Source organism: Phyllostomus discolor, chromosome 2 (genome assembly GCF_004126475.2).
Source record: "Phyllostomus discolor isolate MPI-MPIP mPhyDis1 chromosome 2, mPhyDis1.pri.v3, whole genome shotgun sequence".
Classification (NCBI taxonomy): domain Eukaryota; kingdom Metazoa; phylum Chordata; class Mammalia; order Chiroptera; family Phyllostomidae; genus Phyllostomus; species Phyllostomus discolor.
Genome location: NC_040904.2, coordinates 82474324 through 82546412, shown reverse-complemented (window position 1 = coordinate 82546412; position 72089 = coordinate 82474324). Strand labels below are relative to the sequence as shown.

Below are 72089 nucleotides of genomic sequence, written 5' to 3'. Positions count from 1 at the left end.
AGAATCCTAAAAGCTGCAAGAGAAAAGTAGGTAGTTGTATATTAGGGAGCACTAATTAGATTGTCATCTGATTTCTCAACAGAAACATTTCAGGCCAGAAGGGAGTGGCACGAAATATTCAAGGTGATGAAAAGCAAAGACATAAACCAAAGTTACTTTACCCAACAAGGCTATCATTTAAAATTGAAAGACAAATAAAGAGCTTCCCAAATGAGAAAAAGCTAAAGGAGTTTGTTAACACCAAAAGAGTACTGCAACAAATGTTAAAGACCTTGATTTAAGAAGAAGAAGGAGGAGGAGGAGAAGAAGAAAAAGAGAAAGAAAAAATGAGGAAAATAGTCTAAGAATAAAATGACATTAAATATATCAATATCAATAATCACTTTAAATATGAATGGCTTAAGTGCTCCAAGAAACTGAAGCTGGAGCTGAATGGGTAAGAAAACAAGACCTGTATATATGCTGCCTCTAAGAGACCCATCTTAGATCTAAAGATACACACAGACTAAAAGTAAAGGGATGGAAAAAGATATTTCATGCAAATAGAAAGGAAAAATAAGCTGGGCTAGCAATACTTATATCCAACAAAACAGACATTAAAACCACGTCTGTAGTAACAAAGAAGGACACTACATAATGATAAAGGGAACAATCCAAGAAGAGGATGTAACCCTAGTAAACAATTACACACCCAACATAGGAGCACCTAAGGCAAATCTTGTTGGACATAAAGGGAGAGATGGGAAGAAACACAATCATAGTAGGGGACTTTAACACCCCATTGACTTCAGTGGATAGATCTTCCAGACAGAAAAACAAGGAGACAGTAGCCTTAAAGGACACACTAGATCAAATGGATTTAATTGATATCTTCAGAGCATTTCATCCAAAAGTCGCAGAATATACATACTTTTCATGTGCACATGGAATGTTTTCTTGGAGAGACCACATTTTAGAACACAAGAGAAGTCTCAATAAATTTAAGAAGATTTAAATTATGTCAAAGATCTTCTCTGACCACAATGTTATAAAACTAGAAATCAATCACAAGAAGAACAATGAAAAAATGCAAAGACATGGAAGCTAAGTAACATATTATAAAACAATGACTGGGTCAAGAAGGAAATCAAGGAAGAAATAAAAAGGTACCTTGAAACAAATGAAAATTAGGATGCAATAATCCAAAATCTCTGGGACACTAGGAAAGCAATCCTAAGAAGGAAATTCATAGCATTACAGGCCTATCTCAAAAAACAAAAACAAAAACAAAAAACAAGAAAAAGCTCAAATAAACAATTTAACTTCACACTTAAAGAAACTTGAAAAAAGAATAACAAGCAAAGCCCAAAGTGAGTAGAAGGAAGAAAATAATAAAGATCAGAGCAGAAATGAGTGAAATCGAGTCTAAAAAAAATGATACAAATGATTCATGAATCCAAAAGCTTGTTCTTTGAAAAGATAAACAAGATAGACAAACCTCTAGCCAGAGTCATTCCAAAAAAGGAAGTATCCAAATAAATAAAATCAGAAATGAAAGAGGAGAAATAACAACTGACACCAAAGAAATACAAAGGATTGTAAGAAAATATTATGAACAATTATATAACAATAAACTGGACAAAATGGATAAATTCCTAGAAACATACAGTCTTCCAAAATCAAATCAGGAAGAACCAGAGAATCTGAATAGACAGATTACACCTAATGAAACTGAAGCAGTAATCAAAAAACTCCCAAGGAGCAAAAGCCCTGGAATAGATGGCTTCACAGGTGATTTTTACCAAACATTCTGAAAACACTTCTCCCTCTTAAACTATTTCATATAATTCAAGAGGAGGGAAGGCTCTGAAACTCAACTTATGAGTCCAGCATTATCCTAATTCCCAAACCAGAGAAAGACACTACTACAAAAAAAAAAAGAAAGAAAATTACAGGCCAACATCCCTGATGAATATAGACACTAAAATCTTCAACAGAATATTAGCAAATGGAATACAGTGATGCATCAAAAAGATAATACACCATGATCAAGTGGGATTTATTCTGAGAATGCAAGGTTGGTACAACATTTGCAAATTGAAAATTGTGATTCATCTCATAAACAACATAAAGTTTAAAAAACCACATGATCATATTGATAAATACAGAAAAAGCATTTGATAAAATGCAGCACCCATTTATCATAAAAAGTCTCAGCAAGATGGGAATAGAGGGAACATATCTGAACATAATAAAGGCCATACATGACAAATCCACTCTAAGCATCATACTCAATGGGGAAAAAAATCACACGCATTCCCTTAAAAATTGGAAATAAGACAGTGATGTCTGCCTTCACCTCTCTTATTCAACATAGTACAGAAAGACCTAGCCACAGCAATCAGACAAGAAGAAATAAAAGACATCCAAACTGGAAAGGGAAAAGTATAACTGTCTTTATTTGAAGATGACATGATACTATACATAAAGAACCCTAAAAATTCCACCAAGAAACTACTAGAACCGATACTACTACTTCACTGAATTCAGTAAAGTAGCAGAATACAAAATTGATATACAGAAATCAGTTGCATTTTTATATGCCAATAATGAACTCACAAAGAGGGAAATTAACAAAACAATCCCATTTACTATTGCTTCAAAAAGAATAAAATACCTAGGAGTAAATCTAACCAAGGATGTAAAAGACCTGTACTTGGAAATTTATAAGTGACTGAAGAAAGAAATTGAAGAAGATACAAATAAGTGGAAGCACATGCCATGTTATGGACAGGAAGAATTAACATCATTAAAATGTCTGTCTTACCCAAAGCAATCTATAGACTCAATGAAATTCCTATCCAGATTCCAATGATGTATTTCACAGAACTAGAACAGAGCAAATATTTCAAAATTTTATGTGGAACCACAAAAGGCCCCACATAGCAACAGTGATCCTGAGGAAAAAAAAGAACATAATTGGAGGAATAACACTGCCAATCAAACTACACTATAATGCCATCATAATCAAAAGAGCATGGTACTAGCATAAAACAGATGCATAGATCAATGGAATTGAATAGAGAACCTCAAAATAAACCCACACATTTATAGTCAATCAATATTTGACAGAGGAAACAAGCACATACAATGTGCTACAGATAGTTTATTCAGTAAATAGTGTTGGGAAAATTAGACAGATCATGCAGAAAAATGAAACTAGGCCACCTTCTTACACCACACACAAGAATAAATTCAAAATGCATCAAAGACTTAAATATTTGACTTGAAACCATAAAAATCCTGTAAGAAAACACAGGCAGCAAAATACCGGACATTGCTTGCAGCAATATTTTATCAGATATATCTCCCAGGCAAGGGGAACAAAAAAAATAATAAACAAATGGGACTACATCAAACAAAAAGTTTTGTACAGCAAAGGAAACCATTAACAAAATAAAAATATAACCCACAGAATGGGAGAACATATTTGCCAATACATCTGATAAGGGGTTAATATCCAAACTTTATAAAGAACTTACAAAACTCAACACCAAAAAAAAATCCCCCAAAACAACCCAATTAAAGAATGGACACAGAGCCACAATGGACACTCTCCAAAGAGGTCATATATATCATCAATAGACATATGAAAAGATGCTCAATGTCACTAATTATCAGAGAAATGCAAATTAAATCCACAATGAGATATCACTCCACACCTGTTGGAATGGCTATCATCAATAAATCAACAAACAAATGCTGGCAAGTATGTAGGGAAAGGGGAATCCTTTTGTACCATTGGTAGAAATGTAGACTGGTGCAGCCACTGTGCAAAGCAGTATGGAGATACCTCAAAAAATTAAAAATGGATATGCCTTTAGATATATTCTCAGAATTATCCAAAGGAACCCCAAACACTTAATTCAAAAGAACATTAGCACCCCTATGTTCATTGCAGTGTCATTTATAATCTCCAAGATATGGGAGCAGTCCAAGTGTCCATCAGTAGATGAGTGGATAAAACAACTTGGGATGTTTACACAATGGAATAGTACTCAGCCATAAAAAAGAAAATTTTACTCTTTGTAAAATGGAGTAAGCATGGATGGACTTGGAGAAAATTATGCTAAGTGAATGAAGCTAGTCAGAGAAAGAAAAAATACCATATAATTTCACTCATCTGTGGAATCTAGTGAACAAACTGAATTAACAAGGAAAATTGGTATAGACTCATAGAGAGCAGGATGAAAGCTGGTTGGGTTGTGGAGGTGATGGGATGGAGGGATTGAGCAAAAAAGGAGAAGGAACTTGTGGACATGGACTATAGTGTGGTGACTGCTGGTGGAGAGGATATAAGGGAAGTAAATGGTAATGGAAAAAATACAATAAAGATTAAATTTTAAAAATCACCTGTATTTAGAATAATCACACACAGCTTTATGATGTAATATATGGTACCAGAAACATAAACATGGTGGGGGTGAGTTAAAAATTTAGTGCTCTTAGAATGTATTCATACTTAAGTGACTATCAACTTAAAATAGACTGCTATGAATATAGGTTGTTATACATGAAGGTGATGGTAACCACAAATCAAAAACTTATAGTAACAGATACACAAAAATAAAGAGAAAATAATCAAAATGTAACACTAAAGAAAGTCATCAAAATACAAGGAGAAAGAGAAAAAAGAAATAGAAAACACTACAAAAACAACCAGAAAACAATAAATAAAATGGCAATACATATCTATCAATAATTACTTTAAATGTAAATGGAGTAAATTTACCAATCAAAAGACATGGGATGGATGAAAGGATAAAAAAATAAACAAGACCCATACATATACACCTCCTACAAGCCTCTCTTCATAGCTAAAAATACAGACTGAAACTGAAGGGATGGAAAAATGTATTTCTTGCAAATGAAAACAGAAAAGCTGATAATGCCTACATCAGACAAAATAGACTTCGAAACAAGGACTGTAAGAAGACTCAAAAGGGCATTTCTTATAATTATAAGACAATCAATCCAACAAGAAGACAAGGCACTTGTAAAAATCTATATACCCAACATAGAAGCACCTAAATACATGAAGCACATATTAACAGACATAACAGGAGAGAGTGACAGTAATGCAATAATTGTAGGAAACTTTAACACTTCACTTACACCAATGAGTAGATTCTAGACAGAAAATCAACAAGGAAACATTGGCTTAATCATCAGGAAAATGCAAATCAAAATAAAGTATCTCTTCATAATTGTAAGAATGATTATTATCCAAAAGTGAACAAATAACAAATGTTGTCAAGGAGGTGTAGAAAAGAGCAACATTGTGTGTTATTGATGGGATTCCTCAAAAAAATTAAAGAGCAGAACTACTCTGTGGCCCAGAAATTCCATTCTGGGCATTTACCTGAAGAAAACAAAACAAAACAATAATTCAAAAGGTACATGCACCTCTATGTTCATTGCAGCATTATTTATAATAGCTAAGATATGGAAGCAACATGGGTGTCCATCAATTGATGACTGGACAAAGAAGATGAACTAAGAGGGTATTACACTAGATGATAAAGATCAGAAATAGAAAGACAAATACTATATGCTCTCCCTATCTTTTTTTTTTTTTTAAAAAGGAACTCTACAGATACAGAAAATAGATTGGTGATTGCCAGAGCTGGGGGTTGGTGGTGAGTAAAATGAGTGATTTCATTTATATGAGGATATTTTTAAAAATGAGCAAACAAAACAGAATGAGAGAATAACTGATGACAGCCAGAGAGGAGGTGGTGGGGAGATGGGATAAAAAGATGAAGATGAATGAGAGGTACAAACTTCCAGTTATAAAAAAGTCACAGACATATAATGTACAGCAAAGGGAAATAGAAAATAAATTGTAATATCATTGTATTGTGACAAAAAATAATTTTAAAAAAATTTCAAAGTTTTAATGTGCTGTGTCCCAAGTTGATTATTTCTCTAAAATTTCCAAGGTATATAATGGATTTATTAATATACATATTCAGATATTATTTTATTTTTGGAAAATTTTGTCAGGTTATAATATTAAAAATTCTAATTCATTGATTATTTTTCTTTGGGGGTTTATTATATACATATGGGATTTTATTTGCCTATTAGGTACACTAATCATTTTTTCTCTGATCATTTTCTAATATCTTTTTATTTTTTCATTTTCAGTATCTTCTGCCTAGTGTTTTTCATTTTTAAATTATATTTTGTTGATTATGCTATTACAGTTGTCCCAATTTTTACCCCTTTGGTCCCCTCCACCCAGCACCCTCCACTCCCTCAGGCAATCTCCCTGCCATTGTTCATGCCCATGGGTCATGTTTGTAAGTTCTTTGGTTACACCATTTCCTATACTGTACTTTACATACCCATGGCTATTCTGTAACTACCTATTTGTACTTCTTAATCCCGTCACCTCTTCATCCATTCTCTGACACCCTCCTTCCCATCTGGCAACCATCCAAATGCTCTCCATATCCATGATTCTGTCTCTGTTCTTATTGTTTGCTTAGTTTTTTTTTAGATTCAATTGTTGATAGATATGTATTTATTGCCATTTAAATGCTCATAGTTTTGATCTTTTTCTTAAATAAGTACCCTTAACATTTCATATAATTATGATTTGGTGATGATGAACTCCTTTAGTTTTTTATTGTCTGGGAAGCTCTTCATCTGCCCTTCATTCTAAATGGTATCTATGCTGGGTAAAGCAATCTTGGCTGTAGACTTTGAATATTTTCATACTTTTCATGACTTTGAATATTTCTTGACAGTCCCTTCTAGCCTGCAAAGTCTCTTTTGAGAAATCAGCTGACAGTCTTATGGGAACTCCCCTGTAGGTAATTAACTTCTTTTCTCTTGCTGGTTTTAAGATTCTCTCTTTACATTTAAACTTTGGCATTTTAATTGAAGTTATGATGTATCTTAGAGTGGGACTCTTTGTGTTCATCTTGTTTGGGACTCTCTGTACTTCCCAGATTTGCATGTCTATTTTTTTCACCAAACTAGGGAAGTTTTCTTTCATTATTATTTTTTATTAAAAAATTTATTTATTCATTTTTAGAGAGATGAAGGGAGAGAGAAATAGAGGGAGAGAAATATTGATGTGCAAGAGATACATTGATCGGTTGCCTCTCATACACCCCCTACTGTAGATCTGGCCTGAAACCCAGACATGGGCCCTGACTGAGAATTGAAACGACAGCCTTTCAGTTTCCAAGTCAGCACTCAGTCCACTGAGCCACACCGGTCAGTGCTGTTTCATTATTTTTTCAAATAGTTTTCCAATTTTTTTTCTCCAATTCCAATTGCTCTTTCTCTTCTCCTTCTGGCTCCCCTATGATGTGAATGGTGGAATGCTTCCATGTGTCCCCCTTTTGTTCAGTTTTTTTCCCCTTATGTTTTGTTCTGTTCTTTCATTTGGGTCATATTTCTTTGTCTCCTCATTTTGGCAGCCTCTGTGCATTTGTTTCTATGTATTAAGTAGAGCTGCTGTGACTCCCTGTCTTGGTAGTGTGGCTTAATGTAGTAGGTGTTCTGTAGGGTCCAGCAGTACAGCCTTCTCTGTCACACAAGCTGGATACTGTAGGTTTGCCCTCCATGAAAGCTGAGTACGCCCTCCTGTTTAGTTACACCTTGCTTGCTGTTGGGAGGTCAATGGGAGGGATTTACCCAGGCAGACAGTGCAATCACTGACCTCCAACCTATGACCACTGACCTCCAACCTATGCCATCCATGGAGAATCAGGTATAGGTGCTCTGACATGGTCTATAGCTACCCACTGGGTGCACAGGCTCTTGGGTCTCCCAGATGTTGTAGGCCAAGGTTAGTCCCCACCTGTGTCCTTCCCAGGGCCACCCTGGATGAGCTATAAAGCAATCTGAGATGGTTGCTCCTTGTGCTGGATTTGGAGATTCCTGGGGGAAACTAAGCTGTGACTCTAGGCTGATTGCTGCTAGTGCCATGCCTGGGGCCACTTAGCATAGGTGTGGGGACCAGGGGCCTTTCTGAGGCTGATGTGGCTTGAGAGGATTTATGAGGTTGTGAAGCATGAGTCAAGACTAGCCATTCATATGGAAAAGTCACAGTTAACAGCTCAGGTGGGCCAGTAAATTAGGGAATCTCTAGGGTAGGGTAAACAGTGTTAGCCAGGTTGATGGAGTATCAGATATGGCACCCACCTGTAGCTCTGTGGCTTTGTGTGGGGAGGGTTCACAAGCAGAACAGTGACCTCTGCCTACCTTTCTGTCTCAGAGAATCCTGTTCCCTATCTCTCACCTTAATGCCAGACACTTGTTTCTCCCTGTACACCACTGATGCCTTTCAAGTTGCTACCCCAGTGCTCAGAGAAAGTGAGTCTGAGTAAGTCCCTGTGTAGGTTCTTTAAGGAAAACTGCTAGGAATCTAACAATTTCATTCTCGACTTAATCCCTGCTAGTTCCAGAAATTATGGGCACTTATGTTCCTGGCAGTACCCTGGTCTGGGGAGCCTGGTGTGGTGCTGGTACTCCTTGCTCCTGAAATATTCCTCCTGAATTTTTATCCACCATACATGGATGCAGGACCAGACTGTTCTGCATTTCTGCCTCTTTTACCAGTCTGGATGGATGTGGTTTCTTTAATTCTGTAGTTAAGATCCCTTCCTTTTGAATCCTTATAGCCTTTGCTCTTACCTATCAAATTTCAGGCTGGTTCTCAGTATCTCCCTACTCTGGATGGAACTTTCTTGAAGGAACAATCCCAGAGGATTGATGTTATTCATGTTCTTCTACTCTGAGGCCTTAGTTCTTTTTTATTCTTCATTTCTCTGTCTTCCTCCTCCTCCTCTTTTTTCTCTTCCTCCTTCTTCTCTCTTTTTTAGTAGAGTCTCCATCTAGTCATTAGTCTGGTGCAGTCTTCAGAGTGGGTATTTGGCTATAATTTATTGCTTATCTGTAAATTAAACTTCATACTGTGTATTCGCTATATCTTATACTAAAGTGTGTTTCATGGATATTTTTGTTCTCTTTGTTCATTTGTCAGTTTATGTATATATGTATTTGCATATATATGTGTGTACATATATATATAGTACCTTCTATCTTATATATCTTATATCTTACCTCTATTAGAGGTAAGTCAGATGCATTGTAAGGGTGGAAGATAGAAGCTACTCTATTCCTCTTAAAGATAATATTTGGGACATTGTGAACTTCATATACCTCTATATTTTAATAAATATCCTTTATTGAAATATAAGGGCCTCCCTACATGCTTGATTATTGGAACAAAATTGTGTTTATAATTTCTTGCAACTGGGCCAGCTGTGATATACTATTAGTGAAGGTAGTGGTTAGGCTATAGCATCTGAACATTTAGTCTAATCTTTATAGGACTTTTCATTATTGGAAGCTGGATTAAGAAGATGTTAAAATTTGCTGCTATCTTTAGAGAATTCTATACATTTCTCAACTTTTTGTGAATCTATCTTTAAATTTTACAGAAATTATACTTAGGTAGTATAATAGTGTGTAATACCTCAGGCACTGTTAACAAAAAATCAGAGAAATAAATCAATATGTGATCAAGCTCTTATTAGAGTGGGTAAAGGTAAATCAACCAAACCTGGTGTCAATATAATATTAAAGTTTAAGCTAAGGCCTAAGAAGTAGAACTAGATAATTTTCTCTATGACAATAAAAGTTGAATCTTTATACAATGTAATACTTGGGTTCTACAGAAAGGTTCATCTATGTTATCTATATATATTCTATAAATATTTATTTACACTAAACAACACAAAGATATCACTAGCCTGCCAACCTGTTTATGTTGGTTATCACTTGGCGACCAGAGCACTGGTCAACATAAAAGAATAAACTAGCATCCTACATAGGATAACCTGAAGAGGGTATTAAACAAAGTCAGGGAAGACAGATAAAACATTTGAAAGTTTGCAAAGTAAACACTTTTTTAGGGCAAATTACTATGGATTTCATAGTTACCTTAGTTACCATAGTTACCATAGTTTAGTGGTCAATAGTGTATGTATTTTTATTTTTATCAATACATTTTTCAAGCATTGAAGATTATAAATTATCATGTACCCAATAAAGGGAATCAAAGTAAACTGGGAAAAATTTTTAAAAGTTAAAAACCTTCTGTCTCCTAGTTTGGTGAGCTACAAAGCTGGATTTTTAAGCATATTTTTAAATGGCTCAGAAATGTTGGAGCAAGCCTTTTGGGATAGTTAGCTCCTGATGAAGAGGAAGGCTTGTTAGGGTCAATAACCAGGTGAATAATTGAATGAGAAGAGACTAGCCCAGGAAAAAGTCACTTGGTTCTTGACTCGCAGATGTTGGCATTGAGGTGCTGTTTTTGCTATCTTAATTCATGCAGGACTGTTAGAGACCAAGGATGAAGCCAATTGCAGTGACTGAAATACAGATTGTATTCAAGCCCATTATACCAGCCTGAGAGTGATCATCTTTACTCTTATGGAAAAAAAATTAACAAGGTGCCATGAGAATGATAATCATTTGACATAATGAGAAACTACCCAAGGGAAATTCATAAAAGTTTGGTGCAGAATAGTAGATAATAGTTTCACTAAGTAACTTTCCAATTCTCATATGAGCATTATTAGTTGCTATTTCCATCAGTCCCCAAAACATCTCTAAATGAATTCTGGGCTGATAATGAGAGACTTTAAGTCAAGATTCAAATTATATAGGGTGTTTATTAATAGAACACTTATTAATTGCAACCCTTATTAATCCTGATTTAAATCAGGTTTTTGTCAGCTGGGGATTCTCATTTATTTCTTCCTTCCTGAACTCTATCATTGTCAGGATCTCTGGGTCTTTGCAATTCAATTATGCTATGAATTGAGGAAAGTAGTTGACTAACTTCTAAAATATATTTGGAAAAGACCAGTTTTCAATCTGTACATATACATATTATTGAATTCTTGTTATTGACTTCAGAAACTTTCTCAGTCCTTTAAACCATCAGTATAACTTCCTCTAAAGTTTTGAAATGAACCTCTTCAGAAGTTAACTTTGGAAGCAAGAAAACAAGACTATGTTTAATCAACAAAACAAAAAAAGCATGCAAAACATAACCAGAAACATTGAATTAAAGAACAGACTGACAGTTACCAGATGGGAAGGGGGAGAGGGACAAGTGGGGGAAATAGGAGAAGGTCCATCAAGAACATGTATACAGGACACATGAACAAACCCAAAGCGGGTAGGTTCGGGGGTGGGTAGGACAGGTGGCTAAGGTGGGGTGAAAATGGAGACAACTGTGCTTGAACAACAATTAAAAAAATAAAATAAAATGGATATAGCTATGGTTTGGTCTGTCAGTTTCAGGGAGAAATTATTGTAATGTGTTTATCTTAATTTCTGCAACTTTCAATGAGAACTAAGGTGATAAAACAACAATAAAATATATCACACATTCTAGACTGTTGTACATTAACAACAATCCATGCAGTGTTGTTTTATTTGATCTTCTTTGCTCTCTACATATTGTTTGTTCTCTATTACTTTCAGTTCACATATCTCCCATATATGCCTAAGGAAAAGGCAAAATATTTATTCCCCAAACTTCTTACCTCCTGTTTAGCTGAATAGTTATGTCATTTCCTTCAAAAAGGACCTACATCCACCCTTCTGCCTCCAGAGATGTTTGTCTAATTTATTCTGCCATAAAATTCTCCTTATTATCTTCTAGTGGCTTCCTACCATTCCACATAAATATTGCTGTCTTAATCCTTTCATTTGCCAATCTATTTTTTTTGCTTTCTATAATGTTCCTTCTTTTTCCTTTTTGTAAAATTTTAGCCTTTATACAAAATTTTGCAATTTTTTCCATTCAGATGAACATCATTCTACACATGTTACTTTTCTTTGTACTTCACATTAATGTTAAATTTCTTCAAGTAGCATATACGATCACAATGGCTTCCTGTTCCATTTACTAATCCAGAAATCCTCAGTAAATATTTTTTTAGGGTCTGCTGATTCCCAGCAATTTAAGCTCTCTCCCTCAGAAATTATGAACCCCAGGGCACTAAAAAGAAGTAGACATTACCCTGACTAGTAAGGCATCATCCTGCAAACTGAAAAGTTTGCTGGTTCAATTCCCAGTCAGGGGACATGCCTGGCTTGTGAGCCAAGTCCCTGGTTGGGGGTGTGTGAGAGGCAACCAACCAGTGCTTCTTTTGCACATTAATGTTCCTCTCCCTCTCTTATTCCTTCCCTTTCCCCTTGTTTCTCTTAAAAAAGAATTCAGTTTCCTTAAACACAGAATTTCTCTCCTACATTACAACATACTCTAGGTACAAATGTACCTGGGCCACCTAACATCACCTCATGAGAACTGAGTCTGGAGGAACTGGTGCAAAGGCTAACAATTTGGATACTGCTACTGCTGTGAGTAATAAAGTCCTTTGTTTCTGACCCTGTAAAATTTGTCATATTTTCTGGCAGCCCCATGAAGCTGTAGCAGGCTAACCCCAGTTCTTGACAATAATTATCTTAAAGTTTAACAGACCACCTGTTGAAGATGAGGTGATTAAGTCAGAACATTTCCTGTTTGATGACCAAAGTGGCACTACCTAAAACTGGAATTTCACTTAGGGTTTATTTAAGTTCCTATATGGTATCTCTTCTTCTTATTGTTCTGCATTTTTATAACTAATAAAATCTAGAATATTCGTTTATCTGAGAAGAGGTAAAAATCTTCAAATGGTTGTTGACAGAGAAAATTTACACAAACTGGTGACACATCCATAAAAAAGGCTGAAAACTTCTGTTCAACAATCATTGATAATCACAGATTACTCATATAAAGTGAGTACAGTTCTTTCTGGAATGATTACTTGTTAGGCTTTCTCGGAGTTGATATTATAGTAGGTGTTTTCATTTATGTTAGATAGTTGTCCATTTTTGTTTGCATTACAGTACAATATAATTAATTCATTGAGTATCAAATGAGCTCTTAAAATGTGCCTAATATCTACTCTGCCTGTATACACCTATGTAACATTCACAATTATTTTATGTAACACTAGAAACCATCCACTTAAGGGAAAATGCTAATGATAGTTTATTCACCTGCAGTTTTTTGTACTCAGAATTTAGTATGCACATGCTCATAATATTTGATTCATCAGATATTTGATAGGGTCAGAGGTTGTACATTGTAATAAATGTCCAAGTGATTATGACTCTCATAGGCTTTTGACTATGCTTTGAGAAATACTCTACTATAAATTATTTAAGCAGTCCTGAGGATAACCTAAAACATGAATATTTATCCCTTAAATCATATTTAAATAATATTAAGTGGAACTTAAATTGATCAATTAATCAGTCTTCAAAATAAAGGAAGGCATCTTGTATTTATTCTACACATAGATAAGGCAGCATGCTGTAGTAGAAAGAATAACAGATTTAAGTTGTAAAATCTGGTGTTTTTATTTTTTCCTGAGTCTTAGATGAAGATACACATTAAATTCCAGAGAATTTGTAGATCATAGTGGTTTCAGCTAAGTTTTTACTCACATGGATATAAGGAATAAAAGCATTATTTCATGTCAGTTAAATTGGGAAAATGCTTAATTCCTATATCTATGTGTTGTGATGTGTATGATAAAAATGTTTTTTCTTGGAGTGAGACTTCTAGAATAATGTGAATAACTTGGTCAAATTAGCAGGACAATCATTCAAAATCTCTGGAGATAACCAAATGACTTACAATAAAGTACGAAGTATTTATTTAACAAAATACATGGAAATTTGGTAAGCACTCTGGGAGGCCATAACACGAGCTAGGTACTGCATCCATTCTTGCATTTAGGTATATGCTGCAGAAGAGCTTTTCCAGCAGGCACAGCAGCTGAGTGGCAACTTCCATTTCCCCCAGACCCATGGAGCTATTCTAAGGGGATCTGGCATCCAGAAAATGTTGGAAGATTCCATCTGCCCCAGCTCTGTGCTCCAGAAGATCATATGGGGCCCTGGTGGCAGCCGACTGTCAGCAACAGTTCTTGCCACCCCATCCAAACCCTTACAATTCCCTCTCAGCAGGGAAAATATGAGTAAAAACTGGTGAAGAGTGACTTCTCTATCCTATCCTATTCTAGTTTCAGTTCTATACTACAGAGATTCTGCCTTCAGAATGTGGAAGAAAGTCTTAAAGCCTGGCACAATTTCCAAATTTGATAGAAAACATCAACATACATAACCAGGAAACTCAACAAATTCCAAGTAAAATAAATGCAGAAATTCAACTCTAGACACATCATTATCAAAGTGTTGAAGGCCATAGATTAAATGAAAACATTTAAACTAGTAAAAGAAAAATACCTCATTGTGTACAGAGAATGACAATAAAATTAATAGCTGACTACTCATCAGAAACAATGGGGACCAGAATGTGTAGGATGAAATATTCAAGGTGCTAAGAAAATACCCTGTTGGTCAAGACTCCTATATCCTGCCAGCTTATCTTATAAAAATTAGTTATGATTACAGAACACTGAAGAAAAAAATTAAGGAAGACACAAATAAACAGAAGCATATGCTGTGTTCATGGATTGGAAGAATTAACATCATTAAAATGTCCATACTACCCAAAGCAATTTATAGATTCAGAGCAATCCCTATTAGAATACCAATGGCGCCCTGGCTAGTGTAGCTCAGTGGATTGAGTGCCGGCTGCGAACCAAAGTGTCTCGGGTTTGGTTCCCGGTCGGGGCACGTGCCTGGGTTGCAAGCCATGACCCCCAGCAACCGCACATTAATGTTTCTCTCTCTATCTATCTCCCCCTCCTCCCTCTCTAAAAATAAAAAAAAATACCAATGGCATATTTCACAGACATAAAACAATTATTTGAAAAATTAATATGAAGCCATAAATGACACCAAGTAGCCTTGGCAATTTTGAGGAAGAAGAACAAAGTAGGAGGGATCACAATACCTGATATCACACCATATATCAAGGCCACTCTAATCAAAACAGTCAGGTACTGGAATTAGAACACATAGATCAATGGAACAGAATAGAGAGTCCAGAAATCAACCCAAGTCCCTATGGTCAATTAATATTTGACAAAGGGGGCAGAACATAAAATGGGATAACAATAGCCTCTTCAACAAGTGGTGTTGGGAGAGCTGGATAGCTACATGCAAAAAATGAAACTTGAGCAACAACTTACTCCATACACAAAAATAAATTCAAGGTGGATAAAAGATTTAAATATAAGGCATGACACCATTAAAGTCCTGGAGGAGAACATAGACAGGAAAATCTCAGATATTCCACACAGCAATATTTTTGCTGATATGTCCCCTAGAGCAAGGGACATAAAGAATAAATAAATGGGATCTCATCAGAATAAGAGCTTCTTCACAGCTAAAGAAAACAGCATTAAAATGAAAAGAGAACCAACTGTATAGGAAAACATATTTGCCAATGATACCTCAGACAAGGGTTTGATCTCCAAAATATACAAAGAACTTACACGACTCCACTCTAAGAAGACAAGAAACCCTATTAAAAAATAGACAAAGGACTTGAACAAGCACTTCTCCAAGGAGGACACACAGAGTGTCCAGAGACATATGAAAAATGTTCAGTATCACTACCCATCGGAGAAATGCAAATTAAAACCACAATGATATACCACTTCACACCAGTGATTACAGCCATCATAAACAAATCAACAAACAAGTGCTGGTAAGGCTGTGGAGAAAAGGGAACCCTAATGCACTGTTGGTAGAAATGCAAAATGGCACAGTAACTGCCTGGGTCAAGAAGTTCATGTTCATCAGACTACCTCAGCAGAAACAAATAGTCATTGATGTCCTTAATCCTGGGAAGGCAACAGTAACTAAGATGGACATTCTGGAAAATCTAGCCAAAATGTATACTACTACACCAAATGTCATCTTTGTGTGTGGATCAGAAACCATTTTGGTGGTGGCAAGAAAACTGGCTTTGACATGACTTATGATTCCTTGGATTCCACAAACAAAAATGAACCCAAACATAGACTTGCAAGACCTGGCCCATGTGAGAAGAGAAGACCTTGGGAAAGCAGACAAAGGAACCCAAGAACAGAGCAAAGAAAGTCAGGGGGCCTGCAAATGCCCATGTGGGTGCTGGCAAAAAGTGAGCTGGAGATGGGGCAAGAGAAAGAGTAAAGATTCTTCAGTGACTTTATCTGGAGGGGGTTGTGCAGATTTTTCATGAGGATTAATAAACTAAGTAAGAACTTTAAAAAGTTTTTAAAAGCAATTGAACAAAATATACATATAAAAGTGAATTATTGGCATATTGATATAGAAATATATAATAATATATTTTACAATAAGAGCCTAAAGGATGCATGTGGGTGAAAAGCTTTATTAGAATAAAGAAATTACACCATATAGTAATTAAAGATAACCAGAAATGGCAATTAAGAAGTTAATATAACAAATTCTATAAATACATTTTTTCTCTTTTTTATCTCTCAGCAAATGTAAGTACCATCAGGTTATATTAAGCAACCACGGAAACAATGGGTCTGTAACACATACAGATGTAACAGCATAAGCCTTACATATCTTGCTGCTCTTCAGTTAGGATAAACCTGAAGTAGATTATGATACAAGATGGACATTATAAGCCCTAGAACAACCACTAAGAAAATAACTCAAAACACATTTAAAATCATTAAATGTGTTAAGATGATACACACTAAAAGTATCTATTTAATATCAAAAAAGGCAACAAAGAATGAAAAAAGAAGATGAGACATAGAAAACAAAAAGCAAATGACAGAAGTAAATCTAATTATATCAACAATAACATTAAATATATATGAATTAAATAATCCGATCAAAAGGCAAAGATTTTCATACATCATCATCATCATAAAATAAGATACAACCATATGCTGATTACAGGAGACACACTTTATATTCAAATATACAAATGGCTTTTGTTCCACTAAATGGAAACATTTATGCCATACAAACAGCAACAGTGAGAAAGCTGGAGTGGCTATACTAACATCAGACAAAATAGACTTCAAGGCAAGAGGTAGATTAAAAAATACTTTGAGATTACTGGGAAACACAACAAAACTAAAGCAGTACTTAAAGAGAAATTTATCAAAGACAAAAAAAGATCTGAAATAAAACAGCCTAAGCTTCCACCTTCAGAAATGATTGGGTTGGCCAAAAAGTTCATTTGTTTTTTTTTCCCATAAGATGGCTCTGGTAGTGTTTAATTGTCTTTAACTTCACTCAAAACTATTTTATTAGATTGTATTGTGACAGCTGCCACGTCAGCATGAATTAAAAAAACATCAAAATTGGTAAATTTTTGCATAGCTATTTTAATATTGAAGGTGGAAGAAAATGAGCAACATTTTTGTATTATGATTTATTACTTCAAGAAAGGTAAAAATGCAACTAAAATGCAAAAAAAAAGATTTGTGCAGTATATGGAGAAGGTAATATGACTGATCGAATGTGTTAAAGTGGTTTGTGAAGTTTCATGCTGGAGATTTCTTGCAGAACCATGCTCCATGGTCAGGTAGACCAGTTGGAATTGATAGTGATCAAATTAGACATTAATTGAGAACAATCAATGTTATACTATGCAATAATAGCTGACATACTAAAAAATATCCAAGTTAGGCATTGAAAACCATTTGTACCAGCTCAGTTATGTTAATTGCTTTGATGTTTAGGTTCCACATAAATTAAATGAAAAAAAAAACCTTGACTATATTTCTGCATGTGATTCTCTACTTAAATGTAATGAAAACGTTCCATTTTTAAAATAAATTGTGAATGGTGATGAAAAGTGGATACTTTACAATAATGTGGAATGGAAGAGATTGTGGGGCAAGTAAAATGAACCACCATCAACCACACCAAAGGCCAGTCTTCATCCAAAGAAAGTTATGTTCTGTATGTGGGATTGGAAGGGAGTCCTCTATTACAAGCTCCTTCTGGAAAACCAGATGATTAATTCCAACAAGTACTGCTCCCAATTAGACCAACTGAAAGCAGCAGCACTCCGCAAAAGGTGTCTGGAATTAATTAACAGAAAAGGCATCATCTTCTATCAGAATAACATGAGACCGCATGTTTCCTTGATGACTGGGCAAAAACTGTTACAGCTGGGCTGACAGTTCTGATTCATCTGCTGTATCCACCAGACATTACACCTGCAGGTTCCCATTTAATTCAGTCTTTATAAAGCTCTCTTAATGGAAAAAATTTCAATCCCCTTGAAGACTATAAAAGGCACTTGGAACAGTTTTTTGCTCAAAAAGAAAAAGTTTTGGGAAGACAGAATTATCAAGTTGTCCAAAAGATGGCAGAAGGTAGTGGAAGAAAATGGTGAATTTGTTGTTCAATAAAGTTATTGGTGAAAATGAGAAATGTGTTTTTTATTTTTATTTAAATACTGAATGAACTTTGGGGCCAACCTAATATAAAAAAATAAAATAAAACAAACTAAATCCAGAGCAAGTGTAAGGAGAGATATAACAGAGAGAAGAGCAAGCATTAATGAAACAGAAACTAGAAAAAACAATGGAGAATACCAGCCCCCAAAATTTCCTTTAGTAAGACTAAGAATTAAGGACAAATTTTAATAACTAAAATCAGAAAGCAAGGAGGAGACACTACTGTTCATTATACAAAAATTAAAAGAATTACAGGAAAATAATTTGAACAACAATATACCAATAAATTAAATAATTTAGAGGAACTGGATAAAGTCCTAGGAAGAAACAAAATACCAAAACCAGCTCCAGGAAAAATAAAGTCTGGATAAATCTATAATAAAATAATGAATTGGTAACTTTAAAACTTTGTTTTCTTTTGTTAAATATATTTTCTTGATTATGCTATTATAGTTGTCCCATTTTCCCCCCTTTATTCCCTTCCACCCTGCACACTCCCTCCCACCCTCATTCCTTCCCTTAATTCATGTCCAAGGATTGTACATATAAGTTCTTTGGCTTCTACATTTCCTATACTATTCTTAACCTGCCCTTGTCTATTTTCTACCTACCATTTATGTTATTTATTCCCTGTACCTACCCACCCTGTGTTCCCCTCCCACTCCCTCCTGATAACCCTCCATGTGATCTCCATTTCTGTGATTGTTCCTGTTGTAATTGTTTGCTTAGTTTGTTTTTGTTTTTAGGTTTGGTTAATAACTGTGAGTTTGTTGTCATTTTACTGTTCATATTTTTAATCTTCTTTTTCTTAGATAAGTTTCTTTAACATTTCATGTAATAAGGGCTGGGTGATGATGAACTTGACCTTATCTGGGAAGCACTTTATTTGTCCTTCCATTCTAAATGATAGCTTTTCTGGATAGAGTAATCATGGATGTAGGTCCTTACCTTTCATGACTTGGAATACTTCTTTCCAGCCCCTTCTGGCTGCTAAGGTTTCTTTTGAGAAATCAGTTGACAGTCTTATGGGAACTCCTTTGTAGATAACTGTCTCCTTTTCTCTTGCTGCTTTTAAGATTCTCTCCTTATCTTGGGTAATTTAATTATGATGTACCTTGGTGTGTGCTTCTTTGGGTCCAACTTCTTTGGGACTCTCTGAGCTTCCTGGACGTCCTGAAAGTCTATTTTGTATGTCAGATTGGGGGAGTTCTCCTTCATTATTTGTTCACATACGTTTTCAATTTCTTGCTGTTCTTCTTCTGGAACCCCTATGATTCAGATGTTGGAATGTTTAAAGTTGTCCTGGATAAAGGACAACTTAGAGGTTCCTAAGCCTCTTCTCATTTTTTTGAATTCTTTTTCTTCATTCTGCTCTGGTTGAATGTTTATTTCTTCCTTTTGCTCCAAACCATTGATTTGAATCCTGGTTTCCTTCCTGTCACTGTGGTTCCCTATACATTTTCCTTTATTTCACTTTTCATAGCCTTCATTTTTTCCTCTAATTTGTGACCATATTCAATCAATTCTGTGAGAATCCTGATTACCAGTGTTTTGAACTGTGCATCTTATAGGTTGGCTATCTTGTCATTGTTTAGTTGTATTTTTTCTGGAGCTTTGAACTGTTCTTTCATTTGGGCCAATTTTTTTTTTTTTTTGTCTCAGCAGACCTGTTACCTAGTAAGGGGCAGGAGCCTTAGGTATTCACCAGGGCAGGGCAACCCATGTTGCTGTGTTGTGATGCTGTATGTTGGGGAGGCATCAGAGAGGGAATAGTGCCACTTGCTCCACTCCCCACCAGTTTTCAGTTACTTCCTCCACTACCCACAAGTAAACTGGGCCCTTCTGGTGCTGATTCCAGGGTGGGTCGCTTGTGTACATTCTAGGACCCTGTGGGTCTCTCTAATGAACTCTCCTGTGAGGCTGGGAGTTTCTCCCACCATCATAAACCCCTACAGGTTTTTACAGTCAGAAATTTTGAAGCTTTATATCCCCTGCTAGAACCCTGGATTGTGGGGTCTTTCTTGCTCCCCAGTTGTTCCTCCTGGTTTTTCTGCACACGGATGTGGAACTTCCCAGTCTGCGAGTCACCTCCTTACCCACCCCAGCCCTCCAGCCAGGTACCTTGCCATGAGTCCCCTATACCCGGCAGCCATTCTCCGCCCCTCCTACCAGTCTAGGTGAGTGTTTCTCCTTTAACTCCTTGATTGTTGGACTTATACACAGTTCGATTTTCTGTCAGTTCTGGTTGTTTTTTGTTTTTAAATTTGTTGTTGTCCTTCTTTTGGTTGTGTGAGGAGACATGGTGTCTCCTACGTGTGTCTACCTATGCCTCCATCTTAGCCGGAAGTCCTAAAAACTTTGTATAAAGAAAAGCCTTGACTCAGGTGGCTTCGCTGGTGAATTCTACCATAGAGTTAAAGAAGAATCAATATCAATTCCCACAAAGTCTTCTAAGATTATTGTAGAAGACATGGGAACATTTCTCAATTCATTTGATAGGGCCACCACTATAGACTGAATATTTCTGTCCCTCAAAATTCATGTGCTGAAATCTAATCTCTAAGGTGATCCTATTTGGAAATAGGGCATTTGGGAAGTAATTGGGAATTGATTAGGTTATGAAGCTGGAGTCCTCATGAATGGGCTTAGTAGCTCTAAGAGTCGCAGGAGAGCTTGATTCCCCTCTCTGCTCTTCACTGTGTGAGGATACAACTAGAAGTCAGAAGTCTGAAACCAAAAGGAGGGCTCTCATCACAATTTAACTGTGTTGGTACCTTGATCTTAGATTTCTCAAAAATGTAAGAACTAAATTTCTGTTGTTTATAATTCACCCAGCCTATGATATTCTGTTACAACAATGTAAACCAATTATGACAACTATTATTATCCTGATAACAAAAGCAAACACATCACAAGAAAACTAAAATATATATAACTCTAGAATTATGCAAGCTAGAGAAATAAAATTCATCAAGATTGAAAAGACAGAAATAAAAGTCTATTTGCAGATGGCATGATCTGTTATATAGAGCATTCTAAAGAATCTAATAAAGAACAAATAGAATTTACAAAGGAATTCAGCACTGTTACAGAATACAAAATCATTATACAAATCACTTGTATTTCTATATACTAGCAATTAAAATTAAGAAAAAATCTCTGTAATAGCATTAATAGAAATGAAAACATGACTAAACAAAACCTTTACATGAATGTTTTAGTAGCATGATTCATTCATAAGCACAAAAATGTGTAAACAACCCATGTCCATCAGCTGATGAACAAATAAAGAAATGTGGTGTAGCCATACAATGAAATATTATTCAGCAATGTAAAGGAATAAAGTACTGTTACATGTGACAATACAAATAGACCTTTAAAACATTATGCTAAATGAAAGAAGTCAGTAAAACCACACATTATGTGATACTATTTATGAAATGCCCAGAATGAGCAAATCTGTAGAGACAGGAAGTAGGTAAGTGGTTAACTGTGACTGAGTGAGGCAGGAGGGGGTCTTGACGGTTTATAGGTGTGAGGTTTTGGGGGGATGATGAAAATTTTCTAAAATTAGATTGTGGTGATGGCTGCACAACTCTATAAATGTACTGAAACTGTGGAGTTGTACATTTAAGAAAAGAAATCTGTCTCATTTTTTCCCACAGGTTTCATCATTAAGTATAGCTCACTATATAGACACAAATTTGCCCATTATGAAGGAAAATAAGACAACCAAAAAATAAATAAATAAAAGCCCTTTCAATGTGGGAGGCAACAAGCATTGATTTAAGATTTTTTAAAAAATCATAGCTATTGGGAAGCACTGATTTAGGTAGAAGCCCAAATAGTGTTCCTATTAGGAGATAAAGGCAAGGAGTATTTTTTTTTAATTATAATCAAGTCCAACATTTCTTTTCCTTTTAATTTCTTGTATTCTTTTTTAATATATTTTATTGATTATGTTATTACAGTTGTCCCATTTTCCCGCTTTCACTCCCCTCCATCCTGTACACCCTCTCCCACCTATATCCCTCCCTTTAGTCATGTCCATGTGTCATACTTATAAGCTCTTTAGCTTCTACATTTCCCATACTATTCTTACCCTCCCCCTATCTATTTCAACCTACAATCTATGCTACTTATTCTCTGTACCTTTTCCCCCTCTCTCCTCCTCCCACTCCCCTGTTGCTAACTCTCCATGTGATCTCCATTTCTGTGGTTCTGTTCCTGTTCTAGTTGTTTGCTTAGTTTCTTTTGGTTTTGCTTTAGGTGTGGTTGTTAATAATTGTGAGTTTGCTGTCCTTTTACTATACATATTTTTTCTTTATCTTCTTTTCTTAGATAAGTCCCTTTAACATTTCATATAATAAGGGCTTGGTGATGATGAACTCCTTGAACTTGACCTTATCTGAGAAGCACTTTCTCTGCCCTTCCATTCTAAATGAAAGCTTTGCTGGATAGAGTAATCATAGATGTAGGTCCTTACCTTTCACGACTTAGAATACTTCTTTCCAGCCCCTTCTTGACTGTGAGGTCTCTTTTGAGAAATCAGCTGACAGTCTGATGGGAACTCCTTTGTAGGTGACTGTCCCCTTATCTCTTGCTGTTTCTAGGATTCTCTCCTTCATTTTTACCTTGGCTAATGTAATTATGATGTGCCTTGGTGTGTTTCTTCTTGGGTCCAACTTCTTTAGGACTCTCTGAGCTTCCTGGATTTCCTGGAAGTCTATTTCCTTTGCCAGAATGGGGAAGTTCTCCTTTATTATTTGTTCCAATACGTGCTCAATCTGTTGCTTTTCCTCTTCCCCTTCTGGTACCCCTATAATTTGGATGTTGGAACGTTTAAAGATGTCCTGGAGGTTCCGAAGCTTCTCCTCTTTTTTTTGAATTCTTATTTCTTCATTCTTTCCTGTTTGGTTGTTTTTTTCTTCCTTCTGGTCCACTCTATTGTTTTGAGTCCCAGTTTCCTTCCCATCATTATTGGTTCTCCATGCATCTTCCTTTATCTCTTTTATGGTAACCTGCATTTTTTCATGTAATTTGCGCCCAATATCAACCAATTCTGTGAGCTTCCTGATTACCAGTGTTTTGAACTGTGCATCTGATAGATTGGCTATCTCTTGGTCGCTCAAAAGGATGAGCCCTGGGGCATTGATCTGTTTTTCTGTTTGAGATATGTCTCTTTCTCTCTCTCTCTCTCTCTCTCTCTCTTTTTTTTTGGGGGGGGGGGGTCTGGTCGCTCCAGTTACGGTGAGGGGTGGAGCCTTAGGTGTTCACTGAGGCTGGGCACCCCAGTTGCTAGATTGTGATGTTGTAGGCGGGGGCGGGTGCAGGGGCAGGCAGGAACAATGGCGGTAGCTCTGTTCTCCTGGGACCTCAGCCCCTTCCCTGGAATCCTTGGTTGTGCGCTCTGCCCTGGTCCACAATCGCCGCCTCACTGGGTCTGCCAGCTGCTGCTTGCAAACTCAGGGTCCACCCGCTGCGATCCTGCGCACCCCGAATGCCTTGCGTGCTCCTGGTTGCCCTATGTGCCCAGTTCTTCCTGTTCTCCTCGAGCCACGACCCGCGACCGGCTGCTCCTCTCCGCCCCTCCTACCGGTCTGGAGGAACAGGCCTACTTCAACTTCTTGGCTGTCCGACTTCCATTTAGATAAATTCTCTATCAGTTCTGGGTGTTATTCTACCTCTAAATTGTTGTTGTTCTAATCTTGGTTGTGCATGGAGGTACAGTGCGTCCACCTATGCCTCCATCTTGCTGGAAGTCCTCGTATTCCCTTTATTTTTTTAAGATTTTACTTATTTATTTTTAGAGAGGGAAGGGAGGGAGAAAGAGAGAGAGAGAGAGAAACATCAATGTGTGGTTGCTGGGGACTGTGGCCTGCAACCCAGACATGTGCCCTGACTGGGAATCAAACCTGCGACACTTTGGTTCACAGCCAAACCACTCAATCCACTGACCTATGCCAGCCAGGGCTTGGCAAGGAGTATTTATAAGAAAGGAAAGAGGACCAATTACATCAATAGAAGGAAGGCATTTCTTTCAGTGCAGATAAGCTCACATAGTGATGCTAATTCTAAACAATGTTTTTAGTTTTTAGTATGGTAGTCATCAGTCCCATAGTCTTAATAACTGTTTTCTTTTTCTTTTTTAGGTAAACAGTCCTCTGGGGTACACCATTGCTTTAGGGTCAGTCCAAAGGTTATTTTGCCCTGTTTTAACATTCCAAAGGTTTGCAGCATTAGACAAGAGCAAAGCAGTTCCTCTGGGATCACGACTCTGGCTCCACGTTAAAATAGCTCTCTTTATATTATTTTTTTACAAGGCAAATCTACACTGTAGGAAATTCTGGCCCATTTTCTTCAACAAGTTAATACTTTTCATATCAATGATCCAGATGAGCACAGCAAACATGGAAGTTATGTGTTGCAATGGTAGAGAGACAAGATGGAAGGATCCAGTTAGAATAGAACCAACTAATAAAACTGTATATCTTACTTGAAAGAAATAAACTTATTGTGTTAACTCACTAAGATATTGATATCCATTTCTAAAAGTGGTAGGGTTTCTATAATTAATACATCCACTCAATGAACAAGGAAACAGTATATGTAGTTGAATATTGGTCTATTTTATAATATGGGATTAGAGGAGACTAGGCTTAAGGATTTTGGTCCTTGGCTTAAATGCAGTGGAAAAAACTACAAGTTTTACGTGGAGATGGAATGGGTGGGATATATTAGATTATGAGGGCTGCCAGAACCATTACCACAGACTGAATGGCTTAAACAAGAGAAATTTTCTCACAGTTCTAGAGTCTGGAAGTCCAAGATCAAGGTGTTGGGGACTCACCCTAATGTCTTTATTTTAACTTGGCCTCTTTAAATGCCCTGTCTCCAAATATAGTCACATCTGAGATACTCAAGGTTGGGCTTTGACAGATGAATTTTGGTGGGGACACAGTTTAGACTATAACTGTGGATAAAAAGTACAGTCTGGGTAGTGATGTAGCAAGTTATACATTTTATAAGACTGGTTTTGAGGTAATGTGGAGAATGAGCCGGGCAAGAGTATTAGTGGATTCACATAGATTAGTTAGGAGGTTATCTTAAGAGTCCATGCAGAAGGTTGGTGTAGCTAGAATTTGGTTGTGACCATAGAGACTGTGGAAAGTGGGTGGATATGAGAGACTTTAGGAGATGAAGTTTACAACCTGGCAGTGGTTGAGCATGGAGTCTGAGGGAGCATACAGTGTCAAGAGCATCCCTCTGTTTCATGGCTTGAGTAACTATATAGTGGTTTTATTCTTCAGGATAGAGAACATTAGAAGGTCTGGGGGCAGGATATCTGAAGACCCTCATTTCAAATTTAGACATGGTGACCCTAAGGTAACTTTGAGACTTTCAACGGAACACATAAAGGAGGTATTTGGATGATGACACCATTAAAATAATTATTTTAAAAGAATAAAAGAAATTATCTCAAAAGAAAAGAATGGAAAACAATTATTTTCTAAAACTTGTTCTGTGATGTTCTGTAGATGTCCCCACAGTAATCAAACACAAACACAGTTTTTAATTGTTACAGCTAGTTACCCGAGTGAATCATGATGAACTCAGAATGCCCAGTAGGACAAATTTGACTTCATCCTACAGAGAATTCTTTAGAATTATAGAGGGAATATCTTTCTTTCCTTTCCCTTTGTTTTTATAGAAGAAGTTTGGAGATAGATATCAACTACATTCATTTTGCAGTTCCTGATGAAAGCCAGTGTGCCAGCAGTGACTGCCTCATTTCTGCATATTCTACTTACTTCAGGAAAACCAGCACTTTCCAGTGTTCCAGTGTTATGCAGGAACTGGGTAAAAGTGAAATAATTTCTACATTTTCTTTCACTTAAGATTTTGTAATTTGTCTTTAGATATGAAAAAATATCTATGTAAAATATCTATGTAAGAAATTAAAATTCCAGTGAGACACAGATTTTTCTCAATCAGCCAGCAAAATCTTGACAGATTAGACACTGGCTTACTGTAAAAGAGACATTTATCACAAAATTGCATCCATAATATACTTTGATAGAAAAATTAAATAAATGGGAAAAATTAAAATAATCACAATAAAAATGATTTAACAGTTTCAAAATTTTTTATAAAGCAGAGTTTAGAGCTGAGATACAGGTTCTGGCCAAGATGGAGGCATAGGTAGACACACTGTGCCTCCTTGCACAACCAAAATAAGGACAGCAAAAATTTGGAAAAAAAAAATAACAACCAGTACTGACAGAAAATTGAACTGTGTGGAAGTCCAACAACCAAGGAGTTAAAGTTAAAGGAATTCATCATCACCAAGCCCTTATTATATGAAATGTTAAAGGGACTTATCTAAGAAAAAGAAGATTAAAAACATGTACAATAAAATGACAGCAAGCTGACAATTATTAACAACTGCACCTAAAACAAAAACAAACTAAGCAAACAACTAGAACAGGAACAGAACCACAGAAATGGAGATCACATGGAGGATTATCAACAGGGAAGTGGGAGGAGGAGAGATGGGGGACAGGTACAGAGAATAAGTAGCATAGATGGTAGGTAGAAAATAGACAGGGGGGTGGTAAGAATAATATGGGAAAGGTAGAAGCTAAAGAACTTATAAGTATGACACATGGACATGAACTAAAGGGGGGAATATGGGTGGGAGGGGGTGTGCAGGATGGAGGGGAGTGAAAGCGGGAAAATGGGACAACTGTAATAGCATAATCAATAAAACACATTGAAAAAAGAACTGAGCTACAGCTATGCATCTTGTATCTACATTATTTGTAATTTTGCAGAATGAAGATGATCTTACCTTTGAGTTCAGTGGCTGTCTGTAATACATAGATTTACAATTTCTTTTTTTTTAAAGGAATCTTTTTTTTTAGATTTTATTTATTTATTTTTAGAGAGGGAAGGGAGGGAGACAGAGAAAGACCAGGAGAAACATCGATGTGTGGTTGCTGGGGGTCATGGCCTACAACCCAGGCATGTGCCCTGGCTGGGAATCGAACCTGCGACACTTTGGTTCACAGCCTGAGCTCAATCCACTGAGCTACACCAGCCAGGGCTAGATTTACAGTTTCATAAAATTACAATGAAGGCTAAAGTCAGTAACATAACCTTTATATTATACATATACATAATATAAAATATATAGTCAGCACAGTTTCCTTTACTCTAACATGGAGATATTTCTTTCATAGAAGTCTTAAAGAAAAAATCCCAAAGCTAGCTGCTTCTTTGTTTAAGGAATATCTATCATTCCATGTTTTGGATTTCAAAGAAAGCAAGGCCACTATATTTAGGACAAAATCCCCATCTGGAAAAAAAATGACATCTTCTTAATATTCACATAGTCCCTTTTCAGCAAATATACTCCAGTGAATCTTTTTAGGTGTATATATTAATAATAGATTTCCTGCAGTTATGTGTTTAGTAATTTAAATTTATTAAATCTTTTGTTTTTTAGCTTAGTGAAGATGAAGAATAACAGCTCATCATTCTCCCCACTGATTAAACAAACCTTGTTCTTTTAATGCATTCTCATTCAACATCTCTGGTACTGTGTCATAAGGTATAGCTATAAAATTTAAAAAATGATTTTTAATTGCATAAGTTATTATTTCAACTGTTATTATTGTCATAAATATACTTTTGTTTCCCTTTCAAGGAATATAGGAGGTCACACATTTGCCCCAAAGTATCTGGAAAATTTTGTTCTGGGTTTTATTTTAGAGATATTTATAAGTCATAGAAAAAAACCCAATCTTACTACTTCATAAAAATATTAGATATTATATTCATAATGGCAGTAAAGCTTTTAAAGCCCTTACGAATAATTTTACCAAGAAAAGTACTGATACTATATGAGGAAAACTATAAATATGACTACTACAGTTGGGCCCTGACTTAAACAACTTCAAAATATCTTTTGACTAATTTTAAAAAATCATTTTTTCTCAATAGTCAAAAGGTCAACTATCAAATATTTATGTGGAAAATATCATTAAGAATTAAAGATCATTATGCTAAGTGAAATAAGTTAGGCTGAGAAAGACAAGTACTATTTTCTTTCATTTATATGTGAAATCTAAAAAAACAAAACAAACAAACCAGACAGACTCATAGATGGTTACCAGAAGGGAGGGGGTGGAGGGACGGTGAAAACAGGAAGGACAAGATAGTCAGTAATATTGTGACAAGTTTGCACGGTGATATAGAATTAGTGGAATGATGATATTGTAAGGAGTAAAAATGCTGAGTCACTATATTGTATGCCTGAAACTAATATAACCAATATAATATTGTATACCAACTATATTTATATGAAAATTTTAAAAATATAAAGATCCAGAGGGGTGAGGGGAGGGAATTTCAGGGGAATTTCAGGGGAGAATGGGAAGGATTTACAGGAACAAGTATAAAAGACACGTGGATAAAACCTAGGTGGGGAGGGATGGGTGGGTAGGCTGGGATGGGAGTCAAGGACAGAAAACTGTACTTGAACAATGATTAAAATAAAATTTTAAAATAAACACAATTAAAAATAAACACAATAAAAATCATTATTGAATATTTTGAAAAATTTACAGATTATTCATTCCTAATTTTACAATATAATTTTCAGTGTCAATATTCCTTGTTAAAAGTAACAACAGCCTTTTACTTATTTCTATTAGTATATTGTAATAGTGACCATCCTTTTACATATTTTAAGCACACACATGCATATGGGCAGACACACAGACATAAACACAGATGTACACACACACATATAACAAAATTATAAAGGAGCATATGATATCTATTCTGTTTCTATCATAAACTTTGTGTGTGTGTGGGGGGGGTGCTGGTGATAAAGAATCTCTCACCCTGGCTGGCATAGCTCAGTAGATTGAGTGTGGGCTGCGAACCAAAGCATCGCAGGTTCGATTCCCAGTCAGGACACATGCCTGGGTTGCGGACCAGGTCCCCAGTAGGGGCCACATGAGAAGCAACCACAAACTGATGTTTCTCTCTCTCTCTCTTTCTCCCTCCCTTCCCGTCTCTAAAAATAAATAAATAAAATATTTTTTTAAAAAAGAATCTCTCTCCTCTGCTTCTACTATTACTGCCACTACATCGACTTGTGAACAAGAAAACCAATATTAGCAACTTAATATATGATTCTATATCTTTGTCTATGCTCATATCATCATATTTACTTATATTTATAAACAAAAATTGAAAATTATAAAAGTAGGATGATAAAAGTAAAGTTCTCTATAATTTGATTTTCTCGCTTAATAATACATTGAGAATATCCTTCCATCATTAATTGGTAAAGTTCAAATACATTCCTTTTATGTTTGAGTAATCACAGTAAGACTATATCACAATTTATTCAACCATTTTATATTTATGTTTTCTTGTTTCCAGTTTCCACCCTCATAAACAATGCTTTATTAAATAATCTTTGTACTTTATTCTGTATATGAATGATATTATTTCTAGAATATATAGAGAGGTATAAGATAGTACATCAAAGTTCATGTAAATTTCTAATTTTGGCAGATAATGGGAGATTCAAAGGTTGTTATAATTTATATTTTACCAATTATATTAAAAGCACTTCTTTTCTTATTTTCCTGTCATCAGCAGATATTCTTTCTCATTTTGTTTATCTGATAAGTAAAAATTATGCATCAATTTAAATAATATTTCTAATTATTAAAGAGGATAAAACATTGTTTCATATGCTTAGTGGTTGCATTAACTTACTCTCCTATAAATATGTCTTTTCATACTTTTTGCCCATTTGTTTCATTGCATTAACTTGTTTCCACCTAGTTGTAAGAGGTTGTGTGTGTTTTATTTTTTAAAAGACTTTATTTATTTATTTTTAGAGGGTGGGGAGAGAGGGAAAGAAACATCAATGTGTGGATGCTTCTCATGTGTCCCCCAATGGAGACCCAGCCTGCAACCCAGGCATGCGCCTTGACTGGGAATCGAACCAGTGACCCTTTGGTTTACAAGCTGGCACTCAATCCACTGAGCGACACCAGTCAGGGCTGTGTGTGTGTGTTTTATAATTAACCCTATTTATGCAAAATATATTACACATATTTTCCCAACACATTTGTGCTTTCTTTTTGTCTCTGAAATAAAAAGTATGTGGTTATGCCTAAATTATTAGTCTATTTCTCTTCCATATGTAATGGTTTTGCAATTACATCTCTTCCACATACAATAGTTTTTCACATGGTTTTAATATTGGCTGAAATATTGCCAATTATTTCAGTTATTTTCCAATGTTCGGGTCAGATACCTAAACACACAGTGTTTGTAAACAGACTTACTGTTTTATAGGACGAAAGTTAAGCAATAAAAACCACTAATTAAATGAAAAACAACACAAAAATATAATTTAATTTGCAAATAAAATACCACTACTTTGTGTCACCTTCAGCGATCATCTTTGTCACATATTTTCTCATTACAGTGATCAAGTGTGGATATGTCAAAAGGAAACAAGACCCTGGTGACGGAGTTTGTCCTCACAGGACTTACAGAGAGACCATGGCTGGAGGTCCTCCTCTTCCTTGTGTTTTTAGTTATCTACCTCACCACCATGGTGGGCAACCTTGGACTGACAGCTCTTATTTGGAAGGATGCCCATCTTCACACACCCATGTACTTGTTCCTCGGTGGTTTAGCTTTTGCAGATGCTTGCACTTCAACTTCTGTAACTCCCAGGATGCTGGTCAATTTCTTAGACAAGACTGCAATGATATCCCTGGCTGAGTGCATTACCCAATTTTATTTTTTTGCTTCCAGCGCCACTACAGAATGTTTCCTACTGGTAGTTATGGCTTATGATCGCTATGTAGCCATATGTAACCCCTTGCTGTATCCAGTGGTGATGTCCAACAGACTCTGCACTAGGTTGATAAGCATGGCATATGCTATTGGTTTTATACATCCTCTGGTTCACGTGAGCTTGTTATTAAGATTAACTTTCTGCAGGTCTAACATAATACATTATTTCTACTGTGAAATTTTACAGCTGTTCAAAATTTCATGCAATGACCCATCCATTAATGCACTAATGATATTTGTTTTTGCAGCTTTTATACAAATATCCACTTTAATGACCATTGTAATCTCTTATACTCGTGTGCTCTTTGACATTCTGAAAAAAAAGTCAGAAAAGGGCAGAAGCAAAGCCTTCTCCACATGCAGTGCCCACTTGCTGTCTGTCTCACTGTACTATGGCACTCTCATCTTCATGTATGTGCGTCCTGCATCTGGCCTAGCTGAAGATCAGGACAAAATATATTCCCTCTTTTACACAATTATAATTCCCCTTCTAAACCCATTTATTTACAGCTTGAGAAATAAAGAAGTTATCGGTGCTTTGAGAAGAGTTGCAAAGAAGTAGACAGTTCCCAAGGAAAATTTCAAATTGTTTCTCCTTTTACCCTTTGCATAAAAACAAGTCCTCAAGTCCTGCAGATTAGCCTGGCTCTGCCCTTTTACCAGGGGGCCAGCGGGCAGAGTGGCCATAGAGCACTGGGGGAAAGAACACAGCTTCACACAATAGTTTCTTGGATGTGGTTCCAGTTGAAGTTACAACTTCAGTTTTAGTGAGTGACTCACATCTTTCATAGTTGATTCATTTAAAAATAGTGTAATTCCTTTTTATTTGTACATTAGTTTTTGAAAGTTTGTTGTCTGCAAGGGACTACTACCCCAAATTTTATTTAACCATTGGCAATAACTGAGACTGGAATATAAATGTGGGTGGTTTATTTATCTAGAATTGGGCAAAAAGCTATCATAATCTTTAAAATTTATTGGGTTTGGAAGGTTATTTGCCTTTTTACATTTTGTGGATTTCGCACTTTAAAAATTTAGGTTTGTAATTTCTATATTTTATAGATGTTTTAAAAGAATCATAATTTTTAAATTACATCTAACTTTCTTTGCTATTATTATCTAATTCGAGGGTGTCAAACTCATCTTCACCAGGAGCCACATCAGCCTCGAGGTTGCCTTCAAAGGGTCGAATGTAATGTTAGGACTGTATAACTGTAACTACTCCTTAACAGTTAATTGAGAGCTCAACGCTGCTGCTGGGTAGAAACAAAGTGCTGGGCCAGATAAAATAAGGTGGAGGGCTGGATTCAGCCCAAGGACCTTGCGTTTGCCACCTGTGATCTAATTCATTAATTTTCCCTATCTTTAAATTTTTCCTTCTGCTTTCTTTTCTTATAATATTTTGTTTTCTTCTAGCTTTTATATTTAGAGTTGAATTCATTTACATTTAGTTCTTATTTGTTGCTGCCATTGTGGATATTAATATTTTGTGATATTATGAATGGTCTGAATTGGCTGTTGAATGTTTCACACATTCTTGGCTTTCTGCCTCTCTTTGTCATGTGAGATTTCTATTTTAACATTCTGTAGGTCCAACATAAAACATCATTCTACTGTGAAATCTTACTGTCATATAAAACTTCCAAACAGATGAGTCTATTAATGCATTAATTCTTTTTATTTTCTTAGTATTTCCTCACCCTTATGAGTGACATTATTACTTACATGCATGTCTTCTTTGCAATACTGAAAAGGAATTATGGAAAAGGCAGAAGTAATGCTTCCACAAGAGTGCCTATGCGCCTAGTTCTCTGGTTCTAGTATAATGCTCTTTTCTTTTTTCAGATGTGTGAGTCTTGAATCTGGCCCAGATGAAGTACAGGGCAAAATGAATTCTTTGTAATATATTATTGTAAATCTACAAATTATTGTAATCTATAAATTATTGCTAAGTCTCTTTTTACACAGCAAAAGAAACATATTTTAGATGGAATAATAAAATGATAAAATAATATATTTCTTAAGTTAAATTTTCTTAATATTTTTTAAACATTCTATTTAAAAAAATCACAGCACCTTATAGGTGTCTTGAACATTGATAATAATAAATTTTTATTGAAAAGTGGAGAAGATGCAAACTTTATATGAATTTACTACAACAATATGATTGTAATTATTAAGACTTTAAGCACTCAACTGATTTGTCAAGTGTATGATTTTTCACCTATAGTGAAGAGTAGAGGAATATTTAGGTGTATCTACTACTATATTACCACCTCAGTGGATAAACACTTGGTGAGTAAATACATGAAAGCTCTTGCTCCAATAATAGCCCTTTTTGAAAATTGTTTGAAGTACCTTTAAAGAAAGAAGCTTGTGCAAGTCTTTTGTAAATTTTCTATAAAACCAAACCCTTTTTTCTTTTTCAAAAAAGATTTTATTTATTTATTTTTACACAGAGGGGAAGGGAGGGAGAAAGAGAGGAAGAGAAACAATGTGTGGTTGTCTGTCATGCACCCCATCTGGGGACCTGGCCTGCAACCCAGGCATGTGCCCTCACTGGGAGTCAAGCCAGCCACCCTTGGGTTCACAGGCTGTACTCAGTCCACTGAGCCTCATCAGACAGAGCCCAAACAATTTTTTTCTACTTTATTATTCCTGAACAAGTTGCTTTGCAAAGTTTTATATACAAAATCATTTGTGATTAAATAAGTTCATATGTTTTAAAAATGAAAGTGACCATTAATACCTTCTTCATGTGTTCACAGGTAATTACAGTCACTTTTAAACATAATTTTAGCATTGTTCTGTGTGGTTCACCTGGTTGAAGCATCATCTTATAAACTGAAATGTCACAGGTTGGATTTCCGGTTGGGGTACATACCTAGGTTGCAGGTTTTGATCCCCAGTCAGGGAGGGTAGAGGCAACCAATTGATGTTTCTCTTCCTCTCTCTCTCCCTCCCTCCCTTTCTCTCTAAAATCAATAAGCATGTCCTTGAGTGAAGATAAAAAAATGAAAGTAATTTTAAACAAGTTACCTCTCCTCTGACATTAAAATATTTGTCTAAATATATAGACAACTACTTAGACAAATATTTACCAATAATTTTCACAATAAGCTGAAGTAAACATTTCTTATATGAATGAATTTCCATTTTATTCTGACATAATATCAATGAAAATTGTTATTACAGATACTGTGACTATAGAATGCATCTTTTAAGTAATTAGAAAACATCTGAAATTATTCAGTGTTTCCAAAATCTTCTAACATTGATGTCTCCTTTGAGAGAGACTGATTAAATTAAAACTGAAGCAGAAGGCTAAGAAAGGTCAGGAAATGAGCCTAGGATTTACTGGGCTGGGGTGCAGCTCCAGCCGCTGAGATTCGGGAGGCTGCGCTGGGTGGGACTGTCTGGCCGGGTGTCCCAGTGGGTCTGAGAGTTAAGGCATGTTGACTCGCGGTAACACGCGGCCTCCGCAAGAACACCCTCCGCTACCGGGTCCCCATGTTGTTATCAACTGTTGGAGGTTCTTTTGATCTCTGCGAGTTTTCACAAATCCATTATGATGCTGTGAAGGTTAAAACTGATTCTGAATTAGAAAAAAACCTGAAAATGAATAGAGTGTCACTGGAATCAGAGTATGAGAAATAAAGGATTCCACTTTTGATGACTGAAATAATATTCAAGGACTCAGGCCTCGAATGAGAAGACCATTACCTTTTCCAGGGATGAAACCCAGAAATCCTGAAGACTAAGACAGCTTGACAATGCTGATTCTTTTTATTTTTTAAAAATCTAAATGAAATATTATCATCTGAATTCTCACTACATACTCTGATCTGGTGGAAAGAAAATTTCAGACTTGCAGAAACCTGGATGTAATTTGATGACAGATAATCTTGATTAAAAAATCAAGTACAGGTTTTTTTGCTTCCCAACTCTGCCATTTGCAAATGAAAGTAACAGTGTTGACCACATAGATTTTATACCAATCAATAAAAACGTGAACACTACTAAAAAACAAAAACAAAACAAAACAAAAAACCTTAATTGTACCTTCCTCTCTCCTTTTACTTTTTTCCTTCCAGCATGGTCTCCCTTGTATGCCTTCTAACCTTCTCATTTATATTCTTGTATTTCACTGATAAATAAAACAAAAATATTTGTCTAAATAAATGAGCAACATTTTTCCTTTTCTGCTATGCTATTTCTTTCCTGATAAATGATTTTTTAAAAAGATTTTATTTATTTATTTTTAGAAAGTGAAGGGAGGGAGAAAGAGAGAGAGAGAGAAACATCAATGTGCGGTTGCTGGGGGCCATGGCCTGCAACCCAGGCATGTGCCCTAATTGGGAATCGAACCTGTGATACTTTGGTTCGCAGACTGTGCTCAACCCACTGAGCTATGCCAGCCAGGGCTGATAAATGATTTTTAGATGACAATATCTAGTTTTTCAGTATTGCTTAACATACAATTTTGCAGAAGATTCTTTATACAAGTTAGTGTTTGAGCTGAAGAATAGTCTGACTCTCCAGGTGCCTCCTACACCTGCTGCCCGCACTGAGCCTAAAGCAGGTCTGTGCACCCAAGTGTAGTTTTAAGTATATGAGATTACCACCTCGGTGACAGCAGATTACATGAGAAGTCACATGATCCAAGACCTTACAATCTACAGGCCTCCCGTTTTTCTGTGTTGTTTGTGTGGATGTCATCTCCATGTGCATCCATCCTTTGCGTGATAATGCATGGAGTCAGACCATGTGAGTATGATTTTATATCATTATGAATGTCATGTTCAATTAAGAATGTCTGAGACTATAATATTAATAATGCTAGCTACTTAAGGAAACTTCCAGAATCTTTGGATTTCTGGTATGGGCCAGAAAAACTCCAAATCAGGAGTAGTCTTTGGATATAAATTGGTGGAACACAGCTAATGTCTCATATACCAAGGGAACTACTGCTCATTTGTAATGTGATGGTGTATGCTACCATATATGCATATGTATATGTGTGCATGTATACATTTCTGATAGCGGTATAGATAATGAACATTTGACATGTATGGAGTACATTGTTATGAGCATTGGACTTCATCACAAATAGGGTATTAGAGATTTTTCAATATCCTAAGAAACCTGAGTATCTTTTGTAGCTATCCCATATGTAAATTTTGGAGATGAACCTGAAAAGGTAAGTTGAAAACAACCTTTGAATGGCTAACTGAAGATTTGGGACTTTGTTCAAATTGCAATAGGAATTCACAGGTTTTTGAATGGAGTGAGTTGATAAGAGCAGAAATAGATTAGAATGCATGATCTGATATATGGGCATGCACACAGAATATTAAACAACATACCAATGAACTAAAGAACCATGATTCACTAGCCATACTATAAAATATGAGAAAAAGAGAAATTAGGTAAGACATTAAAAATAAATCTCCTACCACCACACACCATCCCTAAACCAATAGTTTCAATGAATTTCACCATTAAATATAAAACAACAACAAAACCCCAAACAAACAAAACTGCCCTATGGATAGAGTAGTGACTATCTGATTTCAGTGGAACGTATTATTGGGTTGAGATAAAATTATAGCAGTTTAACAGAAACACTGTAGGATATTTTAATTTATGCCTATATGTTAAATATAATTACAGTTCTAGCTACAGAGAGGAATGAAAATCTGCAAGTTGCTGCTGTGTTACTTTCTCACTGATGCAAGGTTTAGAGAAAAGCATTCAAGTCTCTGAATACTGAACACTAGTGAGACGTTCAGGAGGATAATTTCTTTCCTTAGTAGACTTGGGAACAAGGCTGTATCTTACATGGGAAAATCTGTCCTATAACTTTCTACCACTCTATTATGCTAAGAAAAGAAAAAGAAAACCCTAAGTTACAGATAAATCAAGTAGAAAGGGATATTTTCTTCTTCTTTCTATTATTCTATTTCCATGATCTTTGTAAATGCTCCCAGATATCAATAAACAAAAATTTCTTTGAATTTCTGGCCCAGTGGAGAGTAGATTTGTAAAGGATAGGATCCTCTAGCCAAATATCTTCATTTTTCACAAATGAGTAGTGTTAATACTACAGAATTTATAGAGGCAATTCCTTACATCTCAATGCTCATTTTAACATGTCTATATTCCACAAGCCTCCACCTGGGAAGAGACACCATCAATTGTCAGAATTCCAGAATGTTGCAGTCATTAACCTCAGCATTTGCATTGTAAGAAATGATGAAACAAGTCAACTGCAGCAAAAGTCGGAAGTTGGGATGATGACACTGAGCACCGCTTCAGTAAGACAGTATGAGAAGAAGGCCAGACTGCTCTGGGGGAGAGTGGGAATAAGAAAGCTTCCAGCTGGACTGGATAAGAAAGCCTTATGCCAGAGTGGAGAATATAATGCAATGCATAAGTTACTACTCTGACAACAAACCACAGAGCCTTCGGTATTAAACTTACACAAACCATAGAGCTCCCCACAGACAGCAAATTTTCCTTTTCACTGAGTGAATCTCAATTACTACACCACAGGTATCTCTCAGAGGAAAACTTTGCAACTCAAAAGAGTTGTCATAAGTTTTCATATTTATCAGAAATTTGCAGTTTTATGGGCTGTATGTTCTACTATGTCTAAAGCACTGAAAAGGACAAGCTCATAATTCTTGTCATTTTCATGCTTGGAAACTTCTATGACTTGCTTACATTACTGAAGCAAACACAGGGCCACCAGCTGACTCTTTCAGGGCTTCTACCTGGGTTCAAAAGCTCTATCACCTAAATCAGAAAGCCTGTGAGTTCCTCCTCCTACAGAGTCAGCATGTCAGGCAGAAACACAATGGGACTGGGGAGATACTGGATAGCTTAGCCACTTTTCAAGGAAATTCTTTTTATTTTTATAGTAAGATGAGAAAAGAAAAAGAAATAAACTGAATCTTTTTCTTAGCATCACTGCATTCAGAAATCACAGATGGAATTCTGATTTTTAACTTTGATTCCTAGGTCAATTTTATTGTCAAAGAAATGTCAGAATCATTTGCCTGAAAAATCTGACTACATTGGACAAAAGCTTTGCATTAAAGATAATTGGATATGTTCTAGGGTGAGGGAAAGGAAAGCGTTTAAGTGGATTTATAGCTATAGGAGTGCAAAAAAGAAATTGAATGGTTTGGCTTTTTACAAAGATGATGTTGGTCCAAAGGTAGCAGAAAATATTACAAGGTGCATATAAATTATTAACAGGTTGTGTTATTCCAGGCAGGAGAAGTTTTCTTCAATTTGGAGAGAAGTAGATGGTTTCAGCAGACATTAAAGAGATACAAGCTGTGAGTTTGATAAAAGTTTTGACATGGGTTTGTGGGTGGGGGGTGGGGAAGGTGGGTGGAGGATGGAGAATTCATCATTAAAGACGACTTTCAGGTTTATTTCTTTAAAAACGGTAGATGGTAATGGCATTAATGGAGAATGAGAAGACAGGATGAGGTCCAGAGTTAGTGATAGGATTTGAAGATTCTAAACTTGGTTTTGAACATGTTGAATCTCATGAATCTTAAAACATTTAAAAAACCTACTAGGTGTTTGGAATGTGGCAACATCAGGAGCAGTAAAATAAAGGAAATGAATATGTCCTAAAACTGATCAGAAGCAGTTTGTAAAGTTGCCCTCACCGTGAACCCCAATGACACAAATTGTGGTTCTAATCATTACACCTGGGTATGTCTGCAGTGATTGTTGATTAGCTCACAATGCCCAGAACAACTTCGCCTTAGTCCTACAGGGAATCCATTGGTAACTTTCACTGAGGGAATTCCAAGGTTCTTTTCACTTCTTTATGTATGAATACATTTGAAAGAACTTTTATATAAATATGTCCATGCACTTGAGATTTCCAAAGGAAAACCTTTGACCAGGAATTACTGCTTCATTCTGCAACTTCCATGTTTCTTCACACAAGGGTTTTAAGAGAAGATGCAGCAGTGGATGTGAGAACAGTGGGGGCCTCATCAGTTTGGCAATTGATGAAGACTCTAGTGTAGGGTGTGGTCAAGGAAAGTATACATTTTTTTTACTTTGAAAACCCAATGTATTTACTTAAAAAATCAACCATTCTTTCAGTCTCCCAATGACTTAGAGGAACCGAGTGAGGATGTCAGGGTCTGTTTAATTTTAACTATTCATAGTTTTCAGTTTGCCTATTTGATAATAAAATGTCCAGGTAAGTAATGAAAATCCTGGCAACCCTATGAGATTTTCTGTTTCACTTCAGGAGAGAAAATTCTTTTTTTTATTTTTAGAGGGGGGATCATAAATATTGTTTTATTTCTAAAGTTGATGAAGTCACAAATTTAACTTAAAACATTTTATTTGCAAATAATTTTATTTAGTTTGCTCTAAGTAAAAGTCTGATATATATTCTTCCAAATTAGTGATTAATGAAGGGGAAATAGAAAAAAGTAACAAATGACAAAACAAAAAAGTTTAACAAAGGAAACAGTAGGGGAAAGTAAAGGATAATGTATAAAATAGAGGTGACAGAGGTAAGCCCAAAGATACATTAAATAATATAAAACAAAAAGTTTAAATTCTCCTCTTAAAAACCTTACAGATTGGATCATGATGGAAAATTCTTGACACCTGTCATAAATGCTAGATGTTTTGCTGTTGAGAAGACATGCATAATAAGATTTCTTTTTAATAGTAAATTTGAAATAAGAGCAGAAAGAGACAAATGGAAAAGATGATAATGACTCAAAAGTTTCAAAGATATTTTTCATACTATAGAAAATTTTCTTTGTTGGGGTATAACAACTAAACAATGTGGCTCAAACTGCCTTAGTCTATTCATGGAATCATGAAAAGTTAAACTAAAGTCGCCAATGATAATTTTCTTAGGCTCTTTAAAATGCATAGTGAAATGTGTGTGTGTGTGTGTGTGTACCCCCAAAAGCCTGGAATTTATTTATAAAAACTTGTGTATTTATTCTTACATGTTTAACTTCAGTCACCTTCAAAGTACTCTCTATTTGACACAATACACATATCAAGACATTTTTTTCCGTTGCTCAAAACAGTTTTTGAAGTCATCAATTTTTATGCCTTTGAGAACTTCTCCCTTTTTCTGTTTCACTTGTTCCACATTGGCAAAATATTTCCATTTGAAGACTTTTCTTCATCCAGGAAACAAAAAAAAAAGTTGCACGGGTGAGATCAGGTGAATAGGGAGGGTGGACATGGGGGTTTATGCTATTTTTTATCAAAAACTGCTGAACACTGAGCACAGTGTGGGAAGGTGCGCTAGTAAACCACCCATTAAGAAATGGGCAAATGCATTGAAAGAGACTTCAAAAAAATCTCACTGAAGCCAAACACAGTCTCTCACAGCCCAAACTAGTACACTAATACGGATGGGTTCCTAGTACTCTCACCTAGTGGGGGAAGCCTGTACTACAAGGGGCCCACCCTCCAGAATATAATTCTGTTTTTGGGGGGTCCCCTCTCATATATATTTTAAGGAAAAAGAACCGAAATATCTAATGACCTTTGACCTAATTATGAAAATGAGATATATCAATCATAGGTTTAAAGTTGGCAACAAAGCCAGGTAGGCTCACACAGGACAAAACCTCTACTTTGAAAACTTATGAAGGATTGGCGTCTGTCCAACAAGGCCAATTGTCAGCGGAGACATATCACTCTGTGTTCTTGTGTTGTGATTCCAGAGCTTCTTATGGGTCTATACAGCAATTTTCAAAACAATTTTATTTCTTTATTTTTAATATTTTTATTTTGTTGTCCTCAATTTGATTGACAAGGTAAGCTTTTTTAAAAAAATGATTTTATTTATTTATTTTTAGAGACAGGGGAAAGAGAGGAGAAAGAGAGGGAGAGAAACATCAATGTGTGGTTGTCTCTCACGTGTCCCCCACCGGGGACCTGGCCCACAACCCAGGCATTGACCTGACTGGAAATCGAAGGGCAAACCTTTGATTCACAGCCCATGCTCAATCCATGGAGCTATGCCAGCCAGGGCTAAAAATGATTTTATTCATTTATTTTTATAGAGAAGTGAAAGCAGGGAGAAAGAGAGTGAGAGTAACATCGATATGAGAAACATCATTTGGCTGCCCCATGTACATGCCCCAGACCAGGGACCTGAAGCCCAGGCTTGTGACCTCACCGGGAATGGAACCGAAAACCCTTTCTGCTATGGAACAACTCCCATCCAACTGAGCCACACCAGTCAGGGTGGTATATAGGTAATTTAACAGATACATTTTTAATGTTAACTTTTCTTGTTTCATTCTTGGTGTAGAAGGGCAATAGCTTACCATTGTTTTAATGCTGAACCATTAAGAAAAATATTGCCTTTGCTCCTGTTTTAAGGTTAAACACATCCAGTTTTGGTAAGTAGGTATTTTTAATGGATTTTAATCAATAAAAATCATGTGTATAAAATTGTGTTATTTTATTTGGAGAAACAACTGAACTTACACACCAAATTATAGGTAGATTTTCTTCTAGGTAATCTAAGAGTCTCTGCATTTACTTCCAAATTCTTCAGATTTTTTTCTTTTGGATTTATTCTTAGAAAAAAAATTGTATGTCATAGAACAAAATCAAATTATTTAAACAACACATCAAATATTCCATCTTCAATATTGACAACAATTAAAACATTTACTAATATATCACAAAGATGGTACTTAAATATGGAGAAAATCATGAAAAAGCTTATTGTACTTGCATCTCTAAGTATATTTATTTACAAAATACTTTTGCCTATTCAGAAAAGAAAAAGGCAGACAGAAAAAAATTACTTTCAATGGTTGAAGTCAGATATCACTGAAAATATTCAAAAACATATGCTACATATTCCAAAGTAATTCTGAACTTAAAATATACTTTTTCCAAAATATCCACTTATAATTAATTCCTCTATTTTCATTAAAATTTTTATTGTCTACTACTAAATGCAATAATAGTACTGTTATTCTTATATCTCTTTCTCTCGCTATTAGCGATCTTAAGACCACCCTTAAATATTTCTTTGTACCTATAGATATATATAATTGTATAAATAGGGTAATAAGATTTTTGTATTTTCATCTGAAAACCTCTTTGGGGGGGCCTATTTATCTCTCTCTTCTCCTTCATTCTTTCCTCTCACCTACACCAAGAAAATAAATATTAATTTGGAGTCTACATGTTATATCATCTTTATGTTTATATGCAAATATATGTACAAATATATATTCATAGATATGCAGAGTGAAACTTTCAAGACTTCATTTTCTGTTTGTTTAATGTGATGCTTTCATGTATATTTCTCTGCATCTTACTTTCCTCACTTTTTTAGCAATTTTTGGCAATTGATATTTCCTTGAGTCAACTTGTAGAGCAATAACTCATTTTTAAATGACTGCCATAATATTGCTGGGTTCACCAGGATCTGTTCATATTTTGCTTCATCTTGACTGGTTTTCATGTTATTTCCATTCTTTGCCACATGAACACCACAGCAGTAGACTCTTCTCCCTGTGAACTGCTATGTAATTATTATAGGATGGATTACAAATGTAGCTTGCTGGATTGAAGAGCATTTTCATTTTTAAAAGGTACTGCCAAATTGTTTTTAAAAGGCTTAATAATTCACATTTTCATCAGTCAGTTTGAGAGTGGACTTTTTCAAATCCCTGTAAGCAGTAAATTTTGCTAATCTGAGGGAAAAAAAGTCTCATCGGTATTTTATTTGCACATGCTGAGCAATGGAGAAGGTGAGCATCTTTCCCTACATTCATAAAATATGTTGACACATTGCTCTGTGACTCACCCATTCAATTTCATTTTCATTCTTCCATTGAATTATTTGAGTTTTCCTGTCAACTTGTAATATGTATTTGTATGTGATAGGTATAAATATTTTACCTATCATATTTATTATACATATTTCTTCTGAAGTTTTATTCATCTTTTACCTGACTAGAGACTTGATACATACTCCATTTTCTTGCAGTGAAAAATTAGATTAAATATATCTATTTCTTTGTAATTTATGAGTTCTTATATTAGTCAAAGACTTTTGTAATATATTTAAATTTTATCTATTTTATGAAATGTCTTAGAATGTTTTAATTACTTGTTATTAAATTTTTTAATTTTTAAGTCCTTGATCCAGCAGCTTATTAAAAACAGGCATAGGAAAGGAATCTATTCTTACTTTATTTCCGGATGTATAAACAAATACAGCTGTACTATTTATTGGATAAATCATCACTTTTCTCAACTGAACAATCATCCATGTAATGTATTAAATTCCAGTATACACTTGAATGTGTCTTTGGAGTCTTTATGTAGTTCACTGTCATATCTTTCTGTTTCCATGCCGTGTCATACTCTGTTGAAGAGCTTTATGTTTTAACACTTGCTGCTGCATGCTTGACTTTCTTACTCTTTATATTTTCTTTGTTTCCTCAAAAATATTTTATTTTACATGAATTTTATGCTCATGCTACTACATTAAAAAGTGATTAGTCAGGGGAAGGGTTTTCAGGAACTACTATGAGGGACACATGGACAAAACCGGGGGGAGGATGGAAGCAAGGGGAGGAAGTGGGTTTGGCTGGGGTTGGGGGGTGTTTGGGGGGAAATGCAGACTGCTGTAATTGAACAACAATAAAATAATTATTTAAAAAAACTAACATGGAAATTTAACTGGAACATGTATTTGCTATTGCTTATAAAACAGGTATAAAAGGAGAAAAAAAGTGATTAGGATTCTAAGTGAAATTCATTTAAACTCTACTGACATATCCTTATGGATATGGATACTGTCTTCTTATCTAAGAATACATCTGGCTATGTATTTCTTCAGAAATTATATAATACCTTTGGGTTAGTTTTTGTAGTTTTATTTACAGAGGTGTGAAATATTTTAAAAATTATTTCAAGGTATTTGAAAGTGCTATGGCTAATAAAATGGACATGTTTTTCTCTATTTCTCTTTCTGGTTATTGTTTGCATAGAAAAATCTAGTGATTATTTACATATGCATCCTCCATCTGATAATTAATAAAATCAGTCTTAATTGTTTAATTATAACAATATAACATCAGTAAGAAATATAATTTTTTCTTACAAGTTTTATGATATTTTATAGCTTTACTATATGTATACTATTTCATTTTACTTAATATCTTAGCTATATCAAAATTTCTAAGATAATACTTTATAATAATGGTCAGAGTGAGCATTCCAGTCTGTTCCTAAGTTGAAGAGATATGCTATATTATTTAGAATGTGTGCTATTAGTTTTGATAACTAATCTTTAGCATATTTAAAAAACTTAAGATGGTTATTAAGTAGCAATCAATTTTTCCAAATTAAAAAGTAAGCCAACATCTGTTAGGTAACAAAATCTTCACATTTTATAGATACTTTTTGCCTGACTTTCAGGACCAGTTTCCCAAATACTTATGATTGTAAATATTTTTACTCATGAGTAAGGTAAATGTTCTGATTAAAGGGGATGCATAAACCAGGAAGATATGTTTATTTATAAAAATAAAATGTTACTTTTATGGTATTTGATAGCTGTGTTCTTCACTTATTCTTTCAATGCAGTGACCAGCCTGAGTGAATATGATGGAGGTAAACAAAACACAGGTGACAGAGTTTGTTCTCTCGGGGCTTACAGATCTTCCGGGGCTTCAGGTGCCCCTGTTCCTGGTGTTCTTGGTCATCTATCTAACCACCATGGTGGGCAACCTTGGACTCATTTTTCTCATCTGGAAAGACCCCCATCTTCACACACCTATGTACTTACTCCTTGGCAGTTTAGCCTTTGCAGATGCCTGTTCTTCATCATCTGTGACTCCCAAGATGCTAATTAATTTTTTATCTAAGTATCACATGATATCCTTGGTTGAGTGCATCACTCAATTTTACATTTTTGCCTCCAGTGCAAACACAGAATGTTTTCTCCTGGCAGTGATGGCCTATGACCGCTATGTAGCCCTATGTAACCCCTTGCTTTATCCAGTAGTGATGTCCAATGTCTACTGCTTTCAATTACTAGGTGTTTCATATATTATCGGGTTTCTTCATCCCATGATGCATGTTGGTTTGTTATTTAGATTAACTTTCTGCAAGTCCAATGTAATACAATATTTCTACTGTGAAATTTTGCAACTGTTTAAAATTTCCTGTACTGATCCTGGAGTTAATATGCTCCTGATTTTTATATTTTCAGTGTTGGTACAATTTTTCACCTTTATGACCATTATAGTCTCTTACACTCATGTCTTCTTTGTCATCCTAAAAGTGAAGCTTGAGAAGGGCAGAAGCAAAGCCTTTTCCACCTGCAGTGCCCACCTGCTCTCTGTTTCCTTGTTCTACGGCACTCTCTTCTTCATGTATGTGCGTCCTGGGTCTGACCTCATTGAAAATCAGGATAAAATGTATTCTGTATTTTACACAATCATAATTCCTCTGCTGAATCCTTTTATTTACAGTCTGCGGAATAAAGAGGTTCTAGGTGCCTTGAGGAGAACAATAAACAAATAAACAGATTTAAAGGCAAATTTCACTTGTTCTTTTCAAACTTTGCACAGTACAAGGTATCTGGAGATATGAAAGTCAGCCCTGTCTTTATCATTTTAACAGGGCGCTAGTGTCTATGGTAGTTTGTGAGTGCTGTGTGATGATGAAAGTCAGATTCAATGGATTTTTGTTCAGTGGACGAGCTTTATATCACATAAAGCTAAATTTCTCATAAAGAATAGAACACATTTTTTAAAATTAAGCACTTAAGAAGCAACCTAAGTGCCCATCAGGAAAAGAATGGCTCAAAAAACTGTGGTACATTTATGCAATGGAATACTACACAGCAGAAAGAAAGAAGAAGCCCCTACCCTTTGAGAAAGCCTGGATGGATCTGGAGAGCATTATGCTAAGTGAAATAAGCCAAGTGGTGAAAGACAAATACCATATGATCTCACCTACAAGTGGAACCTCATCAACAAAACAAACAAGGAAAATATAACCAGAGACATGGAAATAAGGAACGAACTGACAGTAACCAGAGGGGTGTGGGAGAGGGATAATGGGAGGAAATAGGGAAAGGGTTGTCAAGGAACATGTATAAAGGACACATGGACAAAGCCAAAGTGGGGTAGGATCAAGGGTGGAAGGTGGGGATGGGTGGGGCAGGGGGCAGTACTGAGAAGAAAATGGAGACAACTGTACTTGAACAACAATTTTTAAAAAAGGTGAAGGGGTTGAGAAGTACAGGTTGGTAGTTGCAAAGTAGTCACAGGGATGTAAAATATAGCATAGGGAATGCAGTCAATTATACTGTAATAACTATGTATGCCATCAGGTGGGGGCTAAGTCTTACTGGAGGGATCACTTTATAAATTATATAAATGTGTAACTACTATGCTATACACCTGAAACTAATATAAAATAATATTGAATGTCAATTATTTTAAAAAGAAAAAAATGCCTCAAATCTAAAAAAATAAAATAAAATGTGCAATTTTTGACTTTTTAAAAATTCCCTCTACATTAGATATAGTAGCTTGTCATGTTACTGTTGCAACTATTTGCACATCTCTTTATCTGAGGCTGCTGTGACTGAGCCAAGATGATTGTTCAGAGTTTCCTTATCAAAATTCTTGTTGTTTCTCAACAGTTCTGAGACTCAGGTAAAATGACTTCTTAGAGAAAGCTATCACTGAAGAGAAAACTTCCTTTGTAGTAAATGTTTTTTATATAAAAATATATTGGTGGATTTTATTGAGAATAATGGAAGTTGAGATGAAATAAAGTGCACTATTATATAAAAGTACTCTCAAATATATGAAAACAAAGTGCTTTTTATCATGAAAAAATATAGGTAATATGGATATTGAAGAATTTCCAGAATTAGGAAGGTTTCAGGGTATATCTGCTTAAATATTTGAATTCTACTATCTTTACAAGTTTAATAAAGCAGAAGTTCAGAAATTTGCAGTTGTCACTCTGTTCATAATCTCTTACATGTTTATTATTATTTAAGTAAAAACTATTTACTTCTGCAATTACATGATACAACATATATCAATTTGGGTGCCACTGTGAAATGATTCTCATAAATAAAATGATTGCAAAAAACTTCAATGTAATTTTTTTCATTGAAATTCACAGAAATGCCTAGTGATTTTCTTTATTGGCCATCTCCTAAATTTAGAGGAACTATAAAGTGGTAAATGTACAATCTGTTTAAAATTGTAATATCTCACTACCCATGGCTGCTGCAAAGTCCTCAGCAATACCAGACTGAGCAGTAAGGAAGAATTATGTATACAGAAAACCTGATGTGTGGACAAAACAGTATTCAAGATAGGAGTATGCAAGGCTCAGACTGAGATAAAACACTGCACTGTACACACTGAAGCCAATAGAATTCTAAATTTTTTTCAGTCAGATCAGTACCAGGTGAAAATGGTCCTTGTCATATATTAGGAAGGACTTCACAAAAGTATCTTTGGTACTGATGGAGATACAAGTGCCCAATCCATCCATTCTTCTGCAAAGTCCCCTGCCCTCTCTTCAAACAGGCAGAGGAAAAAGGTTTAGATTGTGAAGAAGGGCACAATTATTTCAAAGCTCAAGAGCTGTGAAGCCATACAATATTAAAACTTCTCTGAAAATTTCAAAGATTGTAGTATTTATCTTTTAAGAGTATTTAGGAGCGAATCTGCTACTGGAGGAGAACTATAGGGCAATTACAACTTCTAAGCTAGTAATTTGAGAATGGGCAAGTCAGGCTCACTGAGTCTAAATTAGAGTTTATTAGGCCATTTCCTAGAAACAATGGATGTCACCCAAAGTATACTAACCACAAGGAGAATACGTTCCTGGGAAAGACCCCCATACTCCTGGGGTAAAGAGAGCTACAAGCTTCCATACAGACTAGATTATTAACGAGGAAATATATAAGTATAGTACCATCTGACTTCCCATCTGTTGCACTGAAAGTACAAAAACAGTGGGCTAACATTTATAAACTACTCATAGAAAAATAATGGGATACGTGAGTACTGCTGAGACAAAGCGTGTGCAGAAGGACCATGAGTGACTGTGCAGGCTGCATGCACTGCTAACCTCAGGGACGCTATTCACAATACAATATTGTGTGGCTGGCTGCCCTGTGGATAAGACACTATAACCCTGGATCAGTGGGTGATAATAATGTGACTGGGAATTGTATTACAAGTATTACTTAGATGTTGAAGACTTTAAAACAAACTAACATTCATCTCTCTTTTAGCAAAATTTTAGCGAATATCAGAAACTCTTGCAGTTAAGTGGCCCTACATTAAGTGTTATGTAGTACAAATTATATGCTATGACTCACTTTGAGACACTGTGTCCCACTTTTCTAATCCCATAAAAACAAATTCCATCATTTCTTTGGTTATTTGTGAACAGACCACACCTTTAGTTTTTTTTGAGAATGAATTGCTTGAGGAAAACTCTGACCCACTGTGATAGTAGTGTTGAATGGCTCATTCAATGAGAATCACAGATCACATCACTCATTGATTCCTCCTATATGTTCCCTGTCACAGATGCTGTTGGTGCCTGCCCATATCTTCACTAATTGTTTGCATCTCTGGTAGGTTTGCAAACTGAGGACCAGTTTGCATCTGGTAGGTTTACGGTTGGCCAGAGCTATTCTACCCTCACTTAAGTCATCCTAAGATCTAGGGAATGAGTGCTATTCATGGAACCTCCCCTAGACCATTTATCAACAAATGGGAGGTGATAGGAGTTGGTGAATAAACTCCCCAACTGTTTGTCCTTTGGTTGATATAAATTTGAAGTTCATTCTCTACACTGGCTCATGGTGTTTCCAAAAGAGACTAAGCTTGGTTGCCCACATTTGTAACTTGTTTCATAGATCACTCTTCATTGGCTACATTCCCTTTACTGTCCCACTTGCTTGTGTTTTCACTCATCAACTATTCACAAATCATATCTCAGCATCTGAAAAAATACAAATTAAGACACCGTGGGTTCTCTAAGGTAGAATTCAATATTTGGTATAGGAACCAGGCATACATGTACCATCTTATTTCACCATGACACAATTGTTGCTTCTATAAAAATATTAAAGATTGGAGGCCTCTTACTACTTTGGAAATACCCTATTTATACATGTTATTCAGATTCAAGTAGAATTTTATATTTTTCTTTCATCTTTATTGAATTTTTTGCCATTACCATTTAGTCTCCTTATACCCCCTACCCCCAGCAATCACCACATTGTTGTCTGTGTCCATGAGTCCTTTTTCATTTTTGTTCAATCCCTCCACCCCTAACTCTGCCCCCCACCCAGCTGTCATGCTGCTTTCCATCCATGAGTCTGTCTTTGTTTTTGCTTGTTAGTTCAGTTTCTTCATTAGATTCCACATATGAGTGAAATCATATGGTATTTATCTTTCTCTGACTGGCTTTTTCACTTAGCATAATGTTCTCCAGGTCCATCCTAACAGTCACAGAGTAAAGTTTCTTCTTTTTTAATGCCAAGTAGTATTCCACTGTGGAAATGTCCCATAGTTGTTTTATCTACTCACCTACTGATGGACACTCAGGCTGCTTCCATATCTTGGGAATTGTAAATAACACTGCAATGAACATATGGGTGATTATGTACTTTTAAATTAGTTTTTTTCAGTTCCTTCAGATATATTCCCAGAAATAGAATCCTTAGTTTAAAAGGTAGAACCACTTTTAATTTTTTGAGGTATCTCCATACTGCTTTCAATGTGGTGGTACCAATCTGCATTCCCACCAATGGTGGAAAGGGTTCCCCTTTCTCCTCATCCTCTCCAGCATTTGTTGCTTGTTGATTTATTGATGATAGGTATCTCATTGTGATTTAAATCACATTTCTCAGATGTTGAGTGACATTGAGCATCTTTTCATATGTCTGTTGACCACCTGTATGACCTATTTAAGTCCTGTGCTCATTTTTTAATTTAGTTGTTTGTTTTTTAGGGTTGAGTTTTGTAAGTTCTTTATAAATTTTGGATATTAACCCCTTATCAGATGTATTGGCAAATATGTTCTTCCATTCTGTGGGCTGTCCTTTTATTTTGTTGGTAGTTTCCTTAGCTGTGCAAAAACTTTTTAGTTTGATGTAGCCCCATTTGTTCATTTTTTCTTTTGTTTCCCTTTCCTAGGGATATATGTCTGATAAAATATTGCTATGAGCAATGTCCAAGATTTTGCTGCTTATGTCTTCTTACAGGATTTTTATGGTTTCAGGTCAAACATTTAAGTCTTTGATCCATTTTGAATTTATTCTTGTGTGTTATCTAAGACAGTGGTCTAGTTTCATTTTTCTGCACATATCTGTTCAATTTTCCCAAAACCATTTATTGAATAAACCACCTTTAGTCCATTGTATGTGCTTGCTTCCTCTGTCAAATATTAATAGACTATAACGGTGAGGGTTTATTTCTGGACTCTCTATTCTGTTCCATTGATCTTTGTGTCTGTGTTAATGCCAGTACCATGCTGTTTTGATTACTATGGCTTTATAGTATAGTTTGATATTAGGTAATGTGATTACTTCAACTTTGTTCTTCTTTCTCAAGATCACTAGTGCTATGTGGGGCCTTTTGTGGTCCCTTATAAATTTTTGAAATATTTGTTCTAGTTCTGTGAAATACATCATTTGAATCTTGATAGGAATTGCATTGAATCTATAGATTGCTTTGGGTAGTATGTAGTGATGTTAATTTTTCCTATCTCTGAACTTGGTATATGCTTCCATTTATTTATATTTTCTTAAATTTCTTTGTTCAGTGTCATATGATTTTCTGAGTACAGGCCTTTTACATACTTGGTTAGACTTATTCCTAGGTATTTTATTAATTTTTTTTGCACTTCTGAGTAGGGCTGCTTTCTTAATTTCCCTTTCTGTTCATCATTATTGGTATATAAAAATACAACTGATTTCTGGATATTAATTTTTTATACTGTTACTTTGCTGAATTAATGTATCAGTTCTAGTACATTCTTAGTGGAGCCTTGGGGATTCTCTATGTATCCATTAGAATTTTAAAGTGGTTCATTCTTCCACCCTACCTTTAAGAGTTTGTTCCACCACATACAACCTATACTCTGAAAGTTGAAACTCAATGTCCCACTTAACTTGTTAACTTAACTTCAGTTATTTAAGATAATTTTAGGTTTTCATAATTTAGTATATGTCATTTGACTGGCCTTTAATTACTCTTTGCTTCCATTTTTACTGTGAAGACCAGATTTCAATTTAAAATAGTAGGACAAAATAAAAAAAGGAACAACCTGATGTTAAAACACAACACAATCTAAAAAACCTGCCTCAGATATGAATCAAATTAGGACTACGGCCAGAAAATTTTACATGATCATGATTAATATGTTAAAGTTTACATTCATGACCAGATGAGAAATTTCAGAGAGATAAGTATAAAGCATATTTTAAGTGTCAAGTAAAATTTGTTTTTAAAACATACTAGAATAAAAGTAATGAATGCCTTTGGTGAATTTATCAATAAATTAGACACAGTGAATAATGCTGAACTTTAATATAGGTTAATAGATGTGAAAATAAAGCACAAAGAAAGCAAAAAGTAAAAAAAAACCACAACAGAACAATCAAATACTATGAACGAATGTTGTTATCTAACATATACACCATTGGAGCGTGAGAGGAAAAAAATGGTCAGAGGAAATATTTGAAAATATAATGGTCAAGAATTTTTAAAACTTAAGGGAAGTTATCAAACCAAAGATCCAAAAAGCTCATAGAACCTGAATCAGGATAAATACCAAAACAAACAGGAACCAAATCACAAAATAAAAATACTAAAACACTTAGACACTATATATTGAAATGGCAAAAAACCAAAGATAAAAAGAAAAGTTTAAAGGTAGCCAGAGGAAGGAAAAAAGTACAAAGACAGAAGATAATTGAGTGACAATTTCAAATTGTGAAGGAAAAAAATCTGCCAACTCAGAATATTATACGCAATACAAAGATAACTCCCAAAAATGAATGTGGTCCAGGTCCTCAGTTTGGGGCCTTACTCCCCATGGCAGGAGCCCTGGCTTCAAAGTTTGCCTTTTTACCCCCAGATGATGGTGTAGGTGATGCGCTGGGGGTGGGTTGGAGGGCTGGAGCTGGGCAGGTTTGACCTCTAACCTGCTTAAGCATCCGGCATCCCCCTGTGTGCTCCCCTCCTCACAGACCAGGAACTGGGCAGGGGATTGGGCAGTCTCCGAAATGTGGGGGTTCTCGGCGCTCTAAAAGTTAATGATGACTTACTTCTCTAGTCAGGAAGAAGAGCGAGATGACTGGGCCTGTTTCAGGAAAGCATGCCCTGGGACTACTTAGCATTTCTGCATAAAGAACAGAAAACCAATGGTAACTCAAAGCTGCAGGTCAACCTTTGGATGCTGGTATATCCTCCCATGTAGTGGGGGAGTCCTGCCAGGATTGTGTCATTTCATGTCTCATGTCAATATCTCTTTTGTTTAGGAGAAGAAAGAGGAAAATACAGAAGGGAGCAGAGTAGGAACTTGAGTTCCCTTCTCTAGTGTTATCACTCTAAATACATTAAGCAGGAATTGGAGGTTTGCCAAACTGAATGTATATTGTCCAATTTCCTTATTGCAAACATGCAGATATATGCATGTTTATATAATATATGATACAAAAACTGGAAAATACTCATACTAAAATATTAGTAGTACTTCTAGGTGTTTACAGATATTTTTATTTTATTATTAACACTATTTTTCAAATCCTCCTATGGTAAACAGTTTTTTGCAAATTAACCTAAAAGAGTGAGTAGAAGGTATTGACCAAGATTCTTTCTTTGACCATTGTAACTTTCCATCACATTTCAGGTTAGAGCGGGGAGTTAGCTAAAGAACTAAGATGTGAGCTATAGTTTGCATGAAAACAACTACTTGGGGCTGGCATCTAAAGGGAACCTAGAATTCTAGCTTCATTGAAATTGTGAATGACTAGCTCAGACAAGACTAATCAAAGTATCAAAGTACTCAGAGCATCAAAGTTATAGATTAATTGAAGTTTGCATAAACATGTCAGAAGTGTTATCTGTGGTGAAAAATTGTGACATAAAATTCAATTTCAATTTTTAAACCTAGAGCTATCTACAATGATGTGATGGTTATGAATTTTGCATCTGTAATGACCTGTGGAAAAATATGGACTTCTGGAGGATACTTCCGGCAAGATGGAGGAATAGGTGGACGCACCGTATCTCCTCGTACAACCAAGATTAGAAAAACAATAATTTACAACAATAATTTACTATCAGAATAACACCCAGATCCGGCAGAGGATTTATCTGAATGGAAGTCGGGCAGCCAAGAAGTTGAAGTAGACGCGTTCATCCGGACTGTAAGCAATAGAACAACACAGCAGACCTAGAATCCTGATGCTGCAAGGAACCTTCACAAGCACCCAGTTCAGGTCTGAATTGCAACAGCAGTCCCACCAGAAGCCATCCCTCTTTGCCAGGGCCATTCGAGTCGTGGGAGGGCACTGCTTGCCAAGGTAGACATTTCATAAGAGAGCCTTCATTATATTGAGATCTACTTGCACTTCCGGCAAGATGGAGGAATAGGTGGATGCACCGTACCTCCTCGTACAACCAAGATTAGAAAACCAATAATTTACAACAATAATTTACTATCAGAATAACACCCAGATCCGGCAGAGGATTTATCTGAATGGAAGTCGGGCAGCCAAGAAGTTGAAGTAGACACGTTCATCCGGACTGGTAGGGGACGACGAGCCGGCTCGGGTAGGTGGCGCATGGAGGTCGGGGGAAGGTTTGGCGCGAAATCGGCGCAAAAGCCATCCGGCGCATAAGAAGGCAGCGGTGATCCCTGAGTACGCAAGCTGCGGCTGGCAGACCCAGAGGGGCAGCGATTGTGGACCAGGGCAGAACTCGCAGCCCGGAAGCCCAGACAAGGGTCTGAGTCCAGGGGAACGGAACTACCGCCATTGTTTTCTCCAGCCCCGCTCCCACTCCCACCCCGCCCCCACATATAACGTCACAATCTAGCGACCGGGGTGCCCAGCCCTTGTGAGCACCTAAGGCTCCGCCCCCCACCGTAACAAGAGCAACCAGACCGAAAAAAAAAAAAAAAGGAGAGACAGGGGAAAAAAACAAACAAACAAACAAAAAACATGTTTTCAACAGAGCAGATCAGTCCCCCAGGACTCATCCTTTTGAGTGACCAAGAATTAGCCAATCTATCAGATGCGCAGTTCAAAACACTGGTGATCAGAAAGCTCACGGAACTGGTGGATTTTGGACAAAATCTAGATGAAAGAATGCAGATTACCATAAAACAGATGCAGGAAGACACGCGGAGGAGAGCCAATAGTGAAAGGAAGGAATCTGAGTCTCAAAACAATACAGTGGACCAGAAGGAAGATAGAATCAACCAAGCAGGAAAGCATGATGAAATAAGAATTCAAAAAATTGAGGAAAAGATTAAGAGCATCCAAGACACCTTTAAACGTTCCAATATCCGAATTATAGGGGTACCAGAATCGGAAGGGAAAAAGCAACAGATTGAGCACGTATTTGAACAAATAATAAAGGAGAACTTCCCCAATCTGGCAAAGGGAAGAGTCTTCCAAGAAATCCAAGAAGCTCAGAGAGCCCCAAAGAAGTTGGACACAAGAAGAAACACACCAAGGCACATCATCATTACATTAGCCAAGGTAAAAACGAAGGAGAGAATCCTAGAAGCAGCAAGAGGTAAGGGGACAGTAACCTACAAAGGAGTTCCCATCAGACTGTCAGCTGATTTCTCCAAAGAGACCTTACAGGCAAGAAGGGGCTGGAAAGAAATATTCCAAGTCATGAAAGACAAGGACCTACATCCCAGATTGCTCTATCCAGCAAAGCTCTCATTTAGGATGGAAGGGCAGATAAAGTGCTTCTCAGATAAGGTCAAGTTAAAGGAGTTCATCATCACCAAGCCCTTATTTTATGAAATGCTAAAGGGACTTATCTAAGAAAAGAAGATAAAGAAAAGACATGTATAGTAAAAGGACAGCAAACTCACAAATATCAACAACCACACCTAAAGCAAAACCAAAAGAAACTAAGTAAACAATTAGAACAGGAACAGAACCACAGAAATGGAGGGCACATGGAGGGTTAGCAGCAGGGGGGTGGGAGGAGGAGAGAGGGGGAAAAGGTATAGAGAATAAGTAGCATAGAATGTAGGTTGAAAATAGATAGGGGGAGGGCAAGAATAGTACAGGAAATGTAGAAACTAAAGAACTCATAAGTATGACACATGGACATGAACTAAAGGGGGAAATGTGGCTGGGAGGGGGGTACAAGGGGGAGGGGAGAGAAGGGGGGAAATGGGACAACTGTAATAGCATAATCAATAAAATATATTTAAAAAAAAAAAAAAAGAAAAACATGGACTTCTCATACATGTCCAGGTCCACAATGCCCAGTAGCTTTGCCCTAAAGGGAATCCTTGGGCATTATCATGGGAAATTTAGTTTTGTACTCCCTTCTCTTCTGGCAAAAGCACAGAGTTGTGTGATTGGTTGAGTCTTCTGTTCAGAGGAAATTAATACAAACAATGTTTTCCTTAGCTTGGGATATGAAGCCTGCAGAATGAATCAGTGTGCAAAGAATTGCTGCCTATGCTATTGTTGTTCCTGTGCTACTATATATTTTTCTACTTTAGGAAGACTAATGTTTAAAAGAATCTCCACTATTTCTCAAAAGATAAGGGTAAGAGAGGAATGATTTATATAATATTCATTGTTATTTGCACAAAAATTTAAAGTGCTGTTTAATTTATAATAATTTGAAATTGAGTTTAAAAGATGTCAATAGCCAGAGGGAAAGGAAAAATAATAGTAAATTAATTATGCATTTTATTTTCACTACTAAAATGTTGATATGCAAAATATCTGTTAAGACTAAATTATTGCCTTTAATGTGTTTTGTTGTTTTGTTAGCCTAACTATATGGTTTTATAAGGTAAATTTATATATATATGGAAGTATGTATAAATTGTCCTGCCATTATACTTTCCAGAATTTATGAGTAAATAAGTACCCACACAAACTGAACTTGAGAGTTTCCAATTATTTAGTGATTGGAAAGAAAAGCCATTCTATATAAAAGTCTACTTAATAACTGAAATTATGGACATTCTTTATTTATATTGTCTATATTCCGGATTCAGTTTTGGCTTAGTTATATTTTGCAAAACACACACACACACACACACATCCTACAACTGGTTAAGACAAAAGTTCTCTCAAGTAAAACAAACAGGATTTCTAGAGAAAGTCGCCTCTATCACTGTAATCACAAAAGAAAGCAGCTTTTAAATATGGAAAGAACTCTGAGGCAGTGCTAACACATTCATTAACAACAAAAATTATAAAATGGAATTTTAAATTGAAGTGTCTTTTTCATACACATATTCATAGAAAAATAAACTTTAAAAAATTAAATAGAAATATTTTTAGGACTGACAACCTTCAAGGACTGCCCGAGTTAGGACATTCACCCTCAAGCCTACGAGCCTTTCTCTGTTTCCTCTGCAGCCTGTCAGCCTTCTCTGGCTTCTCTTTCCTAGACTTAACCTATGTCTGTGTTATTTTTCATTTGTTACTCACCTCTCCATTGTTTTCTTTTCATAAACACATATTTCCTTCCCAGTTCATCTATTCCCTTTTTCTCTCGATGCTATCCAATATTCCCCTCTCTTTTGAAATCTTTTACTAAAATATTGTAGAAGAAAAAACCCTGTGTGTGTCTATGAGAGTTAGAAAAAAGCCAACTGTTCTCCAGGTTTCTGGAGTACTCTGCATTACTCTGCATCACCGACTTGTTTCCCTTCTACTTCCTATTTTTTTTTGGCCTCAACTCCATCACATAATGAAAATTACTTTCACTAAAGCTACTAACTAAATATCACTGAGTGAGATTTCCACACTCAGTGAACTCTGATAACGCCTTGTCCTACTAGATAGAGCATTTATTTTGGTGTTTGACACATACAACATTTCTTTCTTCTTGGATACCTTTTTTTTAAGTTCACTCGGCTTTCCAGCCGCCCGCTTGCTTCTATGATCAGTCTGCCCAGTAAAATCTTTTTCCAAAGGGAAGATTAGATCTCCCTAATCTTCCTTTGTATTAGCAAGGCCTCTTGGTTGCAACAAGCAATGAGTGAATTCAGTGGAAGTTGGCTCAAACATAGAAATGTAACAGAAACTGGAGGAATCAGCTGGAAAAAAATGGGCAGGAACAAAGAAAGCAAAGGAGCCCTTTATCAGGCTACATCACATCTCAAAACAAGGTCAGTGAGACTTGCTAACACTTCTGCTGAACTTGGAATGCCAGCTCTCACTGACAATACCATTATAATGGGTGCAGGATACATTTGTTGCCACCTTCATATTTCTGCCTTTGCTACCAAGATTCTCTTTTGTTCCCGTTCATTTCCTCCCTCTCTCTGTAGTCTAAGTGTAGGGTAAGTGTGTTTGATTTGGCAAATCTAGGTCAAGTTCCCTCCCTGTAGGTGCAAGGGGGATGGGAAAGTCAGTATCTAGCCACTTGTTTAGGTTTCCTGAGTGGGTGGTAACCTCCACCAATCACCAAGACTATATGGTATAAAACAAGATCAGATGTTGGTCATCTGATATATGCTGTGCATCCACTTTATAATCTCTTTAATTTAACCTCCTCAAGTTGCTTTTTGTGCTTTTCTTCTCTTTACTTTATGCTCACTATCCAATGGATAGGTCATCACTAAATATGCCTCAGCTATGCTAATGACTACTAAGACTATTTCTATTAATCTTGGTAGACTCATACTACTGCGTACATCTTGCATGGATTTTGGAGAATACTCTGTCAACAAACTAGCCACCACATCTTAGTTCTTGATCTTAATTTTCATGACCATCTTATCCAGTCACCCCATAACTTCTTTCTCTTTCAATCCTTTCATGTCTATTATGTCACTGAGTCCTAGTGACTCTACCTCCTGAATTCTTTTGCATCTGTCTCTTATTTTTCTTCATCACTCCCAATACTTTGGTTCACAGCCCACACTCAATCCACTGAGCTACGCCAGCCAGGGCTTCACTCCCAATACTTAACATGCATTTGAATCACTTGGAGAGGACTTTTAAACTGCAGATATAGACCATATTCTTGACTCACTCCATCAATTTCTGCAATGGTAGTTCATAATCTATATTTTGCAAAAAAATCCTCAACTGTTCTTGAACAACAGTAAAAAATTCCTCAGACAATTCTGATGTTTAATCTGGGTTAGGAAGCACTGGGCATGACTATGAGCTTTCTGTCTAGTAATCCTGACTCCAATTTCCCCTTCCAACAGCCTATTTTCTACACTACTATGCATCCATGCTTTTATAATATCTTACAGAACCACTGTACATCTCTTAATTTTCAATGCCTGCTTATTGTCTGAGGGAATTCTTCACGTGGAATTCAATTCACTTTATTACCCTGGCTGTTCATCAAACTCTTCTTCCCTTGACCCTGCATCCCTGTTTTAATTGAAAATTTCCCTATTACAATCAATGGTATCCCCATAATTATTACACATGCTTAGAATGCATTTCTTTTTTCTAAATATGCCACACATTTTGAACTGAAATTATTGCTTTTTCTTCCACTTGTTAAATTACCTCAAAATAAATTCTATTATAGGGGTAAGGAAATGAATAGGGGATTCTGATATGCATGGTTTTTATTTCAACTCTCTTCCCCGCAATATTTATGTTATAAATCCTGAGTGATACATTCCATTTCATTTCAGGCAACATTGAGTGAAGACATGGAAAGGGAAAATACAACACTGCTGACAGAGTTTATTCTCACAGGACTTATATACAAACCAGAGTGGCAAATCCCCTTGTTCCTGGTGTTCTTGGTGATATACCTGATCACCATGGTGGGAAACCTTGGTCTAATTGCTCTCATCTGCAATGACTCTCACCTTCATACTCCCATGTACTTACTCCTGGGGAATTTAGCCTTTGTGGATGCTTGGATGTCATCTACAGTCACCCCTACGATGCTGGTCAACTTCCTAATCAAGAATAAAAAGATATCTTTCTGTGAATGCATCATACAATTTTTTTCCTTTGCATTCAGTGCAAGCACAGAATGTTTTCTGCTGGCAACAATGGCATATGATCGCTACATAGCCATATGCAAACCATTACTTTATCCAGTGATTATTACCAACAGACTATGCATCTGGCTGTTAGTTTCATCATTTGTAGGTGGTATGCTTCATTCTTTTTTTCATATAGGTCTTTTGTTCAGATTAACCTTTTGTAATTCTAATATAATACATCACTTTTACTGTGACATCATGCCATTGTTTAAGATTTCCTGCACTGACCCTTCCATTAATGTTCTGATGGTTTTTATTACCTCTGGGTCAATACAAGTGTTCACCATATTGACAGTTCTTATCTCTTATACACTTATTCTCTTTACAGTCTTAAAAAAGAAGTCTGTACAAGGCATAAGGAAAGCCTTCTCTACCTGTGGAGCTCATCTCCTATCTGTGTCTTTATTCTTTGGTTCTCTTCTCTTCATGTATATGCGCCCCAGATCTGCTCAAGCGGATGACCAAGACATGATGGACTCTTTGTTTTACTCTGTTATCATTCCTTTGCTAAATCCAATTATCTATAGTCTGAGAAATAAGAAAGTCCTGGACTCACTGGCAAAAAAGTTAAAGAAAAATGTTCAGATCTCACACTAATATATGTCCTCTTTCCATTAAAACAGTTACAAAATTATGCAGATAAATGTAACTCTGTTTTGGTTAGTGTTCAAAATTTTTGCAATTACAATTGCCCTATGGTTTTAATGACTTAAGGTGTTGGTACTAACATACTCATTAAAAATGTGTATATGTAGTTTAAAAAATACGAATAATGTTAAACAAATACCATGCTGGAATAATTAAAGCTGAAAACAAATGAAAACATTTTACATGCTCCTAAATTCTTCAATGTAGCTTTATAAAATTATTAAGCACTGATATAGTGTAGTTTCTCTGAACAGGACTTGAGTAGGATGTCTTTGACAATCTTACAGCTTGCGCAGCCTGAAGGCTCACATCACATTTAACTCTACAAAAGAGACAGGTTTATATTTGAGTGAATAAAGGCAAATCCCAAAAGGTCTTTCATTTCACACTATTCGGGAAGTGGTGATTTTAACTTCTTGTGGGGGTTAAACTCATGTCACAGAAAGAAATAAACAGAAATCAGAAAACAATGATTTAAAAAACGAGAAGAAAAAAATGAGAAGGGAGTTAAGACAGTGAAGGTCAAACTGTAAGATGATGCTCTTAGCTCAGGAACCTTCCATGAGTAATGAGAAGAAGGAAGTTGCCTCTAACACTCTGACACCTTAAAAGGCACTTTGTAGCTGTGTTTGTATGTTGTAGGCTACTCTGAAAAGCTTCACTAATTCAGGAAGCTAAGAATGTGATTGCAGGAAAATTGGAATGGGTGTACAGAGGAAAAGAGAAGTGGTAGAATAGAAAGAAAATGTTCAATCTTCCTAGAATTTTTTTTTAAATGAAGCTAGTAAGATAAAAAAAAAAAATTTCAGCAAATATAATTTTGGGGGATGTTTTGGTGAGAATAGGGCTTCTAATGCATATTACCAAAGTTCAAATAATATTAATATACCATGTCATAATACCCAGTGGGTCACTGGAAAAGACATGAAAAATAAGCAGATTTTGAATGATTTGTTCCCCAAAAGTCCTTAAATGTTAGCTTTCATCTCACTCCCTACTTAAAGTATAACTGGGCCATCTTCAAGTCCCCTCTTTGTCCTCCTTTCTCAATACTGAAATCCATACACTTTCTTAGTGACACACCAAAGCCCTTAACTAAAAACTACCATATCCCTTTCAATGACTTTTAATGGATTGTCATTGCTACTGGATTATGTATCTAGATATGTATACATACATGTGCACTTATTTGTTCATGTGCATGTCCCCCCCCTAAAAAAAAAAGAATTGTGGACCTTTTATAACTTTTTCTTGGGAACCATGATCGACAGTAATGATAGCCAATGAAAACCCTACTGCCTCATTTCAATATGCTTAATGAGAGGGAAATCTGTTCTTTGGAAAAAAATGAATTGTCAAGCTGGATCAGCTTTTGTACTATCATTTTAAAAATAATCATATATGACATTTTCCACTTGTTATAATAATGTGATGTAAATCTCTTCTGAGGAAGTACCCTGTAAGTGAGACTTACTTGACAGCAATAATTGACAATCTTATGATATTTCCTGTATTTTTCAAGAAAAAGAAATAAAGTCTCTAAATGTAAACTGACTTTCAAATACTTGAGATTGTAAGACTGGGCCAAAACAGCAAGGCTTACAATAAACCCACTTTAAATATAAAGACCTAAATATATTAAAAGTAGAAGATGAGAGAAATGTATCATGCAAATACTAGAAAAAATGGAAGTGGCCATATCAATATATACCAACTTGATGTTATCAATATTATTGAACACTCCACCCAACAGCAGAATACACAGCATTTGAAAACACACAAGGAATGTCCAGCAACATATAATTTTTTAGTTGAATATATTACTTATGTGCCCTTTTAACAAAATATTTTATTGTACTCTATATTCTTTGTGTAATAAATTAAATTGGGAGGCATTTTAAAGGGTGCAAGAGCATTTTAAATTTTTTAAAAATTATTTTATTGTTGTTCAATTACAGTTGTCTGCATTTCCTCCCCACCAATCCCCCTGACACCAGCCAAACCCACCTCCCTCCCTCCCTTTCTTCCACCCTCCTCCCCCTTGGTTTTGTCTGTGTTCTCTTCATAGTAGTTCCTGAAAACACTTCCCTCCCATTATCCCCTCCCACCTCCCCTCTGGTTACTGTCAGATTGTTCTTAATTTCAATGTCTCTGGTTATATTTTGCCTGCATTTTTTCTTTCATTGATTATGTTCCAGTTAAAGGTGAGATCATACGGTATTTGTCTTTCACCACCTGGCTTATTTCACTTAGCATAATACTCTCCAGTTCTATCCATGCTGTTGCAAAGGGTAGTAGCACCTTCTTTCTCTCTACTGTGTAGTATTCCATCGTGTAAATGTACCACAGTTTTTTGATCTGCTCATTTACTGATAGGCACTTAGGTTGCTTTCAGCACTTGGCTATTGTAAATTGTGCTGCTATGCATATTGGGGTGCATAGGTTCTTTTTGATTGCTGTTTCAGGGTTCTTAAGATATTACCCTAGCAGTGGAATTGCTGGGTCAAAAGGCAGTTCCATTTTTAGTTTTCTGAGTAAATTCCATACTGTTTTCCACAGTGGCTGCACCAGTCTACATTCCCACCAACAGTGCATATCCATTTTTTTCTCAAGAAAATATCTCAGTTGAATGTCTTGTGCAAGTGGTTCTACCTTCATTAGGGAGTTAAAGTCATTCTTGAGAGGAACGTCTCTGTCCGAAGAGAAGATGAGTTTAGCTCTGAGAAGTGAAATTGTAGACAAAACAAAGAGGAAAAAAAAAGAAGAGAACTTTCCAAAGAACAGAAACAAGAAATGAAAGATGCTTTTGAACTATTTGACACTGACAAAGATGAAGCAATAGATTATCATGAATTAAAGGTGGCAATGAGAGCCTTGGGATTTGATGTAAAAAAAGCTGATGTACTGAAGATTCTTAAAGATTATGACAGAGAAGCTACAGGGAAAATCACCTTTGAAGATTTTAATGAAGTTGTGACAGACTGGATATTAGAGAGAGATCCACATGAAGAAATATTGAAGGCATTTAAACTATTTGATGATGATGATTCAGGTAAAATAAGCTTGAGGAATTTGCAACGAGTTGCCAGAGAACTGGGTGAAAACATGAGCGATGAAGAACTTCATGCTATGATAGAAGAATCTGATAAAGATGGTGATGGAGAAATAAATCAAGAGGAGTTCATTGCTATTATGACTGGTGACATTTAAAGAATTACAAGGAAAAACACTAAGAATGTTGCAGTTTTCATCTTATATTCTATTTTTGTGCTTGGAGGCATGTGAAAAAAAACCCCAGCTTAGTTCTTTTTTCCAAATGGACCAAAAATAAGCATCTTATGTATTCCCATTTTACTACTGTTAAGTTTCTTTATATGAAAAGTATTGTTAGCATTCTAATAGTTCATAGCTTTGTAATTAAATATAGCTTTTATACATATAGTTTAAAAAATTGAATCGTGGTACACATTATTTGAGCATTTTTTTATTCGGCATTAGTCACTTTTGTTTTGGTGCACATGTTTTTTCATACTTGCATTAATAAAATGTTTATTTTATTAGTAAAAAAAAAGAAAAAAAGAAAATATCTCTTTTCAATATATCAATGAGGACAAACTCATTGTCCTCACTGAAGAAATGATTACTGACAAGAATCAAATGATTTATACCTTCCCAAAGAATTTTCGTTTTACTAGAGACCAGTACTTTAAAATAAAGGAGTAAAGTTCTTGTACTGTTATTTGGTGTCTTTTCTTTCTATCTCTTCCTTTTCTTTTTTTAAAATTTTATTTATTTATTTTTAGAGAGAGGAAGGCAGGGGGAAAGAGAGGGAGAGAAATATCAATGCGTGGTTGCCTCTGGAGCACCTTCTACTGGGGACCTGGCTTGCAACCCAGGCATGTGGCCTAACTGGGAATCAAACTGGCAACCCTTTGATTCGCAGTCTGGCACTCAATCCACTGAATGACACCAACCAGGGCTCTATCTCTTCCTTTTCTTTCTTTTCCTTTCCCTTTCTTCTTTTCTTCCCTGGTGTGGACAGATACCAATAGGGCATCTTTTTCAAATAATAAAGAATTGTGGAACTTTTATAACTTTTTCTTGGGAAGCAGGATTGACAGTAATGATAGCCATTTGTATATTTAATTATACCCAAGTAAATTTCATCATAATAAAGACACATTTAATGGAAACCTGTTTAATCTTACATATAAGGAATAGCATATAAATAAAATTTTTTCACCTTGAAGACATTAGTAGCCCTATTATTTCTCCTGATGTTGTTACTATGATTTCTGTTATATTATTATTGATTGTAATATATAGTCATTTAATAAGATTTATTACAATATTAGGTATATTAATAAACTTTATAGAAAATTTAAAGTTATACAATGAAAATAAAAATATGCTGATTCTGGAAGATGTGATAAGTTATGAAGTATATTCTATGACAATGGCATTCATACAGGAACTAAAATACAAATAATCACTAAAACAAACAAATACAGATGTACACTGATTATCAGAAGCAATGGATCCCAATGGACAGTACAGCAAAAAATTTTTAAGTATACTTTATTGATTATACTATTATGGTTGTCCTAATATTTCCTCCTTTGTCCCCCATTCAGCACCTCCCGACTGCCTCAGGCAATCCCCCCACCATTGTGCATGTCCATGGTCATGTGTATAAGTTCTTTGGCTGCTCCATTTCCTGTACTGTACTTTACATCCCCAAATAAATTCTGTAACTACCTGTTTGTAGTTTAAAAAAAAAATTTTTATTATTTTAATTGTTGTTCAAGTACAGTTTTCTGCCCTTTAGCCCCATCCCAGCCCACCCCCCAGCCCTCGCCTCCTCCCTCCTGTCTCCACCTTTCCCTTGTTACTGTCCATGTGCCCTTTATACTTGTTCCTGCAAACCCTTCCCTCCTCCCCCTGAAATTCCCTCCCATCTCCCCTCTGATCACTGTCAGCCTGTTCTCAATTTCAGTGCCTTTGGTTATATTTTACTTGCTTGTTTTGTTGATTAGATCTATTTGTACTTCTTAATCCCTCACCTCTTCACCCATTCCCTCCTTCTACCAACCTTCTGGTAAATGACTTTTTTCTCTTGCTTCTAAGAGTCTCTCTCTCTTTTTGTCTTTAACCTTTGGCCTTTTAATAATGATGTGTCTTGGAGTGGACCTCTTTACATCCACCATAATTGGGACTCTGTGCTTCCTGGACATATATGTCTATTTCCTTCACCAAACTAGGGAAGATTTCTTTCATTATATTGTCCAAATGGATTTCCAATTTCTTGCTCTTTCTCTTCTCCTTTTGGCACCTCTGTGTTGATGAATGTTGTACCTCTTGAAATCGCCTCAGAAGCTGCTTATACTACCCTCTTTTTATTGGATTCTTTTTTCTTCTTGTTCTGATTGTTTGGGGGTTTTTTTGCTTCCTTTTGTTCTATATCATTGATTTGATTATTGGCTTCATTTATTCTACTATTGCTTCCCTGTAAATTTTACTTTATTTTAGTTAGCGTACCTTTTATTCTGACTGGATATTTTTATGCTGTTGAGGTCCTCACTAAGTTTCTTGAGTATCCTTATAACCAGTGTTTTGAACTCTGTACCTGATAGATTGCTTATCGCCAATTTGTTTAGCTCTTTTTCTGGAGTTTTGATCTCTTTCTTCATTTGGGCCATGTTTCTTTGACTCCTTGTTTTGGCAGTCTCCCTGAGTTTGTTTCTATGTATTAGGTAGAACTTCTTTGACTCTGTATCTTGATAGTGTGACCAAATGTGGTAGGTGTCCTGTAGGGTCCAGTGGCACAGCCTCTGCCATCACCCAAGCTGGGTCCTTGAGGTGCACCCTTTGTGCTGGCTGAGTACACCCTCCTCTTGTAGTTGAACCTTGGTTGCTGTTGGCAGTTAAAAGGGAGGGATTTACCCAGTCCAGTCAGCTGCAAGGGCTGGCTGTGACCAGTGCCCACCAACCTCTGCCCTCCATAGAGGGTTAGCTCTGTGTTGGTAGGGTGAGGTGCTCTGACACAGCCTGTAGCTGCCCACTGGGTGCGTTGGCCCTTGGGTTTCCCAGGTGGTGAAGGCCAAAGTCAGCTCCCACCGGTGTTTTGCCAGGGGCCACCCTGCCTGAGCTATAAAGTGATAATGAGATGGCTGCTATTTGTGCTGGGCTTGGAGATTCCCAGACAAAGCCAAGCTGTGAATGTAAGCTGACTTCTGCTAGTGCCAGGCCTGGGCTCACTGAAGCCAACTGTGCCTTGTTTCATAGGACTTAAGAATTTGTGAAGCATGATTCAAGACCAGCCATTCATATGGAAAAGAAGTTTGGGTGGGCTTATAAGTGGGGTGGGGTGGAGTCTCCGGGGATCTCCAAGGTGGGTCACACAGTGTTAGCCAGGTTGATGGAGTCTCAGATATGGCACCAGCTTGCCAACTCTTTGGGTGGAGGGTTTAGAAAGGGACAATAGCCTCTGCTCACCTTGATGCCAGACACTTCTCCCTGTATGCCACTGGTGCCTTACAAGCTGCTACCTGGTACTGGAGCTCAGAGGGAGTGAGTCTGAGTAAGTGAGTCCATGTGTGAGTTCTTTAAAAGGAAATGCTTGATGCTCCAGCAGTTTCTTCTGCTGACTCAATCCCCAGGGGTGTTTGCAGCCAGAAGTTGTGGGGACTTATCTTTCTAGCACTGGAATCCTGAGATATGGGTCCTGGTGTGGGGCTGGGACTGCTCACTCCCAAGATATTTCTCCAGAATTTATTCCACCACATGTGTGTATGGGGCCAGCCCATTCTGCATCTGCACCCCTCCTACCAATCTGGATGGATGTGGTTTCTTCAATCCCGTAATTGTCAAACTTCCATTCATCTTGATTCTTCATGGTTCTGAGTGATGGTTGTTCTATATTTTAGTTTTACTTTTGACGTGGATTTTGAAGATGTGAGCAATGTCTGCCTACACCGCCATCTTGACTAGGCATAGCAAACCATTTTCAAGCTTTGGTATGGCACATAACTTTATTGATTCCATGGGAAATGGTGTAAATGTTGTCTCTGACTATGAGAATATAAAAAAGCTGCTGAAGATCCTGTACAGCAAGTCCCATGCAAGCATGGCTGTGCACCCATAATGAAAGGATTCTCCTCTTAGGCAAGCTAGATATTCGAGAATTCTTTACGAGATCATTGTAGACTGGTAATTTGACATGGTTGAAAGAGTTTTATCAAAGATATTAATTAGAAGCGCAAGAGGGAGAAAAAGAGCCAAGAGCATTGGTAACAGATGGCTATTCTTTCCAAGTGTTTATATTCCAGCATCAGTGGTGATGGAGCCACTCAGTCCATCTACCTGCTGCAGCAGAAATTGTCTAATTCATATCAGACAAATGACTTGAATGGGGCCTGTCCCCTTTGAAACACCTTCTTCCATTTCCAAAGATCCCAGTGCTTCCAGTTAGGAAAGTGAGCCTTTTGAACCCTCATATATATTGGGGCATGTGGCCTCAGCAACCAAAGAATAAAACCTGACTACTCAGTGATGGGAAGAATAGTCAAAGTCTTAAAGATGACTTTGTTCAGAATATTTTATGGACATTTGAAGATATACATGGCTCCGCCAATGCCTACATTTGGAAGAGACAGATATCCAGCAGTCAGCTTACATCTCAGGGATAACAACAAACCAATTCATGTGTTAAATGGAATTGACTATTGGTTGGGTAGCTTGATATGCAATCTACCAGAGTTTGTGATGGGTTTTCATGTAAATGGGATTGTACAGAAGTATGAAATGGTAAAGACAGAAGAGATTCCCAACTTGGAAAACTCAATTTTTCTACTAAAGTCATAAAACATATTGCACAGAATCTAACTCTACCAAAGAAGGACGCACTTATCAGCTATTTAAAGCAAGTGGCAGTGATACAGTAAAGTTCTATGATCTCACTAGACTTTGTGAACAAACTGAAAATAAATACTGAAACCCATTCACAAAGCCAGTGGCTATCACTTACATAAGGTTTCTGACAACATGATAATGAAGAAGAATCAAAATAAGAAACACTATGGACCTATCTTAATTGTGTTAAACTGTTGGACAAAAGCAGACATCCTCAAAATAGTGCTTCAGCTGGCTACATGCTTTCAGAACTTCTTCAATTGGATGAACCTCAAAAAGAATAAAGTTCAGAATTTCCTTTAAATGAAAATTCTGATGAAAGTTATAGTAAAGAGGAGGAGATGCCAGACAGTGATAGAAATGGATTCCATAGCAGCAGTTCTTATCCTCTAGATGATAACAAAGCAGTAGCTATAATTAAGTCTGTGGGAGAATTGTCAGTTCCAGAAAAATACAAATCTATTCATCAAATCAGATCCAGCTGAGTGTTTCCAATTTGCCATGGCACAGAAGAATGCTATAGACTTGTGCTTGGCTATGTTATGGAGGGTTTAGAATCTGTGGATTAAAAAAAAAGCCACCTCCTTGTGACTAACCCCAACGCCCCAATCCCATTAAAATATGGAGATGAATCTACAAGGGGTGATTCCCAAGGGTCTGGATAGGCAGAGGACTTTGTTTTTGGACATAATTGGCTCCCTGCAGAAGGATAATTATTCCATTTAATCTGGAATGATCCCTGGTTCTTGGCAACATAAAATAAAACTCCATCTGATTCTCCCAAGTCATCAAAGTTTTTTCTGATGCTTCCATAAGTCTTCAGAAATGAGGAAGAGTGTTACAATACATTAAATTAGCTTTACAGAGCCACAACACTTACTACTACCTCTCTACCAATATGCTTTCTGAAATGCTGATGTTTCTTTCTTAATATTTAACCTTCTGTGGTGATATCCAACTGATTCTAATCCAGGATGCAAACAACAGAGCAACACACTTTGAAGAGTTTAATTACCAAATAAAAGAAGATCAGGAGATGGTACACAGCCTACACAAACATCCAGGTATCAAGGAGTTACCTGCACAAATGATTTGTCTACAGACTTGAAAGTCAACTTTCAGTTAGTTGTAACTGTTATGAGGCTGCTAATGAAATCTTTCAATGTAGTGACTTAAAAAGCCAACACCCAGAACATTATGTACAAGTATAGAATGGGTAACGTTAAAAATGAAAGCATTGTATTTTATATGAATCAGGCTCTTGCATTACAGAGTCAGAGAGTAGTGAGCAAAAGTGTGTCTACTGTAGAGCAACTATGGTTTTTGTTTTGAAAAAGGAGTTGACAACTTTGAGTCATTTGAGGAGGCTACAAATGTTGCCCTTTTATTATGTAACAGAAAAGAACCATGCAAATTTGTGCATAGGAGCACTGTGGCACAGGTGACAAATTTAACCATAAATTTTTCACCAGAAGGTTTATATTAGAATAATGCTGTAGATTACTGTTGAAAGCTCTGAAGTCCATAGGAACATGAGACACACACCTTGCTGCCTGGGATTCAGTGAACTAGTTGTTCACCACTTAATTCACCATGGCCATATGGCAACAAGTCTCCTCCATAATTCAGAGGTCAAGAGCGAATTGCGAAGTCAGTGAGGCTATGATGAAGTTCCTAAGATACTGCGACGGTGGACTCGGTGTCTGCCCAGCAGCCCCTTTAACAGTATTGCACTGCAACTATCAGGCTGCATCTAATTTACAGGCTGGCGTCCACGTGCCACTTGCCTGAAGTATCAGGCTGGTGATGTGCATCGAAGCAGCACTGGGTGCTGGCCTATCTACCGTACATTACAACAAAGCAGTGAAACTTTTCCAGCTCCAGAAAGAAATGCCCTGTGAACACACTGAGAGTGCAGTTAAGAGTAGCATTTGCATAATTTCAGATGACTGCCCAGAATAGCAATGTTGGAAAATTAAAAACACTATCTGGAGTTCTTGATTTAATGGTGAGTACTAAACATGCATTCCAACTAATCAGAAAGGAGCCTACAGACTCAAGAAATTGGACCAGACTAAGAGTGATGAGACCACCCCAGCTGCCAGTTCTGCTCCTACTCTTAATGGAGAAGTGCTCAAACTCCTCAGTATATTTGAGTCTTGGCTATGGTTCCTCCTCCTTCAGTCCATCAAGCTGCTGTCTTCATCCAAAAAGAAAACAAGCAATGACATGGAAGATGTAGACCTTAAAACCAAGCAAATTTACTGTCAGCTGTTGACAGCTACTGTTAACAAAAACAAATCTTTTGGAAAAAATTGACCTTCTCATCCAATTGCTGGACCAGCTCGCTCAGGGCAATGCCATTCAGAGGCTCACACCATGGCCACATCCATCAGTGCTGTCAGTGCCTTCTGTACTCCAGGGTCAGCATGTCCACTCAGTGCTTCATTTAATTAAATACATGGGAAACATCCACTTCCAACAGGCACCGTGGTGGAAACTTGAGGTTCTCATTTTCCATGACAAGACAGATCATGGCCAAGCTCTTTGGATTCTTCACTAAACATGCTAAAATCAGAATCAGACTTAAAGCTCCTCTTTCTTTGAGAAGTGTGTGGTCCCCCAATATTAGCAGATTTGCTGTGATGCAGTTACACTTTTAAGTATTTTTGAAGTTTCTTAAGCTACAGGAATTTAAGACAATTATTTTGGATAAATGTTACTTTGAGTCAAGGGAAATTTTATCCAAGTGACTTTAGTGGTTAAAGTGGATTAAATCTACAATATTTCCTTCCAAATGGCACAGAAAGAAGCTTGTGTTTTTAAAGTTTCATTGCAGAATTTTTTGAAGACTAGCCATTGTGCAATTCTCTGTATTTAGTGTATGTTCTAAAGAGATCCACTTTTCTTTGACTTTGTATGACAGTTGAAAATATTTTAAAATTGAAACTGTCTTTAAGGTAAGAAAACTATTTTAAATAAATAAATTATTTATCTAAAAATTATATGGGGAAAAGATTTGAACAGATACTCTACAAAAGAAAATATATAAATAGCCAATAAATATGAAAGGATGCTCAACATCATTAGTTATCAGTCCTCCTTGGAGAACTGTCTATTCAGGTCCTCCACCCATTTTTTTAATTGGATTGTTTATCTTCCTAGTGTTGAGTCCTATGAGTTCTTTATATATTTAGGACATCAAACCTTCATTCAATGTATTATTAGCAAATATGTTATCTCATGCAGTTGGTTCCCTTTTTTAATTTAATTTAATGTAATTTAATTTAATTTTATTTTATTTTATTGTTGTTCTGGTATAATTGTCCACATTTAACCCCCACAACTCCACCCCAATCCCAGCCATCTCCACCTCCCTCCCCTGATCCCAGCCCCTCTTGGTTTTGTTCATGTGTCCTCTATAGTCATTCCTGAAAACTCTTCCCTCTCCCCTCTATTATCCGCTCCTGCCTCCCCTCTGTATTTATTTCATTTTTAGTAATAGGGGTAAAAGGTACAAGGAAACAAGCATAAATGGTGGGCACAAAATAGACAGGGGAGGTTAAGAATAGTATAGGAAATGGAGAAGCCAAAGAACTTATATATACAACCCTTGGATCTGAACTAAGGTAAGGGGAATGATGGGGGGGGCATGGAAGAGGGGAATAAAGGGGAGGAAAAATGGGACAACTGTAATAGCATAATCAATAAAACATACTTAAAATAATTGAAGAAGATGCAAATAAATGGAAGCATATTCCATGTTTATGGATTGGAAGAATTAACATCATTTAAATGTCCATATTACCCAAAGCAATCAATAGATTCAATGCAATTCCTATAATA

The 72089-nt window shown here is 36.2% G+C and overlaps 4 protein-coding genes and 2 pseudogenes across 7 annotated transcripts; all 6 read left to right on the top strand.

Annotated features, from left to right (window-relative positions):
• Window positions 1-15796: 15796 nt before the first annotated feature.
• Window positions 15797-16274, top strand: LOC114488486 (annotated as a pseudogene).
• Window positions 16275-26144: 9870 nt separating this feature from the next.
• LOC114491044 (olfactory receptor 5AC2) lies at window positions 26145-32122 on the top strand. Of its 2 annotated transcripts, none has more exons than XM_036018029.1 (3): window positions 26145-26342; window positions 27991-28085; window positions 31003-32122. In XM_036018029.1, exon 3 carries the CDS (start codon window positions 31018-31020, stop codon window positions 31939-31941), a length of 924 nt encoding a protein of 307 aa, XP_035873922.1. In that variant the 5' UTR covers window positions 26145-26342; window positions 27991-28085; window positions 31003-31017; the 3' UTR covers window positions 31942-32122. The 2 variants fall into 2 exon arrangements, with proteins under 2 accessions (XP_035873922.1, XP_028361002.1); XM_028505201.2 differs by having other exon boundaries at window positions 27991-28095.
• A 12793-nt stretch (window positions 32123-44915) lies between these two features.
• Window positions 44916-46375, top strand: LOC114491049 (olfactory receptor 5AC1-like). Its single transcript, XM_028505206.2, has one exon. The coding sequence runs from the start codon at window positions 45039-45041 to the stop codon at window positions 45960-45962; it is 924 nt and encodes a 307-aa protein (XP_028361007.1). The 5' UTR covers window positions 44916-45038; the 3' UTR covers window positions 45963-46375.
• Window positions 46376-56075: 9700 nt separating this feature from the next.
• LOC114491050 (olfactory receptor 5H2-like) lies at window positions 56076-61433 on the top strand. 3 transcript variants are annotated; one of them, XM_036018028.1, is made up of 2 exons: window positions 56076-56239; window positions 59322-61433. In XM_036018028.1, the coding sequence occupies exons 1-2, from the start codon at window positions 56126-56128 to the stop codon at window positions 60279-60281; spliced, it is 1074 nt and encodes a 357-aa protein (XP_035873921.1). In that variant the 5' UTR covers window positions 56076-56125; the 3' UTR covers window positions 60282-61433. The 3 variants fall into 3 exon arrangements, with proteins under 3 accessions (XP_035873921.1, XP_035873920.1, XP_028361008.1); XM_036018027.1 differs by having other exon boundaries at window positions 56076-56245; XM_028505207.2 differs by lacking the exon at window positions 56076-56239 and adding an exon at window positions 57673-57827.
• A 1526-nt stretch (window positions 61434-62959) lies between these two features.
• Window positions 62960-63788, top strand: LOC114490604 (centrin-3-like). Its single transcript, XM_036018026.1, is given in 2 exon segments — window positions 62960-63084; window positions 63087-63788. Coding segments are annotated over 2 exon segments (579 nt in total). The 5' UTR covers window positions 62960-62961; the 3' UTR covers window positions 63543-63788.
• A 3447-nt stretch (window positions 63789-67235) lies between these two features.
• On the top strand, window positions 67236-70806 carry LOC114488470 (annotated as a pseudogene).
• The last annotated feature ends 1283 nt before the right edge of the window (window positions 70807-72089 follow it).

Coding starts and splice junctions, on each gene's coding strand:
- LOC114491044 (XM_036018029.1), top strand. CDS start 31,018: ATGTCAAAAGGAAACAAGACCCTGGTGACGGAGTTTGTCCTCACAGGA.
- LOC114491049 (XM_028505206.2), top strand. CDS start 45,039: ATGATGGAGGTAAACAAAACACAGGTGACAGAGTTTGTTCTCTCGGGG.
- LOC114491050 (XM_036018027.1), top strand. CDS start 56,126: ATGAATCAGTGTGCAAAGAATTGCTGCCTATGCTATTGTTGTTCCTGT. Junction 56,246..59,321: donor CTATTTCTCAAAAGATAAGG/GTAAGAGAGGAA, acceptor ATTTCATTTCAG/GCAACATTGAGTGAAGACAT.